Source organism: Venturia canescens, chromosome 5 (genome assembly GCF_019457755.1).
Source record: "Venturia canescens isolate UGA chromosome 5, ASM1945775v1, whole genome shotgun sequence".
In the NCBI taxonomy this organism is placed as follows: Eukaryota; Metazoa; Arthropoda; class Insecta; order Hymenoptera; family Ichneumonidae; genus Venturia; species Venturia canescens.
Genome location: NC_057425.1, coordinates 18,632,157 through 18,704,245, shown reverse-complemented (window position 1 = coordinate 18,704,245; position 72,089 = coordinate 18,632,157). Strand labels below are relative to the sequence as shown.

At 36.2% G+C, this 72,089-nt stretch overlaps 2 long non-coding RNA genes across 2 annotated transcripts; one reads left to right on the top strand and one right to left on the bottom strand.

The window, feature by feature from the left end:
• The first annotated feature begins 45,944 nt into the window (after window positions 1-45,944).
• On the top strand, window positions 45,945-46,989 carry LOC122411008 (uncharacterized). The gene is made up of 3 exons (XR_006261049.1): window positions 45,945-45,971; window positions 46,144-46,544; window positions 46,816-46,989. It is a non-coding gene; the product is annotated as an uncharacterized lncRNA (long non-coding RNA).
• Window positions 46,990-50,186: 3,197 nt separating this feature from the next.
• On the bottom strand, window positions 50,187-51,231 carry LOC122411041 (uncharacterized). The gene is made up of 3 exons (XR_006261064.1): window positions 51,205-51,231; window positions 50,632-51,032; window positions 50,187-50,360 (listed from the first exon to the last, which is right to left on the bottom strand). It is a non-coding gene; the product is annotated as an uncharacterized lncRNA (long non-coding RNA).
• Between the last annotated feature and the right edge of the window lie 20,858 nt (window positions 51,232-72,089).

The window sequence follows — 72,089 nt, the reverse complement described above, 5'->3', positions numbered from 1 at the left end:
TCATTGGTTGCAATAAAAATTCTTTCACCGGAGATTGGTGATCATGGGGGCCAAGAGGCCTATGTTTGTAGCGGTTGGAGTACGCGTATACAGATACGAAAACCATGAATGTGTTAGTAAATTTTTGAATAATCTTAAGCCCGTGCAAAGTTTTTTCTCAGCAATTACGACACAGATTATGCTGATTTTGGGCTCATTCGACAGAGAACTTCTTAATTAGCTGAAAGTTCAACTTTCAAAGTCTTACATAACTCATGAGCTTCGTAATTAAAGAAAATCACATGCCAATTTTACTCCCACCAACGCGAATCGTTTTATTCAGAGAAAATATAGTCTCGGCGAGAGCCTTGGGCCAGCAGACGACAGGGCTGTCAATGTACTTGTCCCGACACTCTACCGAGTCTCTTGATACTATAATGTTAGACAAATGACCATCGCGGCGCTGCTTCACATGTGCTCCGTCCACGGCGTCATCTGCATTGCTAATTTTACATTAGTTGATTCAAGTTGAGTTGTTACATTGAGTTATATTAAAATCGTGTGATTTCTAAGAAGGTGACAATAAGAAAAGAATCAAGACAAAATATTGGATTGTAAACCTCTCGTTTCCGCGTACTGTTATTCCGTTGAATAATATTTAACATATATTAATTCCAGAAGAACAATGCCGAAGTTTCGCGATCGATGTTGTAATAATTCGGAATATCACCGAATATTCAAAAATTTACGAACAATACCCCACCATCATCTGAATCTGTTGAATTTGGCACCAGGCAATCGCTTATGTGCTTCATTAGGGTGCTTTTTTTTCAGCAACATTTTTTTTTTTCACTCCCATCTCGCCTTTTTGTAGGGAATACCTTAAAAAAAAATCCCTGAAAATTTGAGCCCTTAATATTAATTTTAAGTACTCGCCCAAGGCGTACAAAGATTTCCCCTTTAAAATACACGTAAAGTTCGATTTTTCTTCTTAAAAGTTCTACAGCTCAGAGGCATTTAATGGTACAACCTTGGTCGATGAGCGGATTTATTCAGAATTAAATGCTCCACAAAAGTGTCCATTGTGGCGTAAGTGTAACTCGAACTGGCGAGGTCGTAGAGGTCACTCAACCCAATTTTTTCATGAAATTCTCGTTTTTTTGCCTCTATCTCGTAAATGACAAGAGCTACAGAAAAAATGGGAATGACAAACTTGGAGGAAATTTAATTTCCTACAAAAAAGTATTCAAGCACCAAATCGCTAACATCAATATTTCTTGAGATATTGGGCTTTTAAGTTGAGGTAGTATGGAATTTTCATGAATTATTGAGCTAAATTGTATAAGTTGTTAATTTATTATTCGTTATTGTCACTTAAATCATCAAATATTTATTTGTTAAGTTGCAAATGATTGAAAAGTTGAATAACTGAACGTTTTGAAACTGAAATTCGAAAAAAAAAACATTTTCAAAGTGCTTAGATTTTTTTTTTTTAATTTCACGAATTTTTCAATTGATTTTCCCCTGATTCTTCGAATTTATTAACCAGTCATTGCATACCGATAAAGTTCTAGTTGAAAATATGTTATATATAAGCAAGACAAGATATATAGATATAAAATAATATTGAAATATTTTGCGTATATACAACATATTTTCAACTAGAACTTTATAGGTATTCAATTACTGGTAAATAAATTAGAAGAATCAGGGGAAAATCAATTAAAAAATTCGTGAAAAGTGAAAAAAAAATTTTTAAGCTCTTTGAAAATGTTTTTTTTTTCCGAATTTCAGTTTCAAAACGTTCAGTTATTCAACTTTTCAATCATTTGCAACTTAACAAATAAATATTTAATGATTTAAGTGACAATTAAGAATAATAAATTAACAACTTATACAATCCAGCTCAATAATTCATGAAAATTCCATACTACCTCAACTTAAAAGCCCAATATCTTAAGAAATATCGATGGTAGCGATTTGGTGCTTGAATACTTTTTTGTAGGAAATTGAATTTCCACCAAGTTTGTCATTCCTATTTTTTCTGTAGCTCTCGTCATTTACGAGATAGAGGCAAAAAAACGAGAATTTCATGAAAACTTGGGTTAAGTGACCTCTACGACCTCGCCAGTTCGAGTTACACTTACGCCACAATGGACACTTTTGTGGAGCATTTAATTCTGAATAAATCCGCTCATCGACCAAGGTTGTACCATTAAATGCCTCTGAGCTGTAGAACTTTTAAGAAGAAAAATCGAACTTTACGTGTATTTTAAAGGGGAAATCTTTGTACGCCTTGGGCGAGTACTTAAAATTAATATTAAGGGCTCAAATTTTCAGGGATTTTTTTTTAAGGTATTCCCTACAAAAAGGCGAGATGGGAGTGAAAACAAAAATGTCGCTGAAAAAAAAGCACCCTAGTGCTTCATGCTATAAAAAAATGTTGGAAGTAAATTCATCGAAAGATGATTTGGAAACCACTGATGAAAGCAAAGATCCCGACGACGGTGAATGCACCACCGTCGATTCTGAGACTGACAATTCATTACTCATGTTCATTAATGAGAAGAGTGAAAATATTCCAATGGATCATTCCCGCAAAGACATGGACATTTTGAGTGGTAGATATCGTGTTTGAAACATAAATTTTATAAATAATCCAGACATTTTAAGGTATACAGATTTATTCTCTCCTGCCAGAATTGCAACATTTAATTTTTTTTTAATGTAGACTCAGATTGTCCGTTTAATGAGTTAGTAAAGCAACAAAGTAGTTCGCTATCTCAATTGAGCTTAGACACTACGCTACCTGTTACAAATGAAGCTCTCGCCTTACTGAACGATTCTCTAATACCTACCAAAAAAGGACTAGTGATCATTATCTTGAAAATAAGGTTGATCGTGTCGTTGACAATTTAAAGAAGGCACTTGGAGTTTTCGAAAGACTTCAAATTCCGCATATTCTGGATATAGTCTCAAGATTAAAAGAAAAATATCATCATGAAAATATAAGCCAGGGGGAAAAAATCCAAATTTTGTCGTTAATGCCTCTCAACTGGAGTATTCAAAAAGTTACTGATCTCATGGGAGCTACGAAATGGACTGCGAAAACTGCCAGAAAACTTGTTGAAAAAAAACGGAATATTATGTGTCCCAGCGACGAAAAGTGATACGAAATTGAAGAACTTTCTAAAATATCTTTTAATAAATTTAAAGACATATTTCTTCAAATTCAAAAACGTATTCATCATCGAAATTTTTTAGGTAGTGGATTATCTAATGAAACGATCTAATTAGTTCAAAAATTTTACGACGATGATAATATCAGCAGTCATATGCCCGGAAAAAAAGACTACGTGTCGATGCGCACCAGCACGGGCGAAAAAAAACACTGCCAAAAACGTTTAATTCTCAGCAATTTACAAGAGCTTTATAGATTTTTTCAATCTACGTATCCAGAAACAAAAATAGGAGTTTCTGCATTCGCATCTTTACGCCCAAAGCATTGTGTATTAACTGGCGGATCTGGCACGCACACTACTTGCGTTTGCTCTATACACCAAAATATCAAGCTAATGATGCTGGGCGAGTAATAAATATATCACTTCAATATTTAACATTAACATCAATTTTCATTGTATCAATGTAAATAACATTCATTTATAATTAACTTTCTTACATACCATTTTTTTGTTATTGTATGCTGTCAACTGTCCGCATTAACTGAAAATTCAGAAAAACCACTATTTGAGTACAGTGATTGCATTCTGAAAAAAATTTCTGAAAATTTTCAGCGAAATCAAAAATGGTCGGGATCACGGATTGGTCGGTTTGGTATGGAATGACCCATATATATTATATATTAATTATAACAAAATATTTATTATAATAATATTTTATTATTAATTAATGTTAATAAATAAAACCTAGGGAAAAAAAGGTTGGGACAAGTCCATTGATGGTCCCTTGTTTGATGATATAGAAAAAAAATTCAGAACCAGGAAAAAAATTCTATAAAAATAATAAACGAAAAATTGAAAAGTTCAAAAAAATTCAACAATAAAAAACAATCGAAAAAAATTCTGTAAAGAAAAATAAAAATTTTCAAAAAAATTCATAAATATTGAACAAATTGAAAAATGTACTATCCAAGTTACATGCAGTATAAAAATATATGATATCAATTGGAGGACAAGTTTTTATTGATAATTTGGAATATTTATCGAACAAATCGGAAACTTTAATTGAAAAATTGACGTTTTATGCATAGGAGCCACTAATCATTCATGATAATTATTTTCAAGAAAAAAGTTCTTGAAAAAAAAGTCATAACGGAAGTTGAGTGCAGTACTAAAATGTATTATATCAATTCGAGGCCAAGTATTTATCAGTTATTCGAAATATTATCTCCGGCGACAAATGAGCGTTGAGAATCCTCGTCGGGCTCAGAACATTTTATCAAAATTACTAAAAAATTAATGGAAATAAAAAATCGCAGAATCTTTCTTTCGAATAATAAGAACGATGTCAAACCATTTCTTTTTAACCAGACCTTATAAAAATCGTTAAAAATTCACATGAAAGTCATTCGTTACTTCAACAAGGTACAGACTTTAAAGAATCGATTCCCCTCCGACTTTCAGGATCCTCTGGTATTATTCACAACATTCAACTTCGATTGGATCGGTACAAATTATGTTCAAATACGTCTTAAACGTACTTGTCCAGCCCATCACTTTTTATTCAAATTGCTCATTCGAAAAAAAATCGGGGCTGTTGAAAAAAAATCAGGGCGGTACATCCTGGATACCTCTAAAATAGTTGAAAATGATGTTCTCACTTAAAAAATATGAACTTAATCAAAAAATTTTTCCAACAAAAGTTGTTGGTTTTGCGTTGAAAAATTTTTTGGTAATGAAAAAAAGTTATGTTTCCATTCGAAAAAAACATGTCGGCCATTCTAACGCCGCCATTTTGAATTTTGGATCCACAAACCAATTTTTATCAAACGTCCCCCTTCAACCCCTAAAAGTTTTGTTCCACACAATATTTGATCCGAGCAATATTTTCCGAGAAAAGTCAGGTGTAAGATTAAAATGGGACACCCTGTATATATGTATATCGATCGAATTTATGACTGCTGTTACCAGCTGTGCTGCGCCGTGTGCTACGTTATGAAGTTGACGTCAGATTTCCAATCATCAACAACTAATTTCAACAACCAATCACAACGTCTAAAAATGGATGTCGTCAGATCCAACCAATCAGAAACTCGATAGCATGAAAGTGCCTTTTATGGTGTTATAATTTAATATACAGACACATAAATTTTTGAATGTGTTGGTAACTTTTGCATAATCTTGAGCCCGTGCAAAGTTTTTTCTCAGCAATTACGCCACCAATGATGCTGATTTTGGGCTCTTTCGATAGAGAATTTCTCAATTAGCTGAAAGTTCAATTATCAAAGTCGTACATAACTCATAGGCTTCGCAATTAAAGAAAATCACATGCCAATTTTACCCCCACCACCGCGAATCGTTTTATTCAGAGAAAGTATAGTCTCGGCGAGAGCCTCGGGCCAGCAGACGACAGGGCTGTCAATGTACTTGTCCCGAGACTCTACCGAGTCTCTTGATTATGTAAATATATACATAAAAAAACTTAAAAAAAAACTTTTTTAACAAATTGTCAAAAAAATTATTTTATAAAAAAAAATATGGAACAATTCGAAAAAAATTTCACAAATTTTGAAAAAACATTATCTGTAAAAAAAACTAATCTGTATCTATTTTTTAAAGGGTCAAAAGAATCAAATAACAAGTAAAAAATAAAAAAACCGAAAAATCGCGCTTGAAATCATTTTGGAAACCGATGCCTCATTCTTCTTATTTGATTCGAACAGCTAAATCAATTGAAAAAAATTCCATCTAATTTACGTGCAGCATTAAAATTTATTATATCAATTCGAGGCCAAGTAATTTTTGATAAATTGAAAAAAGTTACCACTTGAGTTACGTTCAGCACTAAAGTGTATGATATCAATAGAAGGACAAGTAATTTATGAGTATAACTCCAAATTTCAACATTATCGAATTGGGCTAAGAAGCTTTTAAATCCAAAAAAATCACATGCAAGCTAGTCATTTCTTATTCTATGGTAGCAGAGATTTATAAGAAGATCGATTCTTTTCAGACTTTAGGAGCTTCTGATATTATTCACAATATTCGACGTCGATTGGATTGATACAAATTATGTTTAAATATGAGTTAAAAGTACTTGTCCGGCCCATCACTTTCCATTAAAATTGTTTATACAAATAAAAATCAGGGCTTTTCTAGAGCTGATAGAGCACAAATATTCATGCAGAGCGAATTTAGAGAGTTACTTTCAAGTAATATTCCCTTAATTGCACTAATTGAATAAGAATGGAAACGAATTGTCCTGTACTATACAAGGAACGTTATTGTGCATCGATAAATGAAAAACATTTTGCACATTAAATATGTTCAAGCTTTCAAAAATAACTCCCCAGTTGGTATTGGAATGACGGCAATTTTTACTTCTCACTTTTTCCAGCGAACGAATTTCATTCGGTATAACTAACCTATACTATTATTAAGAACATTAAACTAATAATAAATCGCATGTCAATAAATTTTTAATCGGATTCTGCCGTACAATTTAGTTTTTTTATGATTGATTTTTATTCGAATGAATAGTGATGGGCCAGACAAGTACTTTTAACTCATATTTCAACATAATTTGTATCGATCCAATCGACGTCAAATATTGTGAATAATATCAGAAGCTCCTAAAGTCTGAAAAAAATCGATTTTCTTATAAGTCTCTGCTACCATAGAATAAGAAATGACTAGCTTGCATGTGATTTTTTTGGATTTAAAAGCTTCTTAGCACAATTCGATAATGTTGAAATTTGGAGTTATACTCATAAATTACTTGTCCTTCTATTGATATCATACACTTTAGTGCTGCACGTAACTCAAGTGGTAACTTTTTTCAATTTATCAAAAATTACTTGGCCTTGAATTGATATAATAAATTTTAATGCTGCACGTAAATTAGATGGAATTTTTTTCAATTGATTTAGTTGTTCGAATCAAATAAGAAGAATGAGGCATCGGTTTCCAAAATGATTTCAAGTGCGATTTTTCGGTTTTTTATTTTTTACTTGTTATTTGATTCTTTTGACCCTTTAAAAAATAGATACAGATTAGTTTTTTTTACAGATAATGTTTTTTCAAAATTTGTGAAATTTTTTTCGAATTGTTCTATATTTGTTTTTATAAAATAATTTTTTTGACAATTTGTTAAAAAAGTTTTTTTTTAAGTTTTTTTTATAGATGGGATTTTCAGCAAACGAGGGACCATCAGTGTACTTGTCCCAACCTTTTTTTTCCTAGGGGAAGTTTATGGTTTGATATCACGTCTTTTTCTCAAAAGTTCCTTATTTATGTTCAGTTGACTATAGGATTTTAGTTTAAATTTATTTGAATTATTTATGATTTTTGGCTTATAACATTGGTTTTCACGAAAAAAGACCTATTTTTCGTCAAAATTATACTGGACATATTTCGTCACAGGTCTGTCCTCGGACTTTGGCGATTTTTTCCCTTGTACTCTAATATGTTTTGTCAATTAGGAACCCAAGAGCACGGCCGCAAGCGGGTTGGAGGCCGGAATATGATTTTCGACTTATAGCGTAGGTTTCCACGAAAAAAGACCTAAATTTCATCAAAATTGTACTGGAAATATTTCGATAGAGGTTTGTTCTTGGACTTTGGTGATTTTTCTCCTTGTCTTCTAATATGTTTTGTCAATTAGGAACCAAAGAGCACGGTGAAAAGCAGGTTGTAGGTCGTGATATGATTTTCGGCTTATAACGTTGGTTTCCACGAAAAAAGACCTAAATTTCGTCAAAATTGCACTGGAAATATTTCAATAGAGGTTTGTTCTCGGACTTTGGTGATTTTTCTCCTTGTCTTCTTATATGTTTTGTCCATTGGAAACTCAAGAGCATGTACATGTAGCAATGCTTGTTGCGGGCTGAGATATGATTTCCGGCTTATAACGTTAGAAAAAAGAAAGGAAAAGAGGAAAGATAGATCAAATTCAAGACACAACGAATCCAACAGAATTGGCCATTTTTAAATGTCGTTTTTGCATTCTGAATCTAGACATTTTCGTGTCATCCAAAACATGCCCCCGATGAAATATATTTCCAAAGTTTGCAAGAGGCCGCTGAGATCCAATTATCTACAGTTTGATAGTTGCAGAAAAAAGGCACCCGAAAACTTTTATTGTGTCAGAACTCAAAGAAGCAAAAAAACTGAGTGTACTTAATTCTACAGAGCAACGGAAATCAAAGACGTTTAAGGTACTTGCATTGGTTGTGGAGGAAAACAATTTCATTTCAGGATAATTTAGAAATAAATTTATAAATTCAGAAATTTAGCATGGAATTTAGAAAAAGGAAAATTATGTTAAATAGTAAAGCTGAAAACTTTTGTGATGAATTTTTGAAATTACATGTTACGGTTGGAGTAAAAAATTAAAATGATTGGCACACATGCTGCGATACAAAAATATCAAAGTTTGAAGGTATTCGCTCCATACCGTAGTAATACAAACTTCAATACTATTTGAAAAGAAACACTTTAAAACTTGCTGAACAAAGTTCCATTACATATTACCATAATCAAAGATAGGGGGTGATATTTAGCACAATATATACTTATCCACAGAAATTTCCAAGTTCGCAGGTATCTGCTGCGATTCAATGTATCTGCGCAATGAGTTTGGAAGACAGCAATTTCAAATCCATCCATAAATGAGCTACTGAAGACTTTTGTAATGAATTTTTTACTTCATATTTATATTACGGTGAGAGTTAAAAAGTAAAATGAATGGCAAAGTATATAAATTTTATACTTTGCAGATTTTTGCTGAATTTCAATGATCCAAATCTATAGTATTAAAGTGAAAAGTTGTTAGAAGACATGATGTTACATTAAAATGACATAGCGCACATAACATTCAGAAATTCTGTAGGTTTCCATGATGTTGGCAGGTATTATACTTAATCGCATCTAAAACTGAGCAACTGTACACTTATCGTAATAAATGTTTTCACCAATAATTCCACATTTGCAGTTTGCAGAATAGGAATACTCAAAATACACGTCATTTCATAAGTATTGTTGTCAAAATTTGTGTTTGTCTACCGCATTGCGAAGATTCAACTTTTCATATTATCAGCAAAAAAAGCATCAAAAGACTTTTTGGAACAAGTTTCAAAATTTAATACTCGACAGACCAGGTGGAAAAAGAATAACTACCCTTATATCCAGACCAGAAACTGTTTTGAGAATCTGTTGTACAAAATGTGCGATTGATGATCATAGTTGGAAACCTCTTGAATCACGTTACCACAATCAGCATGAAGAAATAGTAGAAAATCATAGGACACATATTAGGCAACCAATTAATAATATGTATCGATCCGCTGCAAACCGATGGAGTCTAAACAAGGATCGGAAAGAGCAAAGCCAAACTCAATAGCAAGCAAAATATGGGAATATTCAAAAATAATGATGACACAAGAAATAAATTAGAAAACATTTATTCGATTAGAGTTTCTCACATTATACACTAACAGTTCCGTGTGTTCTTGATTTATTAATTATCAACCATATTATTTCAGATCGCGCAAAAAAAATTTGACGTTATAGGTTGACGAACATTTTTCCTTACAACTTCCAGACCTATTTTTGATAAACTGATTTGCCTTATTTATATTATTCACTAACTATACGAACGTTTGTTACATTTGTCTCGCACTTCGTAACATCGAACCCCGGCCGGTTCGTTATTGCCACACAGCTATCAAAAGGCACTCGTATATATAACCTACATTATTACACATGATATATAATCACGCAACTGATGATATATTTACACTGCACAATATTCCGCGCACTCTGGTTTAATTGAAAGATTATCTCAGTTGACACTTATTTCCAATCGAACGAAATAATGAAATCTTGAAAAGTTTCGTTGACATATGCATGGCGCATTTTTTTATATTTTTTTCATTTTCACTCACAGATCACAGTCTACATTTACGCGGCCGCTTTTATACCGATTTAGTATACCCCAATTTTTAACAAAATAAATATTAATATGCACTTCGTTAGATGACGCGAAAATTATTTTTATTTTCCCGCACGCACTTCATAACATCATAACCCCAAATGTCAACATGACGTGAAACTTCAGCCGGTGACTTTCGAGTACTTTCGAGCTCTCGAGCTCCTTAGCTTTCCGCCAAACTTCCTTGCTCTTTTTCTTGAATGTCATTGGCCCAAAAATTCTCTCACTCTTCATTGGTTGCAACAAAATTTCTCTCACCAGGGATTGGTGATCATGGGGGCCAAGAGGCCTATGTTTGTAGCGGTTGGAGTACAAGTATACAGATACGTCAAATCCTGAATGCGTTAGTAACTTTTGCATAATGTTAAGCCCGTGCAAAGGTTTTTCTCAGAAATTACGACACCGAGCATGCTGATTTTGGACTCATTCGACAGAGAACTTCTTAATTAGCTAAAAGTTCAATTTTCAAAGCCGTACATAACTCATGAGCTTTGCTATTAAAGAAAATCACATGGCAATTTTACCCCCACCACCGCGAATCGTTTTATTCAGAGAAAAGATAGTCTCGGCGAGAGCCTCAGGCCAGCAGACGACAGGGCTGTCAATGTACTTGTCCCGAGACTCTACCGAGTCTCTTGATGTAATACGTAAATCAGGAGCTGGTATTGCCCCCGCTATGCGCACATTCTCTGTCTTTCTTGCTCGGCGACGCACAAGGAGAGGGGGTAGCCGCGTTCAGCGTACTGCGTGACAAGAGAGCCGAGCAATGTATACCAGTCCCGCAAAGGACGTAAGTCCAACGTAAAGCCGCGTACACACTTGAGCGCGAATGCGAATGAGGCAGGCCGAGGCCGCAAGAGCGCGCAAGTGTAGACGCCGATCCGAGGCGCGGCAAACAGCCTTGAGTCGTGCGGCGCAGGGCCTCAGACCTAGCCAAACATTATGGATCGGATTGCCTCATTCGCATTCGCGCTCAAGTGTATACGCGGCTTATGCCGCGCATCGGATCGGCGTCTACACTTGCGCGCTCTTGCGGCCTCGGCCTGCCTCATTCGCATTCGCGCTCAAGTGTGTACGCGGCTTTACATATCTCAGGATCGACCGGACGGATTTACTTGTAACAAAGACCAATGGAAAGGGAAAAATCGAAAAAAAATCGTTACCGATTTTCAGGTTCTTTCATGAAATGGTTTGTTTGTGACAGTCGTTTAAAAATTCTGTGACGTCATAAAACCGGCATATTCGCGTATATAAGAAGTAGCGGCAGGGCTCGCACTGACTTTTCTTTTGCGCTGCAGTTTTTTCCTTTTAATACTTGGCGTCAAGCCGCTACCTCGTCTCTTGATATAGGTAAACAAACGCTACTTAAGTCTTTCTGACTCCAAGCGACTAGAGCGTACCGAAACATTCGATTTTAATCGTTTAAATCATCATATCTCGGGATTGAGTGAACGGATTTACTGACAATAAGGATCAATTAAAAGAGAAAAATCGAAAAAAAATCATCACTAATTTTCAGATTTTTAACTACAATGGTTTATCCGTAAGAACGGTTTGAAAAACGTTATGACGTCATAAATCGACATATTCGCGTATATAAGAATGCGGCAGGGCTCGCGCTGACTTCTCTTTTACCCTCTCGTTTTTTCTTTTAATACTTGGCGTTGAGCCACTACCGCGTCTCTTGATGTCCCATGCCCGACTGACACAGGTCGGGCACTCGCAATACAGGATTACGATTTGGAAATTCGACACAAAACATAGTTGCAGATGCATTGAGTCAACCAGAAACAACCTCGAACAATGCCGACGTAATCATGGGAGAACTACCTTGAGAAATGTCACCTGAATTCATAGAACCACTGATAGTCTAAGCGTAGGGAAAATATCTTGTTACAGTACGTGTCCCGAAATTCTTCAGAGTTTCTTGATCGAAATATCTCTCTGTATTGACTGAATTATTCGATGTTTATTTGCAGTTTTATCATTAAATTCAAAGTTATGATAAATTCATGTGATAGCATCATCAGAAAAAAGATACTTACATGGGCTAGGGTAGCAATGTCATCTTTCAGCGATAAAATAACACCTTGTAAACTCATCAAGCTTCGAACGATTTCTCTATGCTCGACTATAACGGAATGATAATTTTCCATAGCTCTGGTCTCACCTGAAATTTGGAAATACATATATCATGATGAGAAAAAAAATGTGGTTTATACTTGACAGTCATTATATAATGAATAATTGTTAAAGGCTTCTATGCGAGGTTTTATAGAAAAAAATTCGATATTTTTTCTGGGCTCTTGAAAAATACGGGAGAGTGAGGTATGACGGTCCCCTTGAGCTGGTAATTTTTTTTTATGGCTTTTGACCTCTAGGTCAACCGAATTCGGTTCTATCTAAAACAAATTTATCAAAGTTTCATAAAATATCCAAGAATTTTTTTTTTGCACGACGGCTCCCTCCAAAAATAAACTTTGAAAACTATTTTTTTTCTTGTTGAAAAAAAATATTTTAACCTATAAACTATATTTTTACTTTTATTATGCTACGGAGTTAAAATTTATTAGATAAAAAATGTATTTAGCTGATATAACGTTTTTCTCTTTCCCGAGACTGTCGCCGAGACTATACTTTCTCTGAATAAAACGATTCGTGGTGGTAGGAGTAAAATTGGCATACCATTTCTTGAATTATGAAGCTCAACAACCAATCAGCAACTTGAAAATTAAATATTCTCTTTCGATTGCGCCCAAAATTAGCATGATCAGTGGCGTAATTCCCAAGAAAAAACTTTGCACGGGCTTAAGATTATGCAAAAGTTACTAACATATCACGAGTTCGACATATACGTTGTGACGATTTTTTCATTTCTGGTAACTAAAAAGAAAGAGTAAATGAAGGAACAGTAAAAGATAAAGAAGATTTTATTTATTCGTTAATCTTATTATTTCATGTAATTTGGGAGCGTCTAATCTAGAGTCGCTGCAGCGACTCTGGGAACATCACTGTGGTGTCCCCCTCCGATTTTCTTGAAACTGCTGTATGTGAAAGAGCATTCGAAAGTAAGAGACACGTATTTTTTTTTATCGGCGGAAAAACGGTTTTAAGGGGTGAAACCACCCTTGAAAGTAAGGCATGTCAGGGGGTGATTTTGCAGTTTTACCAACAAGCACTCAACTGATTTTGATAAAACCAAAACCAAAATGTTTCTTATCGGAAGTGATGAAAAGTTCACCATGTGCACGAAAAAAAAAAAAAACAGAGGTTAACCACCCTTACATTCTTATATATCTCACGCCACAATAAAAAGGAACGAATATGATGGAATGAAACGGGTTCTATTTCCATGAAAACATGAAAATAAAGTTCACGTGTTTTTGCATTTTTGCAAAATAGCAGTCTTAAGGGGGTGAACTACCCCTTTTTTGAATTTTCGTACTGTAGGTGGTTTATTTTTGTTTTACATGTTTTCGCTGATTCGAAATATTATAATAGTTTCGAATCAAGATATTCTGACGTATCGAAGTCAATACAAGACTCTGAAAGGGTGAATCTTCCCCACTCGATTTTCCTCTTTATTCGCTATTTCAAAATTTCTCCCTGCATTTCGTTCAATTTGGTTGCTCTGCATCGAAATTACAAATTTAATAATTTTAGGAACATATATAACTCGTTTTGACCTGGATGGTGGCGGTTTGGGGGGGGGGGGAGTTCCCACAACTACTTTTTCGGTGATCATAGAAAGCTTGTAAACTGCACGTAAAAGAATAGGTACCATGCTACAGATAAAAATGTCTCTATAAAACACTTTCTTAACTTTGGCGGAAAAATAGAGGCGTAGACATATAACCCCGGTGTTTGTGCTAGATAAGAATGTTATCAAGTAGTTATGATCACCTGATATTTTTGGCATTCTCACACACCGAATAACATTAGTCATTCCGAATATTCTTGAGTCATGCATCAGATAAAAACGTTATCAGGCATCGTGAGATTAATAAATATATTTTTCTTTCGATACTTATTTTCGAAGGCGGTAACCATTAACATTGTACTAGTACATATTTGAGTGAGCTCCAAATCGTGCGTGCTTTTTCTGTGCTTTTGGTGTATTGTGCCTACTACTTTTACCAGCATGAAAGTCAACCCAATCAACGTTATCAAATTGTTACTGGCTACATTTGAGGCTATGAACATTGCACAAACTCCTGTTAATAATGCAGAAATAGAGATGAAGGAGAATTTCGAAAAAATTTTAATCGATTCTATGCAAGATTACAACGGGATTGAGATGATACAGGAAGAAACTCTTGATTTTCAAGAACCATTTAAAGAGTTCGAAGCAATTGCTGTTGAAGATATCATATGGCAAAAGGATGATGATGTCGATTCCGACGCTTGTTCTGGTGACGATGAGCTGAGCTATGATTATAAAAAAAAAGCTGTTGAATATTGGAGATCTGGTAAAAAAAAGAATTACAGTGTTGAAACCGTCAAACAAAAATACAAATCTATAAAATCCATACGGCAGTTACGACGCTGGGCACAACAACTGAACAAGGGTGGTACATATAAAGAAAAACTAGCTCGAATTTCTGAATACACATTACGAAATATGAAAACTGCTGTAGACGCTGGTATCATGTTCATCATGGTATCAATATCAGTTCATGATATTGACCTTCGAAAGTGGGCTCTACAGGCACAGAAAGAAATAGGCCATGAAGATATACGATTCAAAGCCTCTCATAACTGGCTATGGAAATTTCAGAAATCGCATCGCATTGTTTCCAGAAAAATTAATAAATTTATAACGAGAAAAACTGTGGAGGAAGAAGCGCTTCTGCAAACAAATGCGGACAAATTTGTTCAAGATGTTAAATTACTAATAGAAAAGTATGGGTCAAGCAATGTATATAATTCGGACCAAAGCGGTTTTCAACTGGAAATCCATTCAGCACGAACTTTAGCGATGGAAGGATCGAAAAAAGTTGAATGTGTTGTACAATCAGTGTCTTCAACGACCCATAGCTACACGATTCAGCCAACAATAAATGCCAACGGGAAACTACTTTCTCCACTTTTCATAGTATTAAAGGAGGCAAAAGGTTAATTTGGACCAAGAGTAACGAACGAATTGTTTAAGCCAGATAACGTCATAGTAACAGCATCAAAATCTGGGAAACTTACTTCCGGTGCATATTATCGTTAAGGGTGCATCAACTTTTTCCAAAATATAGTTATAAATATATAATTTGTTATATGTTTACAGATCATTTTAAAATTTGGATGGAAAAAGTTTTTTTTCCGAATGTTGGAAGTGACAATGTATTACTGATTGATTCCTGGAGTGGACACTGCCTCAAAGTTGTACGTGAAGCCACCCCTCATGATAAAAAAATCATCACAATGATTATCCCAAAAGGTACAACTGAAAAAATTCAACCGCTTGATGTATTTGAATTCAGGATATGGAAAAATTTTGTACAACATTTTTCAGATAGTGTTCTATTAGTGGATGCTGATATAAATTTACATTTGAGGAATAATATAATCAAACTGCAATCTTTGGCCCACAATCAATTGTCATCTCCACGCTATATCAATCTTTTCAAATATTCATGGTTTAAAAGTAATTATATTACGGAAAAACCGGAATATTTCGAAAATCGTGTTGATTTCGGGTTCGGTCAATCAAAAACACACTGTGAAATACCTGGTTGCAATAATATAGCGATTATAAAATGTGCATGGTGCAAAAAATCTTTGTGTTTGAAACATTTTTTTGATGAATATCATTATTGTACAACGTATGAGCCATAATTGCTGGAAATGATAGGTTTTATTATATTTTATTTCCATACATGTATTTATCTAATAAAATCCGATTGTATACTATGAGATGGTTAATGAATTGTTAATGTGTATTGAAGTTTGATTTAAAAAATGTTAGTTAGTAAACAAGATCAACAGCATGGAACTTATTCAGACTTCAAAGTTGAATCGTAGTAAATATCAAATGGCTCCCCTCCTCCTTCCCTTGCCCCGCCAAGATTGAGGTCAATACGATTATTATACGTTCCTAAAATTATTAAATTTTTAATTTCGATGCAGAGCAACCAAATTGCACGAAATGCAGGGAGAAATTTTGAAATAGCGAATAAAGAGGAAAATCGAGTGGGGGAGATTCACCCTTTCAGAGTCTTGTATTGACTTCGATACCTCAGAAAAACTTGATTCGAAATTATTATAATATTTCGAATCAGCAAAAACATGTAAAACAGAAATAAGCCACATACAGTACGAAAATTCAAAAAAGAGGTAATTTACCCTCTTAAGACTGCTATTTTGCAAAAATGCAAAAACACGTGAACTTTATTTTCATGTTTTCATGGAAATAGAACCCGTTTCATTCCATCATATTCGTTCCTTTTCATTGTGGCGTGAGAAATATAAGAATGTAAGGGTGGTTAACCTCCTGTTTTTCTTTTTCGTGCACAGGGTGAACTTTTTATCACTTCAGATAAGAAACATTTTGGTTTTGGTTTTATCAAAATCAGTTGAGTGCTTGTTGGTGAAACTGCAAAATCACCCCCTGACATGCCTTACTTTCAAGGGTGGTTTCACCCCTTAAAACCGTTTTTCCGCCGATAAAAAAAAATACGTGTCTCTTACTTTCGAATGCTTTTTCACATACAGCAGTTTCAAGAAAATCGGAGGGGGACACCAAAGTGATGTTCCTTGTGAGACAAGTACATTTATGATATGACGAGTCGCTGCCAGAGAGTATTTACTGGAGCGATAGCGTTTCCAATTGTTTTCGAAAATTTTCAAAATTTGTTTCTTTAATAATTAAATAATTACAGTACTTCAGAGAATACGAGTTGACGTATTTTTTATTTTTTTTTCCTTTCGATTGTGACCTCTTCGAACTCTGTAGCTTAATGCGTTGAAGAGATATTAATTATTTATTTTTTAATTGCATCATAAAATGGTCTTGGATTTTCGCACACATTTTTGATGTTTATTTGTTTTATTTAGTGACAAATCTGGTGCCATAATACATTTTATATATCTATATATTATTTTTCTGGTGCCATAATGCAAGTATATACCTATATATTTTCGTTATGATATGACGTATGGTATGTTAGAAATGCTAACTAGATAAGGTTATAAAGATCGCGAATCTGATAGTTCACCGACACTGTTCCAATTTTTCCGGTTCTATAGAAAATAGATAAATGCAGGACAATGTTTTGGTAAAAGTGGTGAAAAAAAGTGAAGAAGAAAAAAAGAGAAATAAAGGCCGAGGAATCCAACAGTGTTATATGTAATGGAGACAAATCGAAAATTGTCAACAACATTCGGATTGATGGTCTAGAGTCGCGGTAGCGACTCTGAGACAAGTACATTTATGTATGACGAGTCGCTTCCACAGAGTCTTTACCGGAGCGAGAGTGTTTTTCAGCTGTTTTCGATAACACTCAAAATTTATTTCTTTAATAACTGAATAATTACAGTATTCCAAAGAATCCTGCAAGATCACGTATTTTTAATTTTTTTTTATCTTTCGATCGCGACCTCTACGAACTCTGTAGCTTAACGCATTGAAAAGATATTAATTATTTATTTTTTAATTTCATCAAAAAATGTTGCATTTTTTCGCACACATTTTTGATGTTTATTTGTTTTTTCTTTAGTGACAAATCTGGTGCCATAATACATTTTATATATCTATATATTTTTTTCTGGTGTCATAATACAAATTGTATACCTATATATTTCCATGAATCTGTTCATGCTTCAAAAATTTGGAAAGTGACAGTTCCCCGTTGTATTCAAAATTTAAGCTGTCAATTTCACGAAATGTTATCGAATCATTCAGGGATTAAAGGATACCACATGTTCGTTTCACCAAGAAATCTGAGTCACGTATTGTGGCCGAATCTTTTTTTTAATGTTCTTTTAGTCGGTATGATGCTATCGTTTAATGTTCTTTTAGTAGGTATGATGCTATCGAGTAAATCGTTGGATTGGGCTTTCTTTTACTCGTGCTTATCGTTGATGATAAGCATTGGAGTGAATTTAAGTGAAGAATGCGCCAAATGTACATTCGTACATTCTTTATTTTTTGTATGAGCAAAACTTGCAGGAAAAAAATAATTACGCGCGTCATCGTACGAGGTTAGAATGATGTGTCGGTGCATACGCAGTAGAGAAACGATCTCGACCCCTTTTCACCAAGGGCACAAGCAAAATCCATCTCTCGTAGGTGGCTTGATAGTTTTCGATTTCTAGGTCGACGGCTCCATGGTTTTCGATGTCTAGATAGATTTCTCCCAGGTTTTCGAAGTCTAGGTCGACAGCTCCATGGTTTTCGATGTCTAGATAGATTTCTCCCAGATTTTCGAAGTCTAGGTATATTTCTCCATGGTTTTCGATGTCTAAGTATATTTCTCCACGATTCTCAATGTCTAGGTCGACGGCTCCAAGAATTTCGATGTCTAGGTCGATGGGTCCGTAGTTTCCGATGTCTAGGTATATTTCCTCATGGTTTTCGATGTCCAGGTATATTTGTCCATAGTCTTCGATGTCTACGTATATTTCTCCATAGTTTTCGATGTCTAGGTATATTTCTTCATGGTTTTCGATGTCTAGGTGTGATTCATGATAGTCGTTGCCATTCACATCGACGGCTTCATAGATTTCGACCCTAGGTATATTTCTTAACGGCTTTTGATGTCTAGGTCGACAGCTCCATGGTTTTCGATGTCTAGGTCGAAGGCTCCATGGTTTTTTATGTCTAGGCCGACGGTTCCATGGTTTTTGATGTCCAGATCGACGGCTCCATAGTTTTCGATGTCTAGGTCGACGACTGCAAGGTTTTCGACATTTAAGTCGGCACCTCCATAGTTTTCGATGTCCAGATATATTTCTTCATGGTTTTCAATGTCTAGGTATATTTTTTTCCACTGTTTCCGTTATCCAGGTCGTCGGCGCTATAGTTTTTAATGTCTAGGTATACTTCTCCATGTTTTTCGATGTCTAGGCATATTTCTCCATGGTTTTTCATGTCCAGGTATAGTTCTCCATAGTTTTCGCTATCCCGGTCGACGGTTCCATAATTTTCCATGTCTAGCTATGTTTGTCTACGGTTTGCGATGTCTAGGTTGACGGATCCATGGTTTTCAAAGTTTGGGTGGATAGCTCTATAATTTTCGATGTCCAGGTGGACGGCTCCACAGTTTTTGATGTCTAGGTATTTTCCCCGTGGCTTTCGATGTCGAGGTCGATGACTCAATGGTTTGCGATGTCTGGATATATTTCATCATGGTTATCGATATCCTGATCGAAGACTCCATGGTCTTCAATAACAGGGGAGATTTCAAGAACCCAGAATATCGTGAATAAATATCACCGGACACTGATAAACATGAAACTGTCAATCTAGATACTGGAACCTAATGAAACATGATACGAGATGAAAAAGATAATGAAACATGGAAACGTCCTCTCAAACATTGAAAAACAATGACAATAACAGTGTTAACATGGTAATCATTGAGAGATTGTTCTCGACCCCATAAACTACAGCGACTTAAATATCGAAAACTATGGAGCCGTTGACCTCGCCATCGAAAGCCGTAGAGAAATATACCTAGACATCAAAAACTCTAGAGAAATATATCTGGACATCGAAAACTATGAAGCCATCTCCCTGTACTCCTGTTTATTCTTATTTAACTGCTTCAAGATTGGTGGGTTTGAAGACGCTGTTGCAATAAAAGTAGCGCTGCAGCGCTACAAAAAAACTGTTCACACGCTTAATCGCACGGAATGCACCCTAGTTCGGAATAAATTTTCAAATAAAATGTATTGTGTATGATATAAATATTGAATCCAAACGGAAATGTGTAGAATCGAATTGAATATTATAGATGGGTATATTTGTTGAATATATCTATTTTTACAATAATTCAATTTAACACATTACATTTTTGATTCTTTATTCAATTCTCATGAAAAACATTTTATTTAATAACAAATGAAGAATTTATATTCGTCTACGATATTTGTTTGATTATATTCTCAGATTTCAATTCCCTACACATTCCATTTTCGTTTCATTTGTTATATCATATGGAAAACATTTTATTCAATAATTCACGAGAAATTGGTTTTTAAATATCCTTTTACATTTTAAAGGAGATTTAAATAAATAAATAAATCCATGCCTCTACATCTTTGTCATGGCGACAATTTTCATCAGCTCTCCAAAATTGAATATTATCAGATTTGCAGATGATCATTATCATTGTCATTATGCTATTTTATCAAAAATTGGATAGATTCCATTGAAAAATATAAATAAAATAACCCAAGATAGGAGTGACGAATAAGATCAAGGACTACAAAAATATCTACCGAAGAAGCAAACGCATTGTATGGAAAAACACTAAGATGAAAGTTTAATTCTAGTCAAGGGCTCGACGCATTGAGAAAATTTCTGGTGGTCTGAAAAGAAAATCATGATAGAGATCTTGCGATTGTAATTGCATACGTACAGGCTAGTGACAATGGTTTTGAAATTCTCAGACTCTTGGATACTTCTATAAAAAAAAATGTTAATAATGCCTGTGCTGTGTGTTCTGCCATGTAGTTTATAGTTGTCAAGTAAGCAGAAAAATGATCATTATTAACTTGAATTTAAAGAGAACTTTTAAAAGTCTTACGACTATTGGATGGAATCAAATCATTTGAAATGTCATTTATGATTAAAAGATTTTCTGATAAACATTTTTCCAAAGTAAAACAGTAATTGCATGTTTTCGATTGCAGAATCTTGTAACAATACGAGCCGCTACCGCGTCCCTTGATCCCCAGTGCTGATAAATGTGGAAGAGGCTTGTCGCAGCTTCACTATTTCTCATTCGTCATTTATTCATGGTATGCTATCGAGTCGAAGCAATGTCAGATGGTTCCGCTTGGTGGTATTTTTCATTTCACACAGAAGTTTTGGAGACTTTGTCGTAACGAACCAAGCTCATGGATTCCCAAAGTATTAGAACTTGTTACGTACACTTTATACTCGCTTTTCTTGTGGAAGGTCATTCCTCGGTCATTCGAGCTTTACTCGACGGACAGGGAATTATTTCTTGTATTTTCCTCGAGTTGACATATTATTTTCACACCACCGTTCATTTCGTCCTCGACACCGCGAAATCTTGGGTTTTTGAAAATTCAGCCATAGCAAAACTAATGCGTGTTTTTTTTTCGTTTCCGGTCTTGCAGAGTCTTGTTTCGCGGTACAATAATAGGAAGGGACCCGGAAATTTGCCTGGTTCAAAAGCAAAACAGGCAAACGAACCGGCAAACATTTTGTTGATCCGAAAGAAGGAGTGATAAAAACGTTGTATTCATCATTTTTAATCATTACCTTTTGATAAAACATCCTAAAACAGAATATAAACTGCACAACTGATAAACTCGTTTAGCGTCATGTTCAATTTTAATTAAAATTCTACAGTCAATTGATTTCTGAAGTAATATTCAAGTTTCAATTCGATTTTTTGACGTCGATAGATTTTGCTGTGGAAAAGGTGCACAATTTCCTAATAATACTTTTAACTTCAAACCGATACGGAGTGATTTTCTACGATCGCACTATTGGTACATCTGTTCGGAAGAACAAAATCAATTGGTCAACATGGTTTTACAAAGTCTCGGGCGCCTCATGGAAATATTCTAAGCTTTTGGACCTCATAATAAAAATTCTCATCGCTTGTCCAGATTGTGTGAAATCTCAACTGATTCATACCAAGACATTCCTTGAGCCGGGGGCTTCAAATATATAAGTGGATACTGACAATGAGATTCATGGGTCACTTGTGAGAATCGAAAAATCCGAAATATTGTCTGAAACCTTGTTTATCAGAACTTTCGAAAAACACGAGAAACATTCTAGATTTAGGTCAACAAAATTTTGCTCAACGACCATTTTTCGCAATTTTCACCTAATTTCACGGTATTTTGGAATTCGGCTTCAGCATGTCAAAATAAATATACAGGGTGTCCCATTTTAATCTTACACCTGACTTTTCTCGGAAAATATTGCTCGGATCAAATATTGTGTGGAACAAAACTTTTAGGGGTTGAAGGGGGACGTTTGATAAAAATTGGTTTGTGGATCCAAAATTCAAAATGGCGGCGTTAGAATGGCCGACATGTTTTTTTTCAAATGGAAACATAACTTTTTTTCATCACCAAAAAATTTTTCAGCGCAAAACCAACAACTTTTGTTGGAAAAATTTTTTGATTAAGTTCATATTTTTTAAGTGAGAACATCATTTTCAACTATTTTAGAGGTATCCAGGATGCACCGCGAAGAGATCTTTAACGTACCAAGTGCAAGTGCGTTTGTGTGTGCGTCTGCATATGTGTGCATACGCTAAGGACAAGGACGCGTAACCATGTTTATGTTTACGCGTCCTTGTTCTTAGCGCGTTTAACAATCAGTCGTGTGAATGCTCGAGCGAAATTTTGTCACGTTAGATACGAATATTTGATAATTTATATTTCATGCTGAGTAAAGTAGAAATTCATTAATTAATTTATAGTGGTCATAAGAGTTGAATCGTTAATAGGAAAACGAAAATTTCCAGTCGTGTCTATTTAATTGTAAGAATTATTGGAAAACGAAGAAAAACGATACATACATAAGTCTTACGGTAGAAAGAGAGATAATGCGCGCGCGAAGAACGGAGAATGCAGGTAAACAGAACAGGACGAGAAAATATATGGAGCATTCCCCGCCAAATCGGCCACTTTTTGACACAACCCGTTTTGATTTAATTGAATTTTTTTTTCATTTTTGTATGTTAAGTGAGGAACTTTCTCGATTTTTTTCAATTTTGCTTCCTCATCGAGAAAGCTTTGTGAAGATAAAAATTTTTTTTTCCAGTTTTCAATGTCAATGTGCTCAAAATATTCCAAAACATCGAAAAATCATTTCTAGAAAAAATGTCCGGATGTGTGCGTGCGCGCGCGCGCGCGTGTGTGTGTGTGTGTCATGGCACTGCAAGATTCAAACGCTTATAACTCGGAAACGGTTTGAGATACAGGGCTACCGTTTTGGACAGATGTTAATCCATACAAGCTCTTCATTCTCTGATAATTTTTTTCAGAATTTGTAAAAAATTACGAATCCGACGACGTTTTGAAATTTTCATAAAAAGGGTTTCGAACGCTCTAACTTTCGAAAATTTTAAGATTTATTAATAATATTTTTTTTTTAATAGACTATCATAATAGGAAGGTTGGTATTGAATTTAGGGAATATCGGTTGAGCGGTTTAAATTTTATGACATTTTGAATTTTACGAAAATATGAGTTTTTCAAAAAATCGTCTAACCACTGCAATATTTGGAAATTTTGTAAGATATTGTGTATAAGTCTGTACTTCTCCTATACTTTCCAACAAGGTTGTCTGAATTATTTAATTTCAATGTGAATAGAAAAACGATGAAAATTGATAGTTGTGAATTGTTTTTTTGATGGCTCGTCATTTAGTTTTTTTTATGAATTTAAACAAAGAGATAAATTAAAATTCGTAAAAGAAAGTAGAGAAAATACATTATTTCCTTGTATACAAAAAAAAATGCTGCAAATTAAAATTTGCAAATTGCTTCCTCAAGATGGTCAAGATGCACGATGCTCAAAGCTTCCTCTATGAGGAAGCCAAAATGAAAAATATAGCACCTCATAGAGTAAGCTTTGAGCATCGTGCATCTTGAGCATCTTGAGGAAGCAATTTGCAAATTTTAATTTGCAACATTTTTATCGGTTCGCTCGTTTTCGAGAAATTTTTTTCATTAAAAACTCGCTATAACGATATTGAAACGCTCATAACCTGTCCAAAAACGCATCTAATGCCATGTTCTTTTTTTTTTGTTTTTTAAAGAACTTTCGAAAAAAACACACGAAAATCACAAACAATTCTTCTGCATTTGTTTTGTGCATGTGAAGCAAAAAATATCTGTTTTCAAACTAATTACCTATTTTCATTTTTTTCAAAAATGTTCAACAAAACTTTGATTTATTTAAGGATTTTTGCCGCCGGTCTCATTGGTGGGAAATATTTTGTATTATTTTTTTCGGAATTTAGATTTTTTTGTGAGTTCTATTCAGTTTTTATTCCAAACTTTTCCACTAATCTATTATACGATTATTCAAACTTGTCAGTTGGTTTTTTTGGTAATTTATTTACTTATTCATGACTAAATGTAATTAACAAACGATACACTTCATAAAGATTTTTTCTATTCTAAGCTTTGCCGCGTTTCCGATAATTGTCTCAACCTCTGGTAATTCAATTATGAAATATGACAGATTTTTTTATCGCAAGATGATTTGTTTTGATCTCCTTCTAAGATCGCAATTTAGGTATACTCGATAATTTCTATCGTAAATAAATTTATAGCTTATATTGTTAGATATCGCCTTTTGACTGACTAAAAATGAAATTGAACATTTTTGATTTTTTTTTCTTCTCTTCATAAGATACTTTAATATTTTTTACAAATTCTCTGCAATTTTCAGAGTGGAATTTTTCGGTTTTCTATTATTTTTTCCATTGAGAAAATTTTTTTTTTTTCAACCCCGCTTATTTCCAATGACACCTTGAAAATTTTCTAGTCTGTACGGAGAAAATTATAATTATAACAATCAAAAATGGTAGTCATTGGAAAAATTTCAATTTTTTCCGAAATGATCAGTCAAAAATAAAGACAGCACTGAAGATTTTTTGTATTTTTTTTAAACTTTGTTTTCATTTTTTTTTACTTCTTAAAAAAAACGTTGAAGATGGATTTGTATAGCTTTTCGATATTTTTTTCTGAAAAGTACATACGAACGGTACGAGTAGGGTAAAAAAATGAGAAAAAATTTTGATAAATATCTTTGGTACAGTAGAAAAAGATAAAAAAGTTTCTACCAAATCAAAAGGGGTCGGGTTCAAAAGTGGTCGATCTGGCGTGGAATGCCCCATAAACACTCCCGCTTAAAAGTTTGGGTTCACCTATCGAACATTCTGGCCACAGTAAAAGTTTGATAGCTCAGTCAAAAATCAACGTAAAAAACTTTTACCTCCTCGTAATATTTTGTACTATTTTTTTTGAGCTCTTACACGCTTTATAACAACGCCTTTTCTCGATAAATTTTTGGCATGCGTGCTTTACGCATGCCAAAAATTTCTTCATGTAAACTTTGAATGGGATAGCAAAAGCTCCATTTTTGTTTTTTTAGAAAATACTGTACGATATTTTTTGCAAAGCTATTCTAATTTCAGCTAAAATCGAGGAGTTTCTCGAGCCGAGAATTATGGCGTTTGGGATAAAATTTCAAGAGAGAACAAAGTTTCAATTCATGATTTCAAACTCGCTGATATTTTTTCAAATATCTTTGTCGGTTCTTTCCGAAATAGGCGAGGTGCTCTTTTTTAAATTTTATCGCAATCCCCATGTCATTTCAATATGAAAAATATTTCATTTAGTCTCTTACCTTGTTTATACGTGCTTCTCGACGAAAAAACTGCCTGTGGCTCTGAGGGTTACGTCGAGTCCTAATCAATAATTTAATCGAACGAATGCCCACTCGTCAACGCGGTCCTCAAAGCCAAAGGCAGTTTTTTCGACGCAAAACACGTACAAACAAGGTAAGAGATTGAATAAACTACTTTTTTATATTGAAATGATATAGGGATGGCGATAAAATCTGAAAAAAGCACCTCGCCTATTTCGAAAAAAATCAACAAAACAATTTGAAAAAATGTCAGTGAGTTCGAAATCATGAATTGAAACATTCTTCTCTGTTGAAATTTTATCCCAAACCCCATAATTCTCGAGTTACGCTGCTTCTTTCAGTCGAGTCCCGACCAAAAATATCAAAAAAAAATTTTTAACAAAATTCTAATATAATATAGCAAGTGTACTATGAACCCACATAACTTTTAATCCTCTTGATATTTCTTCTGAACCCACAAAGTTATTGAGATACTCTACAATTTCTGAAACTCGTCGATTTTAGCTAAAATTAGAATAACTGTGCGAAAAAAGTCGTACAGTTCTTTTTAAAAAAATAAAGATGGAGCTTTTGCTATCCCTTTTAAAGCAATCATGGAGAAAAGTGGAGAAAAAATGTTCTACTAATAGGTAGCCACTTTGCGAAGGTCAAAAATTAGTCGGAAAACGGTGCTGTTCTAAAGCGCAAGCAAGCTCAAAAAAAATCGTAAGAAATATTACGTTTGCAAAAGGAAGCTCAATTTGTCCACTTTGAAATAACGTCTATTAATATCGATTACATTGATTTTTAACAGAGTTATCCAACTTTCACTGTGGGCGGGAATTTCGACAGGTGAACCCGAACCTTTGAGCGGGAGTGTATATTTACCAATCACCCTCGTGTGTCCACTTTTTTCTTTCATAGATGAGAGATTAGAAATCTGATTACGATAATTCGAAAAGTAAAGCGTGCCAGGCAATCAAGGGAGCCAGCCAAATATGTTAGACGAAGAACAGCATGACGTTTCTGATATGCATAGTCGTGACGAATCTGTAGCTGGTTCTAGTTTTCCAGAAAACGAAATGCAAGATGTTGACCAATTGAGAAAAGAACTGTTGCTTGAATGTAATCGACGAGCGTATCTTGATGGTACGTTTTTCGCTCCCGATCTGAATAAACTGTCGTTAGACGGGACGGTTCCAGGCATTTGTCAAATTTGCAAAAAGGAAAGTCGTAAACATCATACCACAGTAGATATACAACACGGGTTCTGGATATTCTGCTGAGTCATTGTCACGATGACGTCAACATTTCGAAGGTTCTAGAACGATGACGTCATCATTTCGTACGTTCTAGAACGATGACGTCATCATTTCGAATGTTCTAGAACGATGACGTCATCATTTCGAACGTTCTAGAACGATGACGTCATCATTTCGAAAATTCTGGATACTTTTTTGCTGAGTCATTGTCACGATGACGTCATCATTTCGAACGTTCTAGAACGATGACGTCATCATTTCGAACGTTCTAGAACAATGACGTCATCATTTCGAATGTTCTGGAACGATGACGTCATCATTTCGAAAATTCTGGATACTTTTTTGCTGAGTCATTGTCACGATGACGTCATCATTTCGAACGTTCTAGAACGATGACGTCATCATTTCGAAGGTTCTGGAACGATGACGTCATCATTTCAAATAACGATGTCGTCATTTCGAAAGTTCTAGAACGTCATTTCAAAATGTTTTAGGAGACGCCCTTTCCTGTTTTACCGACTGAACATTTCGAAAAAATGTTGGAACCATAGATGGAGTCATTTTCACGATGACGTCATCATTTGGAATGCTCCAGAACGATTTCCTGTTTTACCGACTGAAAATTTCGGAAAAATGTTGGAACCGTAGATGGCGCAATTTGGATCCATCGGAAATGGCCAATCAGATGACGTCATCATTTCGAAGAACGATGACGTCATTCCGGATGTTCCAGAATGATGCATCATCTCGAACCTTCTGGATGACGTCATTTCGAATGTTCCGGTTCTGGATACTCTGGATCCAACGGAAATAACCAATCAGATGACGTCATCTCGAATGTTCTAGAACGTCATTTCAAAATGTTCTATGAGACGCTCTTTCCTGTTTTACCGACTGAACATTTCGGAAGAATATTGGAACCGTAGATGTCACAATTAATAGTCGCTCCTGGTACATTCCAAGAATTTTCAAATCTGATTGATGATGTCACCTCGATTTGAAAAAATTCTGGAAAAATGTGTGTCATAGTGAGGATGTATCCTATAAAAGGAGATTTTTTCCCTCATCATCACTTTATGCTGAATACTTGAGCATCACGATACCGTGAAAACCAAGCTGAGCAATGGAAGCCATTTTGGATTTGCAAGGTTTCAAGATGCCTATCAATAAGTTCGTATTGAAAGAGCTGGCTGCCGTTAAAATTTATCCTAGTGCGGAAGCTTATGAGGAGTTTGGAATCCCATTCACATGGAGGCTTAAACCGTAGATTTCGCAATGGACAGGGAGCTGGTCCTGATAATAGTACATTCCAAGAATTTTAAAATCTGATTGATGGCATCATCTCGAAATGTTCTATGAGCCCTGTTTTCTTTCCTGCAAAAAAAAAAAAGCTATTTTTTTTCTCGGAAACTATTCAGCTTAGCTCAAATTATCTAGGAATAAGAATATATCTTAGAATTAGTCAAAGAATACTCACAAATTTTTTAAGAAAAAAAAAAAACAAAATAGGCAATGTTAATTTTTTGATATTTTGGAAAACCAAAAATCATCTCAAAAATATTTCAAAATTTTTTAGGATATTCTTTGGCCAATTCTAAGATATTTTTGTACCTACATAATTTGAGCTAAGCTGAATAGTTTCTGAAAAAAAATTAGCTTATGTTTTTGTAGAATATTTACGTTCCTACCACCATATTGTAAAATTACATGAAAATTCCCTGTTAAACTTCAATTATCGTGATCACCCCTGATCATGACTACAGTATGAATTTGTCACGTCCGGAGGGGCGTGCAGGAAAGGTTCGGGTATTTGAACGTCGAGCGGCAAACGTTATGTCCCATAGACTTTTCCATTCAGCATGTATACGCAGAGCGTTATTATATAGATATACTCGTTATGAGTGTCGTGGGCGCACGCCGATAGACCTCGAGAAGTCTTGCTTTATCTTGGTTACAACTGAGGAAAGGGAATTTAAGGTTGTGAATAAAGAGATCTAGGATTCCTTATACACTCTTTAATGAAAACAAAGGGTTAGTAGAATTACAAAAGTGGAATAAGATAGAGAGATTTAGGATTCTCCATATATTCCGATATTAAAATGAAATGTTAGTAAAATACAATTGAAGGATACAAACTTGATGAGATATATTGTTAAGTGCTTTACCGGAGAGGTGTCTTTGATTACTTCGATTCGTTGTAGCTTACTTGACAATGTTGAGTTACACGGGAGTAGTAAGGCTACGCCGGTTCTGGCTCAAATGGCGGCGAGGGGGGAGCGGTGTGCGGGGAAGCGCCAGGGCCAGAGGGGGGCAGCGAAGGGGGAAGCCGCGCGCCGTAGGGCCGTGTGTGTGTGTCGCACACATTCTCGCGGCCCTTGAAAAAGAAGGAGAGATAGAGCCGATGGTGAGTGTGAGAGAGATGGAATGAGAAAAATCGTGTTAATTTATGACCAGTGCGTTACGGATTTGTCTTCGCCTCGGATGCAGATAAGGGAGGGGAGGGGGGGCATAACGAAGGGTCTGCCGTTGGAGAGAGAGGTGTGAGAGAGATAGAATGACCGTAGAGAGCAAAAGCATGAGAGAGACGGAGTGAACGAGAAAAAATATTCTCTAAGAGTTTTGAACTCTGGGTGTATGTCGAGATGTAAACATTCAGTTTGAAATGCCACTGATTCGTCATCGCTCATGTGCGGGCCGGATAGGGAAGGGTCTGCAGCAAAATTATTCTACAATAATTCTATAAGAGGTCTCAAGATTTTTTTTCGACATTTTGTTGTTTTTTTTTTTTTTTCAAGACTTCAGTATGAAAAGTATTCTCAAGATGGATAGATGTGCGAGTATGTATGCGATCCATCCGTTGAAAGAACATTGGATGCTGACTAAAAATGAACTCGAATCAATTCCTAAGATTCTGCTCATAAAATATTATGGTAAATTCATTCCATCGCTATGGGATCGATTACCTGAACATTTGAAGAGTGATAGTGAAGTTCAGTCTTATCAATATTGTCACGATCATTTTAATCCACCGTGGATGTCGACTCATATTGATGCTCTAGGACCAATACGTCGAGAGTGTGAAAAATGTTGGATCATGAAACAACTAGTGAATATTTATGCAATTTATTGTATACGGAGCCCTCGTGAAATGACGGCGGAAGAACTCCTCATTATATCGCCATCAACGTTCAAGAAATATTTCAGTGACTTTCCGGATGTTTTGTGGGAGCGTTTTCCATGTTACTACAAATCCGACGTTGAAATTCAATCGTTGCGTCGATGCCATGATCATTGGAATACGTCTTCGATGGAAGATCACATTGATGCTCCGGCCCCTCTACGGAAAAATTGTAGAAAATGTCGGGAGAAGGAGGACATGCATGAACTTGCACGAAAAGAGGTAGAGGGGGAATAACCCTAAAAATTCAAGAGAAATCGAGAGCAACGTCGTCGTCAGTCAGCTGCTGCATTAGTTCGAGAGCAGACGAGAAAAAAAATCACTCTTCAAAAATGGAGTTTACATCTTTGAACAAAGTTGCCACGCTGGAAAACAACATACCAACGAAGAAGCTGATTGAACTTGAGGTCGGGACTGATCATCCAATTCATCATATTCGATCGGTGAAAACGAAATTTGGAAAACGATACATCGCCAACATCGGAGGTCAATTCATGGTTTTTCTACCGGGGAGACTTTCCGAGGCTTTCGACCAAGACGAGGATGAATTCAAAAAGCTGTTGGAGGCGGCTCAAGCGAGAGAACTCTACATGGAAACGTTTGCCGACAAGTGGAGTAAAATTTTGTTCAAACATATTCCAAAATCTTCGTGAAGAGAAAAAAATGTATAATTGTGATCATTATTGAAAAATCATACTAATAATAGTAATAATAATATGAAATATTGTAGACTAATTGGAGGAGGAGGAGGAGGAGGAGGGCTTGCAATAAAAATATGGAAAAAGTCTCATCGTAGAAATGTTTTGTTTATTTGAAAATCCCTCGTTCACACAATGCTAGATATACATATAACCAACTTCTGAGCGATTTCACATTCGCATTCGCACAATTGTATTTCGGATTGTTATGGTGATGGTGAGGACAATCGAGGCGACTTTTCGGCAACTTCTGCAACGATGGGCAGTCCAGAGTCTCCATATCGATAATTTCCGATGACAGATCCAAGAAATTCTTCAGCCACAAAGACTTTTCGCTCCCTTTCACGTATATAGCACGAGCTCGTTGTAAGATTCTTTGAATGATTATTTTCGCTGTTTTGTATGGTAGACCCTCATAGTCCCATGAAATCCCGTGAACATTTCGTTCCAACCATTTGTTTGTTATTTTATATCGACCGGGTAGCGCGTCCCAAGTACATGGTGATTTGAAGAACAGCGTTAGAGGTTTATAAATTTTGTCGTTGGCTCGAATAATTGATATTTCTTTCAGGATAAATTCATTGCGTGAGCCCTTAAAACCCTGGAGATCAACGATAAAGTCCATCTCGACTGACGATTAGTAAAATCATCACCATGACTTTATACCAATTTTTTCACCCCACCACTCACAGGATTGTATTCAACGATGCGATCGTGTAGAATGAGACAGTATGCGCATGTTTGAGCAGGAATATTTGTGCTTGTTTCAAATTCAAGGCGTACATCAACAGGCCCAGACTTGAGAGAATCGTTCTGCTTCGAGCAGTCAACCACAATGAGAGGAGCATATTTGAGAAAATCCGTTTTTGTAAGCCACGGTTCGGCCTCCTTATTGTAGTACATCGGTTGAAAGTTTGTATACATATCGTATAGTACTGCATACTGATTTTGCGGTATATTCAAATTCATGTTACCATAGGGATAACATTGTGAATTTAAGTATAATTTTACATCGGTAACATTGCAATGATCAAAATTGCTCGCATTTTGCCTTTTAACGCTCTTTCGTCCTGTTTGGAACGCCAGGATCACATATCGAGGTTTTTCCAGCTGTGTGGATGTCTTGACAGACCACACGTGTTTTGATGTCGCTGGTAACATTGGATATTCATACAATTCCCACGTACGAAAACTCATTGGAATTGGAGTATCTTTGGCGATGAATTTCAACAGTTGAATTTTCCGTTTATCTGCCACGGTGACGTATGGAACGAGCCATTCAATTTTTCGTAGTGTAATTTTATAATCTTCAGCGGCTGCTTGAACTATTGCATTATCATCGGAACGTGATCTAGTCAAGATCAATTCGTGTTTTGCATTCACCACCACTTTTCGATAATCTTCAGCAAATCCCAGCAGCATGCTCAGTGGTATGCATACGTCAAAGTTGCCTGCTACGTCTACAATTTGTTGAGTCTCCTCAACATCGAGCCAACCGGTGTTCTCAAGCATTGCACTTCTCGCCGACGAATGAGATGTATATCCTTTGATGAGAGATGTGATTCCCACATTTTTATTACGATCGATTTCAACTGCGTTAAGTTCATAACGCACCTCCTCGAATAAATGACAAATGGCATTGTTGACGAGGCTCGTTGCAGCTAACGCTGTACCATCCGCCTTTGTCAGTTTACCGCAAATGTGAATTGAACTTTTGCTCGGTAAAATTGATAAATCTTGATGTTGGATTGAAATACGTATTTCATCACTATTGTTGTATGTTGACGATGCGTATGGTTGATGAGCATAAACCTCATAATGTATGATGGATTCGTCAAACATGACGGGTGTCTGGATGTTTATGATTTCTTCCTCCATCGCAAGCAGCAAATGCACAACATATAATTTCTCACACGGCAACTCCACGAATTTTGAGACCCAAACTCTTTAATAGTAGAAGGTTTTGAGGTGTTAACGTTTTCAGCGTCGTTCGACGACTGGTGGTTTCGTAATCCCATGTTGGCTTATTAATATTGCCAATACGGTGATTGTAAATTATCCCCATCGAGATTTTATATGAAGTCTTATGGTGATTACTTCGCCGCGAAAATTTATCAAATCTCCGTCCTGATCAACAATACGAAGTTGTATTTTGTCAATTCGCCGATTTGTGATTGGTAGATAAATGACACTCGATGGTACTTCGATGATTTTATAGCCAGCCGGTACAGATGGAAAAAATTCATGAATTGTGTGAACTTTTCGTCCGTTGATGTATGCACCAGTTGTTATGTTACATTCGACTCGGATGGCGTTCACTTTGATAATGGATACCGGCAAATCAGACACGTGTCTTTTATTGGGTTCCAATCGACGCGATGTAAAACCCAAAAGAGGTCCAATAGAATTGTTCGATGTAAAATCAATCGATTGATTACACTCAATTTCACTACGTAGCGTATAATTATTCGGCTTAAGCTGAATTTGTATGTTTGTCAACTGAGCTTTCAAATATTTTTCAATATCTTCAATTTCATAGCTGCCCGTTGAAATGGTCAACACTTGCGTTCCAACATGAAATTCATTGCAACCAATGTCAATATTTGGAATTGAATTGAACGTGAGCAGCTCGACGAGTCCAAGAGTATAATTTTTGTCGGGCGATAGTTCGATGGGTGGAAAAAATTGTGCTTCGAGTATGGAGGATGTGCCAGTGATGGTAATAGTTAAACTATCATCCATGATGCTCGCAACTTTAGAACTAAACACATAGCTCCATAATCTTTATTTATATAGTTTATAATTGTCTCGCCGATTCAGTTGATTACACAAAAATTTTAAACATAAATGTCCACATATTATCGTGTCATATTCTTGATATTTTTTATAATTATATTTCACGCTACCAACATTAAAGTATTTCATGAGTTCGGGTGGAGGTGGAAGATTGCCAAAGCTGTCAAAGTACGTGATTCCTCGGCCAGATTTTTTATAAGCAACCCAGTGTGTACCAGGTCCCACATTATCATCCAAATTAACGATTGCTGATTCTTGCTCGAGTGGTCCGTCCGCAGGTAAAGTGTCACGCATGAAAACACCGCGAAAGTTACGAATTTTCATGGCTCCCGCATATTTTAGCAGATCGATGTCGGTGAGTGGTTGATGTGGTAGCGTGATTATACGTTTTTTGACCCGAGGTAAAGACCCAAACCCTGTTTGTATGGTTTCAAGTGTAAACCTTTACCCAAAGCGATGGCCTCGAGTGTTCGATTGTGACGCTTACGTTCGTCCAATTCCTTTTTAGCCGCTTGAGCAGCATTTACAGCTTTGACTATTGCAGCACTGCCACCCGACAATGCTCCAACAGCGCTAAGACCGGCAAAGATGGTTACGAGGAAGGGTAATAAACCGCCGGTTTTTTGAGGAACAGGTAGAATCCTAGGCGTGCGTACTTTAACGCCCTTTACACCAGCTCGCGCACCTTTCAGTGCAGACATTACGACTTTACGAGAATCATCACTACGTATCATTGCTTTCTTCGCAGCACCGATAATCTTTTTCAGGCAAACACTTTTCGGGCGTTTCATACCCAATCCAAATTTCCTCTTAGTCTTCATAATGTTCGTCACAGCCCAAGCACTTGCTCTTTCACCGAGACTCGCGTCTTTCGAGGTTACACGCTTCCAAGCTTGTTCAGCCAAAACTTTATCCGCCAAATGTCTTGCTTCCAAATTGTCGCGATTTTTCGAATATGCGATATCGTGCTGTTTGCAAGCTGCGTCCAGCGGATTTATACCTGGATCACCACGAGCAAGACGTTTGGCCAATTTTGTGCCAGGTCCACAATATTGATAGCCTGGTAGATGCAATTCCACCGGGAGATTGTTAATTAGACTGTTGACAAGACCTTTGCCATGCACAATCATTACCACGCGGTGGTCGCAACACGACTGATCAGTATTATATTATAAAGTCGCATTTATATGATTTTTTCAATCAGTAGCATGCGCGATGAAGATGAAGAAACAAGGTGGTCAACTTCCCGTAATAAATTTCGATGAACTCGTAGGTGATGCAAAGAAAGTGAAGCGTCATGGGAACATACTACCTAGTAGCATTCGTGCCGTGTTTTGTGGACCATCGAATTGTGGAAAAACGAATGCTCTACTTACGCTCCTGATACATCCAAACGGTTTGAGATTCGAGAACATTTATCTCTACTCGAAATCGTTGAAACAGCCGAAATATCGACTTCTCGAGCAAATGCTCAAACCCGTGAAAGGAGTGGAATTCTTCCCATTTAACGAGCATGAACAAGTTGTGGCCCCCAGTGAAGCTCGACCAAACTCAATATTTATCTTTGATGATATAGCATGCGAAAAGCAGGATAATGTGAGAGCATTTTTTTCCATGGGGAGACATGAGATTGTGGACAGTTTTTATCTATGTCAAACGTATACCCGTATCCCGAAACATCTTGTGAGAGATAATGCAAATTTTGTTGTACTATTCAAGCAAGACGATATGAATCTAAAACATGTGTATAATGACCATGTGAATACTGATATGACTTATGCGTGCTTCAAAAACATGTGTATAAAGTGTTGGAAGTCGGACAAGTATGGATTCATCACGATTGACAAGGAGAGTGAATTGAATGCTGGAAGATATAGAAGAGGATTTGATTCCTTCCTCACCGTCGATGATAAATGATTGTTCTTTCAGTTTTAAAGACAGTCTAGAGTCTGACTTGCATACGTCAACATGAAGAGCAAAGAACTTTTAAGGGAGAAGGCTGTATTGAGCGAACTTGCCAAGGCAAGTGATGCAATCAGACGGAAACATCGAATGTTGAAAAGTGGACGTGATAGTGCTCAGCAGAGAATGCAAGATGTGTTTAAACCGATTGTCGAACCATTAGAGGAGCTAGTTTCGTATACGAAAAAACCGAAAATTAAGAGTGAACGTATGAATGTTAAGAAGGAGGAGGAGGAGGAGGAGGAGGAGGAGAAGGAGGAGTCTCCAAATTTCGGAGGAAATAGCATGCAGCAAGATATTTCTTTCAAAGACGATATTTGGCATGATGCAATTACTGATGAGAATGTCGATGTATCCGTAACTAAAAATAATGATAATCATGATGATGATGACGATAATTTGGAATCATCTGAAGATGTTGATAATTTGATACGTGAATATTTGGGTCTACTGCGTAGTAATAACAAAACAAGATTAGATGGCTTGTATGGAGTACGAAATCTCGCTCAAAACAGATTAATGATTGGTGATTCACCGATTCATTTCGAACTCGATCATATAGTGGTTGGAGATGAAAAGTATCCCAAAAGTATTGGCTTGGTGGAACTGTTGTTTAAAAAAGAGCCTGAACTCAAATATATAACTCCAAATGACTTGGAGAAATATCAGAAAATTGTCATTACAACGAATGCTCATAAAAAATTTTATAAACGCACGGGTGCAGTACGTCAGGATAAAAATAATAAATTCAAAAATTATATATCCCACATGCTGCGTAGCAACGATAAGAAGGGTGGTGCTCTGCCCCAGTACAAGGTAGCACAAAAGCATACTTCTATCGACTATGCTTATTGGGATGATCCGAATGAACTAGTGGATCGTCTTCGTTTATTGCTCGGATCGCAAGCTGCTGGAAACTCATCACATTCGAATGAAATCATATCGATTATCGAGGAATTGCGTGAAGCTGAAATCATTTATTAACATGTGAGGGCTTGCTTTCATCCACATTCCCAACATGAGCGTCGATGTGTTTGGACGAAAGTTGAGTAGACGTGGTGGTACAGGTCCTCCGGGTAAACCAGGTGCTGGATTCAAAATTACATCAGACGGTCATTACGATTTGGAACGAAAACGATTGGAAAACGTTGGCGACCCAATAAATGCCAGAGATGTTGTAACACTCGGTGCATTAAGTAAACACATTCATTCTATAACTCATAGTGTGACTCATATAACGAATCAAAGGTGCGAATCGAATGTGGCTGCTCTAGAGAAGCGTGTAAAAGATGATCTCGCCACTCTACGCAAGAAGATGAAAAATTTGGAAAGTACAATCGCGGAGCAAATAAAAGATGATCTTACCATCCTGTTGAAGGAGATGAAAGATTTGGAAAATGCAATCGCGGAGCTTAAAAAGTGAAAAGTTGCGAGAGAATGAGCGTGCCGCGGTGGTAGAGGAGCTACACAAGCAAGCTCGACGAAATTACCCACGTCGACGAGTGGATATACGCGGTCTGGATGAGACTTGGCAAGCTGATCTTGTCGATATGTCTGCATATGCACAACACAACTCCAAGTATAAATTTCTCCTCACCGTCATCGATATATTCTCCAAATTCGCCTGGGCCGCACCATTGAAGAGTAAGAGTGGAAAAGATGTCACCGCTGCAATGGAATCAATTCTCAGCAAAGGACGCATACCCAAAAATCTTCACGTCGATCGAGGAAAAGAATTTTACAATACGGACTTTAAGGCCCTGATGAAAAAGTATAATATACATTTGTATTCAACATTTAGCAACTTGAAAGCATCAATTTGTGAGCGCTTCAATCGTACACTCAAGAATAAAATGTGGATGCAATTTAGTTTTCGCGGAAGCTGGAAATGGATTGATATTCTCGAAACCTTAATTGAGAAATATAATGCTACACAGCATCATACGATAAAGATGAAACCGAAAGATGTGAACGCTGCGAATGAGGCGCAACTATTGCATAACGTATATAATAGAACTGTGGATGGGGAGAAACCAGCAAAATTCAAAATTGGCGATAAAGTACGCATAAGTAAATTTAAGAATGTATTTGAGAAAGGTTATACGCCAAATTGGACAACGGAAATTTTTACAATATATCGAGTGAGAAAAACTAATCCAGTTACTTATAATATAAAAGATTATCAAGAGGAGCCCATCGCAGGTGGTTTCTACGAGCATGAGCTGCTTCGAACAAAAAATCCCGACACGTATCTAATTGAAAAAGTGTTGAAGAAGCGTGGCAGTCAGTTGTTTGTGAAATGGCTAGGTTTCGACAATACACACAATAGTTGGATAAGTAAGGATGATTTGTGAACAATAAAGATGAAAAATTCAAAGTCTGGTTTATTTTAACGACCTTTCCCCCACGAACAGCAGATTCGAAGGAAAAAGAATGACAGAGATTCACAAAAAATTTTATTTTACATCAATTACAAATGTACAAGTTTTTGAGGAAAATTCCTCTCTTACAGAATTTTCTTATTTCGTATAAATGTCCTCACTCTCACAATTTTTTTTTTTTTTTCGCCTTCAATATACTCTTAATCTCCAACACTCGTAAGCACACATTCACAATGCCTCCATAGCTTCTGAAAATTCGGGAATACTGTAATGGCCCCATGGCAACGTGTCTACCGTTTCAGGTATAATGTATCGCTTGTCATCGTGTGGACTTAGAGCGATTTTCGTCTCCGTGATCGTATAGACATTATGTAATGTTGAGCGAATTGAAGATTGACAACGCTTCATTTCAATCTGCTCACCGAGGCATTTCACATAATCGTCGAATGTTATGGTTCTCGCAACAACATTACTCTTGACTCCTTTAGCTTTTTTAACATCGTTCTTGCCCTCAACTCGCGTCGCATACATTTTCGATCTCAATCCAACGAATTCAGTCATTATGGCCCCATTGTTCTCATCCTTCATGAGACCCGGGACCTTTTTGTTCACAAGCGGTATGCCATAGACGTTGTCTGGGGGATAGTCACTGGTATCATATTTGTCGAGATTACATTTCATGTCCTCATATGCATCTTCACACTCAATATGGTAAATTAAACTATCAGTATCTGTATACATGACTTTACATTTATTCTGATACGTCGGCATCATGAATTCGTGATGGAATTCATATAAACAAGTTTTTGAAATATCTAAAATGGACATGCCAACATATATCGGTTTGTTAAACATGACTTGGAGATTTCGCAACTCTACAGCGATTAAATTTTCCGCAAAAATACTTCGACTGTTAAAGTTAGATTTAGCAATCATAGCTTCTGCTCCGTATCGACCTGCCCATTTCGTTAAAAGTTTAACTTGAACGTGACTACGAACATCCTCCATGGTTTTTCCAAACACAGCATTATTCATTAATTTGAACAGATTTTTTTCAAAATCATTTTTCGCACGTGTACGAAACTGTGTATTCAAATCAATGTATGTTTTGAGCCAGGAAGATTGCTTAAACTTCAAGACTCTGTGTATTTTTGTGATTTTCAAACCATGTTTCAAACACTGCTGCAATGCACGATAGTGTATGACATATCGTTTTTTCGCATTCACCGTTGCAAGAAGCTTCTCTTGCTTCGTGCCCGGAGGTTTATCATGCGTTGGACAAAATGGCAAATCACTATGTGCATCGTGCAAGTGTTTTGGATATTCCAAATCAACCTCCAGTATATAACCAATTTCAGAGTCAAGTGGATGAGACTCGATGTTGAAGTTTGCAATGTCTTCAATCCATTCGAAATCTGCATAAGGCAGTGGTTGACTCATTGCCCATCCATACAAATTGTTCACATCAAAATACATCAAGTATGACGATGGAATAGATGGATCATACGAGTTCATGTACTTGTTATTGGCACGGGCATGTCTTTTGGAGCATTGACTAAGACCACCTCGAATACCTCTCTCCACGAACAATACCATATCAATGTCTGTGAGCAATTCAAACTTTACTTTGGTATATTTCATCATGGCATCCCAGGTATATCCGGGGAGAGTGTAGTAAAACGCAGGGTCAAGACCATAACTTTTTAGACAAGTATCGCGGAAATTCTCAAAGATATCGGCTAATAGTAATACGTCAGTCTTTAAGTATAAATCGCTGTATTCACCGAGCGTTCGCGTTGAAAATCGTTCCCATACATTTTTCGCATGTGCATACTCCTTTTCGGAGACTGTTGAATCAGTTAAAGAGCTGTGAAATGCTTCCCGCGGTGGAAGCTCCGTTTCATTCAACTTTTCAAAGCTATCAATATACTCGTACGGGAAGACACCTTTCCGCGTTAATAAATGAAAATGGTCTACATCTTGAAATTGTGATTTTAACGTTACGAGTTTGTCGGCAGTTAAAAAAGATGCTAATTTATCGAGACTCGTATTGAGAAATCTGAAAGAGTCGATGAAACGTAATTTTATATTTTTCCGCGTGTCTTTGCCTGTTTGAACCGTTTTCGAGAAGGAGATGTACTTTTCTTTTGTTATCGGAAGCAAAGAAGTTGCAACTTCTTTTATGATGAAATGCGCATCATAACCGGATAAATTATGAAAAATTATTGGCATGAAAAACGAATTTTGATAGTTTAAATTACAATTTGAATGAGCCGGACCTCTGAATTGGCCTGTCAGGTGGCAATGATCGCGAACACGCTCATCACCCTCGACAAAAGGTTTCTCGCAAATATGACACTCTTTGTCTTCCCGAAATTTTTTCCACTCTTGCGGAGTCAATTGTTTCATTGGAATGTTCGTTAGGAGAATTTTTTCAACGCGCAAAGCTAATTGTTTTAGTTCTTCGACGAACCATTCCACACAGTCCTCACCTCGGCGCTCGTGATATCCCGATAATGAATCATCGTAAGAGCACTTTACGTAATATCCAACGCTGAAGACGCGATGATGTTGGATCTTGTTTTTCTCTCTCTCTTCAGCGCTGGTCTTCTCCAAGATACACTCGAGATCGGCGTATACCACGAACGGGAGACGCTCCTTCCGATTGGCGTTCGTGAATTCTAGCCATTTGTCGTTTTCACCCGGTAGTCGAACAGCACAATCGTTGAGTACGCCGCAATCCACCTCATGTGACTGCAGCTTTTCGATGGTTGCGAAGTAATGGAGGCATCTGTAAAATTTCAAATTCTTTTTAATATTTTGTCACAATTATAAAGGGGAAAAGAAGTATACTCGTATAACAATTTACTTACCGATCGCAAACGTATTTCCGGTGCTCATTAGTATTGAGTTGTGAGCTGACGAGCCGAGATAAATTCTTGATGTAAGCAAAATGTCCAATTCCACATTCTGACACGTCTTCGACGTAAAGCAAGTTGACATGTCGCTCTTTCTTCTCCTTGCTCACCCGCACTGGCAGAATCACATCCTTCTTCTCGCTATACACATTGATTGAGAGATTATTTAATTTTTCAAATCTCCCAATTTGATCCAACGTCATAGGAAATTTGATGCCTTGGAGATTAAATATCGTCGAATAATGTGGATATGAAGATATGCGATCACTGTTTTGTTCTGCTGGATGAAGTGCAGCAGTCATTGCCCATCCGAAACACGCATTATCTCGTGATTTCACATTAACGACTGCTTTCTTCAAGAGTATGCGTTTCGCCAATGGAATGTGACATCCCGCACGCAAAGCATTGTACTTGTTGATGTTCACTGTTAGATTGGTTATTGATGTTAGGGTCCAGCCACTGTCACTCTCCTGGAACTCCTCGAGCGATTTCAGAGTTGGCTCCACGACTCGCTTCTGATACCACTCTCTCAGATCCGATGTTGTAAAAAGTTCAACATTTCCCGTGTTGATACTTTTATTCGCCCGCTTATCACCCACGCTGAACTCTCCATTGAACGAAGTGTTCACTTTAATGCTGCTATACTTGCGTATATGAGCACTCACTTGTTTTTCAACAAGTTCAAATGCATCCAGTAAGAACTTCCGTGGGTCGATGTGATCACGATTAATTACAGCCCCGGTTGACAAGCGATTTCCGAATGCGCTCTCGATTTCTCGCCATATTAATCCACAATCATTCGATACTCCGCCGCCCCAATGTATGAAGCGTTGACGTGATACCTGCTTCAAACATTCGAGACGTAAGATTTGCGAAGTGATTGCGTGGTGCCATCCCAGTCATGATTGCTTCAATCGAACTTGCGCCTCTAACGATTCGATAAGTGTATCACACTGGTGTTCCCACACCAAATATTGCTCCAACGTCCGAAGAAGCGTTGCTTGCATACGCAGCAATTGCTCTGTAGCAACGTCGGTGACCAGAGACATGATGCGTTGATGTCGAGTTTTACGATAGAGTCATTCTCAAGTTATCTCGTCGTGTTGACTCTTTCGGGGTTCGATACTTACTAACTAGTCAAGCCAAAGATTCAGCCCTTTTCGGAAGCATCGACGGAAGTCGCTTTTGGTCATTTAGATTTAAATATGGAAGGGAGGGAGAGATATGATGGACAGAAAAAGGATTTCTCAGAGTTTTCGAGTTCACTACAGCATCTCAGATCATAAATTGTTTCGACTCGCGGCCATCTTTTTTCGTGACACCAAATATCGCTCCAACGTCCGAAGAAGAGTCGCTTGCATACGCAGCCATTGCTTCGCGTAGCAACGTCGGTGACGAGAGACATGACCAAATATTGCTCCAACGTCCGAAGAAGAGTCGCTTGCATACGCAGCCATTGCTCCGCGTAGCAATAACGTCGGTGACGAGAGACATGATGCGGTCGAGTTTTACGACACAGTCCCTCTCGTGTTTACTCTTTCGGGCTTAATAGTCAAACTGAAGATTGAGCCCTATTCGGGAGCATCGCTGGGAGTCGTCGTTTTTTGCTCATCTAGATTTAAATATGAGAGAGAGAGAGAGAGAGAGAGAGAGAGAGAGACTTTTTCCTCGAGATATGATGGAAGGAAAAAGGATTTCTCAGAATTTTCGAGTTCACTACAGCATCTCAGATCATATATTGTACTCGCGGCCATCTTTTTTTTCGTCTGCAAGAAAGCGTGAGAGTAGATTTTAACGTTGCTTGTAGAGATAATTTTTTTACTATTTCTGCTCGAGGGTCATCTCTGAGAAAAGTGCGTTTTTGGGGAAAAACTTGAAGAGAGGGGATGCAACACCAAATTTGGAACAAGAGGTTTTTCAAAACATTTTCATTTCTGTTCGAGACTCCGCTCCCTTCAGTTATTTGAAGAAAACAATGTCGCAAAACGAATCGGTGGTTACTACAGTCAGTGAATGTGATTCAACACATGATGTATATGAAAAAGTGTGGTGTACATTCACTGAAGAAGAAAAACTGAATTTGAGTGAAAAATCGAGAGTGTGCATCGTCTCGGTATATTACCGCACCGAACGTGGCGAAAAATTGTGTGGTGTCTGTGTTCTCGGGGCTGGAGGTGAAATGTTCGAGAAGCTCACAGCGGTGCGAAAGCATAGAACAGAGTATTGGAATATTGCCTCTGCATCGAGTTGTCAGGACTGTAGGACTCGTCTCTACCAGGTGGTGACGCAGAATATCTGTCCAGACTGTGATCTAGATTGAATAAGGGGTAAGTACCTCATTGATGAGCAAAATTTTTGCATAGATTTGAAAATTCTTATTCAAACTTTTACCTTGATCTGTTTCAGTGCCAGCATCGATCGGAAAGCAGACATTATGAATAAAACGCATAAACTTTTTTATAGAATTTGTTTTTCTGTAAAATATACAATAAATTCAATCTAAATGAGTAAAGTCTATTTCAGCCTATTGAAACCGCCCATCTCTCTCTCCTACACTCGGCAACTATCGGATATCAAAAAATAACTAAATTTTGAAAATCTTGAGCGGACAGACCTCTTATAGAAAAATGTCGAAAAAATCTTCAGACCTCTTATAGAATTATTGTAGAATAATTTTGCTCTTGAGCTGCAGACCCTTCTGAATGTTTTCATCTCGACATACACCCAGAGTTCAAAACTCTTAGAGAATATTTTTTCTCGTTCACTCCGTCTCTCTCATGCTTTTGCTCTCTACGGTCATTCTATCTCTCTCACACCTCTCTCTCCAACTGCAGACCCTTCGTTATGCCCCCCCCCCCTCCCCTCCCTTATCTGCATCCGAGGCGAAGACAAATCCGTAACGCACTGGTCATAAATTAATTAAATGTCACACACGATTTTTCTCATTCCATCTCTCTCACACTCACCATCGGCTCTATCTCTCCTTCTTTTTCAAGGGCCGCGAGAATGTGTGCGACACACACACACGGCCCTACGGCGCGCGGCTTCCCCCTTCGCTGCCCCCCTCTGGCCCTGGCGCTTCCCCGCACACCGCTCCCCCCTCGCCGCCATTTGAGCCAGAACCGGCGTAGCCTTACTACTCACGGGTAAGCGGAAATTATTATAAGTCCGAGAAGCGGACGTGCAAAATTATTCTAAGTCCGAGAAGCGGACGTTCGAATTTATTCTAAGTCCCAATCTAAAAATGGACTTTAACCTTTTGTGGAAAGACTCGACTCGCTCTCTTCTACAGAAGACCCGGAGTTCGGTCAGAGTTTAAGTGTAAGACGGCTAACCGAATGACAACCGAACTACTGCTAACAGTATAATCGTGACTCTAGGTACGGAACGGACTGCCCTGAAGATGAGAAATCTCGCCCTTTTATAGGAGCCAAAATCGGAAATTAGTGGGGGAAACGGAAGTGTTTTAAGCCTTTTGGATTCTCAGATCTAGTTTAGGGGAACTGGATGTGTCATCTTCGTAGTGTTGTTCGTGTAGTGTCGGGTGGGGCTTTAAGTTTATGGCCTAAGCGTCTTGGGTCCTAGGGTCGCTCGGTGGTTTGTTGTGTATACAGGGTTTCGAGTGTCGATACATGAGTGTGGTCGTCGTGTGTCGCGTACGGGTGAATGACCTGGCTATATATGGCAATGTGTAAGGCTCGAGTGGGAGTGCTTATAAGTTCGGTAGTTGATTAATCTGATATTAATTATAATTTAACAAAAATTTACGTCGGTTGTGACAAATTCTTTGCGGTAACATTGCAAAAAAAAAATACAAAAAAGTTTTTTTCAAAAATGTTCACGTTTTTCACGTTTAAATCGGTCATATTTTTTTCTTTTCTATCTCATCAGAATTTTGAGCCAATATTCTGGAAGAGCATACAATTCTACGTCGATTTATTTGAAAACAAAATTTTTTCAACGCCGATAACATAAAAAACAATCGCGTTGAAAGTTTGGTAAAAAATCAAGACGCTTGAGCGTTAATGAGTTAAGAAAGAAAATAACTCATCTTTCAAACATGACATAGTTCAGTCATTAGCTGCACTATAGAATGTATCCGCGATAGTTCGAGCATGTGTGTGTGTAACATGATGCCCTGCGGATGCCCCTACCACGTGGAGAAAAAATAATTATTTATATTTTTCTGGGGGTCACCGAGTGACGCAAGTATGTATAATCAAGTTTGCTCTATGATTCAAGAAAAAGTTTCGAATTATTACCTGCTTATTCAAATACGTTTATAACATATGTTTTTCCGCAGTGGAGCGTCTTATCTCCTGTAACCCGATCTTCTTTTGCGTGGTCCAGTGACACGAGACTCCCGAAATATGCATTACGCAATTATTAGTATACTAATTGTTTAAAATAATATTTTATGTGAAATATCTTTTATAAAAAATGTTTTGCAATTATAATTTGTAAATAGAAATAATATTTAAAAAAAATCTTTGGAAATGCATCTGAATTTGAAATGGTTATTTATTGAATGTTCTTACTGATACATAGTTTTGTAAAAACTTCTAGAACCATCTATCGCTAAGAAAATGTTCTATTTTAATAAAATATCATTTTTTCCATTTAAAAACAATTTTTGATTGTGAGTATTGGATCACTTTTATCATTAAAAACATAATATATATTGTTTGTTAAAGTAATTTTTTATTTTGCATATTATTTTGAAATTTATTTATTCGAATGTTCTCGATATTCTTATAGAAGTATATGAAGAAATTTCTAGAATTATTCGAACAATTTTGAAAAGTATTTGAAGCAATCTACCATTTTACTTGATTCAAAGAAAACATTTTGTAAAGAAGTCTGAATATTTATATTAAAAACTAATTCAATGTTATAATTAATTTTTTGAAAGAATTTAATGAGAATTTGTGTAAGTCGTATTTAAATCTTTCTCGAATCACTAAACATAAACATAAACATTTGAGACTATATAAAGCGACACATCGCCAAGACGGACCCATCAATCGCTGAGAGTCACCGAACAGTCAACATTATAATCAGTGAGTAATATTTCGTGTGTAACTTTTTTAAAGTCTTCAAACATCAATTGTGTGGAGTGATTGTTAATCCAAAAATAATTTTCAACGTGATTCTGAATTAATTGTAATAAACAATTGATTTTAAGAGGATTTAAAAATTCTATTTCTATAAGTTTTCATTTAAATGTTAAAGATTATGGAAGTATCATCATCAACTCGTACAACAGTCGTTGCGGTCAGCGTACCGCGACAATGGTTGTCAGCGTGTTCAAGGGATGTATTGGAGAGCATCTTGCGGCGAGCACTCCGATCATACATCGTGGCTGAAAACGATGTATCAGTAAGAATCGCGGGGATAGAGGCGCAACTGGTTGAATTCCATTTCGGTGAATACTGGTTCGTGCCAAAAAATCTCTTCAACGACAATAACGATGACAACAACGACAACAACGATAACACAGACAAGGGGAATGAGAATGACAACGACGACGACGACGACGTAATTGTCCTAGATGACAGCAACGATAACAAAGATAAGGGAAACGAGAAGGACAACGACGATGATGACGATGTAACCGTCCTAAATTAAACATGGTAAGTAACCACATTTTTTTTCTGTTATCTTGTCTGTAACATTTTTTCTACACGTTCCATCTGTAAACGTGGATCGTTCACGTTTCTATTAATTATTTCCTGAAAATTTAATTTTTCTCATAAATTTTATATTTAATATAAAGTCATAGGTTAAAGAGTCAAAGTTATTCTTGCTCACGAACGATCTAGGTTTACAGACGAAAGGTTAAGAATTATAATTTCAATAAAATTAACTAGAAATTAATATATGTTTCTGTGTTTTTCTTTTCAGTATCGTCATCAACTGCGGTTCCAATACCACGATCGTGATCACAATTATCATCATCATCATCCCATCATAGTATCATCGGGAACGAGTATCAGAATTTTTTTATAAAGTTATTTTGACTCAATAAAAACTACTTTTTACAAAAAAAAAAAATATTTCATCATGTATATGATACTTAAATCATTACTACAATAAAAAAAGGTTTTTACCATCCTTTATAATTATAAAAAATTGTTTTTCAATAAATATGGTAAAATTAAATGTTTATCGTGTGTACTGGGTATATTATTCCAAAATTATAACCTTCCTTTATTTCACAATAATTTCATCTTTGGACACATACGCACGCAGCGTCTATCATTCAAGTAATAGTCTATCATTCAATAAAAGAATTTAATTCTCGATCTATATACATCCTACATACATTCGATGTACATACATACGATTCTATATACATCCTTATCTCAACAGATGATGAAAACAGAATCCGTCACGCTCCGTATGTAAACAGAGCAACGATGCACTCCCGAGGTTGTTTCTATACCCATCCTTATTCAACCTATCACCAGTCCGAATACTCAAATTCACACAGCTGTTCCGGTCATTAACCCTCAACACAGTTGAAGGCCGAAAAAAAATACCTGAGACATATTGTAAATCTTCAACACTCGATTAAAGCCATTTTCGTTTTAAGACGTGTAGACATTTTTACATTGAAATAACACACTTTCGGGGAAATCGATCGTTAGTGTTTGAGGATTAACTTTTAGTATATTTTTTATATTCTTAAGAAAAGATGATACGAAAATATGTTTTTTTACATTTTTATTCGTTGATTGTTGTTATACATTTTTCAACAATTTTGCATGGAAATAAAAATGTTTACATGAAAATAAATGTTTTTTACATATAAATAAATTCACACTGGTTATATTTTCCACCCAAAGGGCGCACATGAAGATGATTTTCCACAGATGCTTGAGTCATTTTTTGAAATTCCTCAGGATGTTCTCGGAATGCTTTGGTGATTCTGGCTGGTAGAAATACTTGAAATTCGTTCTCAAGTTCCATTGTGATTTGTCCTCCGAATGTTGTATTGATTTGCTTTAACCCGGTGATTTTGTAGATTTTTCCAGGCTCCAAATCTACGAACTTCTTCGTTGGTAGGAAATTATCCATGCGACTGACTTTGTTGATTATCGACAAATCCATATTACTGAGATCACTGTTCTTGATATAAATATAATTGTGACAACTTTCTTGTGAGATTGTTTGTATCACTTTTCAATTGAATGAACTTTCGAAGTTCTTGAATATTTTTCAAAAATAATTCGATTCTCGTTTTTAATTCTCGACGATCCTTATTTCGATCTCGCATTTGACTGATGGACATCATGAAAAATTCAGCCTTTTATACTCATCTACCCCTTTTCCCTGAATTTTTTCTGAATGACATCATCTATCCCGAATGATCCAGAATATTCTATTGATATTATTTATCATGAGTTATATTTTCCATCGTGAATGCTGCCATCTACTCGCACTTTCTGGAATATACTCTCCCCAGACGACGATGGAATTTTCGTTGCTCATTCGTTCTATACTTGGGGTTAAAAACATACGAAAAAAAGGTAATTTATGGTTTTTCAGAAGCCCTCAATGTTGGGAGCCTTAAGAAAAACAATGAATTTTCATTAAAAACTTTCGGATTTTTTTTGTACCTTATTTATGGGAAAAATGTAGAAAAAACTTAGAATTTTTTTTTTCATTTTTGTCATGATCATGACTCGTTTAACGTGAAAAACGTGACCCTCAAATTTGATTAATGTTTGATCGATTGCAACGAAGAAACGATTTGGTTTGCAGCGGATCGATACATATTATTAATTCGTTGCCTGAGATGTGTCCTCTGATTTTCTACCACTTCTTCATGCTGATTGAGGTAACATTATTCGAGAGAAAAAAGATTCTAGCAATAATCCTTATCTGATTAGTATATTCCAGAAAGTGCGAGTAGATGGCAGCATTCACGATGGAAAATATAACTCATGATAAATAATATCAATAGAATATTCTGGATCATTCGGGATAGATGATGTCATTCAGAAAAAATTCAGGGAGAAGGGGTAGATGAGTATAAAAGGCTGAATTTTTCATGATGTCCATCAGTCAAATGCGAGATCGAAATAAGGATCGTCGAGAATTAAAAACGAGAATCGAATTATTTTTGAAAAATATTCAAGAACTTCGAAAGTTCATTCAATTGAAAAGTGATACAAATAATCTCACAAGAAAGTTGTCACAATTATATTTATATCAAGAACAGTGATCTCAGTAATATGGATTTGTCGATAATCAACAAAGTCAGTCGCATGGATAATTTCCTACCAACGAAGAAGTTCGTAGATTTGGAGCCTGGAAAAATCTACAAAATCACCGGGTTAAAGCAAATCAATACAACATTCGGAGGACAAATCACAATGGAACTTGAGAACGAATTTCAAGTATTTCTACCAGCCAGAATCACCAAAGCATTCCGAGAACATCCTGAGGAATTTCAAAAAATGACTCAAGCATCTGTGGAAAATCATCTTCATGTGCGCCCTTTGGGTGGAAAATATAACCAGTGTGAATTTATTTATATGTAAAAAACATTTATTTTCATGTAAACATTTTTATTTCCATGCAAAATTGTTGAAAAATGTATAACAACAATCAACGAATAAAAATGTAAAAAAACATATTTTCGTATCATCTTTTCTTAAGAATATAAAAAATATACTAAAAGTTAATCCTCAAACACTAACGATCGATTTCCCCGAAAGTGTGTTATTTCAATGTAAAAATGTCTACACGTCTTAAAACGAAAATGGCTTTAATCGAGTGTTGAAGATTTACAATATGTCTCAGGTATTTTTTTTCGGCCTTCAACTGTGTTGAGGGTTAATGACCGGAACAGCTGTGTGAATTTGAGTATTCGGACTGGTGATAGGTTGAATAAGGATGGGTATAGAAACAACCTCGGGAGTGCATCGTTGCTCTGTTTACATACGGAGCGTGACGGATTCTGTTTTCATCATCTGTTGAGATAAGGATGTATATAGAATCGTATGTATGTACATCGAATGTATATAGGATGTATATAGATCGAGAATTAAATTCTTTTATTGAATGATAGACTATTACTTGAATGATAGACGCTGCGTGCGTATGTGTCCAAAGATGAAATTATTGTGAAATAAAGGAAGGTTATAATTTTGGAATAATATACCCAGTACACACGATAAACATTTAATTTTACCATATTTATTGAAAAACAATTTTTTATAATTATAAAGGATGGTAAAAACCTTTTTTTATTGTAGTAATGATTTAAGTATCATATACATGATGAAATATTTTTTTTTTTTGTAAAAAGTAGTTTTTATTGAGTCAAAATAACTTTATAAAAAAATTCTGATACTCGTTCCCGATGATACTATGATGGGATGATGATGATGATAATTGTGATTACGATCGTGGTATTGGAACCGCAGTTGATGACGATACTGAAAAGAAAAACACAGAAACATATATTAATTTCTAGTTAATTTTATTGAAATTATAATTCTTAACCTTTCGTCTGTAAACCTAGATCGTTCGTGAGCAAGAATAACTTTGACTCTTTAACCTATGACTTTATATTAAATATAAAATTTATGAGAAAAATTAAATTTTCAGGAAATAATTAATAGAAACGTGAACGATCCACGTTTACAGATGGAACGTGTAGAAAAAATGTTACAGACAAGATAACAGAAAAAAAATGTGGTTACTTACCATGTTTAATTTAGGACGGTTACATCGTCATCATCGTCGTTGTCCTTCTCGTTTCCCTTATCTTTGTTATCGTTGCTGTCATCTAGGACAATTACGTCGTCGTCGTCGTCGTTGTCATTCTCATTCCCCTTGTCTGTGTTATCGTTGTTGTCGTTGTTGTCATCGTTATTGTCGTTGAAGAGATTTTTTGGCACGAACCAGTATTCACCGAAATGGAATTCAACCAGTTGCGCCTCTATCCCCGCGATTCTTACTGATACATCGTTTTCAGCCACGATGTATGATCGGAGTGCTCGCCGCAAGATGCTCTCCAATACATCCCTTGAACACGCTGACAACCATTGTCGCGGTACGCTGACCGCAACGACTGTTGTACGAGTTGATGATGATACTTCCATAATCTTTAACATTTAAATGAAAACTTATAGAAATAGAATTTTTAAATCCTCTTAAAATCAATTGTTTATTACAATTAATTCAGAATCACGTTGAAAATTATTTTTGGATTAACAATCACTCCACACAATTGATGTTTGAAGACTTTAAAAAAGTTACACACGAAATATTACTCACTGATTATAATGTTGACTGTTCGGTGACTCTCAGCGATTGATGGGTCCGTCTTGGCGATGTGTCGCTTTATATAGTCTCAAATGTTTATGTTTATGTTTAGTGATTCAAGAAAGATTTAAATACGACTTACACAAATTCTCATTAAATTCTTTCAAAAAATTAATTATAACATTGAATTAGTTTTTAATATAAATATTCAGACTTCTTTACAAAATGTTTTCTTTGAATCAAGTAAAATGGTAGATTGCTTCAAATACTTTTCAAAATTGTTCGAATAATTCTAGAAATTTCTTCATATACTTCTATAAGAATATCGAGAACATTCGAATAAATAAATTTCAAAATAATATGCAAAATAAAAAATTACTTTAACAAACAATATATATTATGTTTTTAATGATAAAAGTGATCCAATACTCACAATCAAAAATTGTTTTTAAATGGAAAAAATGATATTTTATTAAAATAGAACATTTTCTTAGCGATAGATGGTTCTAGAAGTTTTTACAAAACTATGTATCAGTAAGAACATTCAATAAATAACCATTTCAAATTCAGATGCATTTCCAAAGATTTTTTTTAAATATTATTTCTATTTACAAATTATAATTGCAAAACATTTTTTATAAAAGATATTTCACATAAAATATTATTTTAAACAATTAGTATACTAATAATTGCGTAATGCATATTTCGGGAGTCTCGTGTCACTGGACCACGCAAAAGAAGATCGGGTTACAGGAGATAAGACGCTCCACTGCGGAAAAACATATGTTATAAACGTATTTGAATAAGCAGGTAATAATTCGAAACTTTTTCTTGAATCATAGAGCAAACTTGATTATACATACTTGCGTCACTCGGTGACCCCCAGAAAAATATAAATAATTATTTTTTCTCCACGTGGTAGGGGCATCCGCAGGGCATCATGTTACACACACACATGCTCGAACTATCGCGGATACATTCTATAGTGCAGCTAATGACTGAACTATGTCATGTTTGAAAGATGAGTTATTTTCTTTCTTAACTCATTAACGCTCAAGCGTCTTGATTTTTTACCAAACTTTCAACGCGATTGTTTTTTATGTTATCGGCGTTGAAAAAATTTTGTTTTCAAATAAATCGACGTAGAATTGTATGCTCTTCCAGAATATTGGCTCAAAATTCTGATGAGATAGAAAAGAAAAAAATATGACCGATTTAAACGTGAAAAACGTGAACATTTTTGAAAAAAACTTTTTTGTATTTTTTTTTTGCAATGTTACCGCAAAGAATTCATACTGTAGTCATGATCAGGGGTGATCACGATAATTGAAGTTTAACAGGGAATTTTCATGTAATTTTACAATATGGTGGTAGGAACGTGAATATTCTACAAAAACATAAGCTAATTTTTTTCAGAAACTATTCAGCTTAGCTCAAATTATGTAGGTACAAAAATATCTTAGAATTGGCCAAAGAATATCCTAAAAAATTTTGAAATATTTTTGAGATGATTTTTGGTTTTCCAAAATATCAAAAAATTAACATTGCCTATTTTGTTTTTTTCTTAAAAAATTTGTGAGTATTCTTTGACCAATTCTAAGATATATTCTTATTCCTAGATAATTTGAGCTAAGCTGAATAGTTTCCGAGAAAAAAATTAGCTTTTTTTTGCAGGAAAGAGAACAGGGCTCATAGAACATTTCGAGATGATTAGCTCAAATTATGTAGGTACAAAAATATCTTAGAATTGGCCAAAGAATATCCTAAAAAATTTTGAAATATTTTTGAGATGATTTTTGGTTTTCCAAAATATCAAAAAATTAACATTGCCTATTTTGTTTTTTTTTCTTAAAAAATTTGTGAGTATTCTTTGACTAATTCTAAGATATATTCTTATTCCTAGATAATTTGAGCTAAGCTGAATAGTTTCCGAGAAAAAAATTAGCTTTTTTTTTTTTTGCAGGAAAGAAAACAGGGCTCATAGAACATTTCGAGATGATGCCATCAATCATATTTTAAAATTCTTGGAATGTACTATTATCAGGACCAGCTCCCTGTCCATTGCGAAATCTACGGTTTAAGCCTCCATGTGAATGGGATTCCAAACTCCTCATAAGCTTCCGCACTAGGATAAATTTTAACGGCAGCCAGCTCTTTCAATACGAACTTATTGATAGGCATCTTGAAACCTTGCAAATCCAAAATGGCTTCCATTGCTCAGCTTGGTTTTCACGGTATCGTGATGCTCAAGTATTCAGCATAAAGTGATGATGAGGGAAAAAATCTCCTTTTATAGGATACATTCTCACTATGACACACATTTTTCCAGAATTTTTTCAAATCGAGGTGACATCATCAATCAGATTTGAAAATTCTTGGAATGTACCAGGAGCGACTATTAATTGCGACATCTACGGTTCCAATATTCTTCCGAAATGTTCAGTCGGTAAAACAGGAAAGAGCGTCTCATAGAACATTTTGAAATGACGTTCTAGAACATTCGAGATGACGTCATCTGATTGGTTATTTCCGTTGGATCCAGAGTATCCAGAACCGGAACATTCGAAATGACGTCATCCAGAAGGTTCGAGATGATGCATCATTCTGGAACATCCGGAATGACGTCATCGTTCTTCGAAATGATGACGTCATCTGATTGGCCATTTCCGATGGATCCAAATTGCGCCATCTACGGTTCCAACATTTTTCCGAAATTTTCAGTCGGTAAAACAGGAAATCGTTCTGGAGCATTCGAAATGATGACGTCATCGTTCCAGAACCTTCGAAATGATGACGTCATCGTTCTAGAAGGTTCGAAAGTCATCGTTCCACATGATGACGTCATCGTTCTAGAACGTTCGAAATGATGACGTCATCGTTCTAGAACGTTCTCGAAGGTTCTGACTCGCTTTGTTAGGTGACTCGCATTACCCCGCAAGATCCAGAAAATTCGAAATGATGACATCATCGTGACAATGACTCAGCAAAAAAGTATTCAGAATTTTCGAAATGATGACGTCATCGTTCCAGAACATTCGAAATGATGACGTCATCGTTCTAGAACGTTCGAAATGATGACGTCATCGTGACAATGACTCAGCAAAAAAGTATCCAGAATTTTCGAAATGATGACGTCATCGTTGCAGAACATTCGAAATGATGACGTCATCGTTCCAGAACATTCGAAATGATGACGTCATCGTTCTAGAACGTTCGAAATGATGACGTCATCGTTCCAGAACATTCGAAATGATGACGTCATCGTTCTAGAACATTCGAAATGATGACGTCATCGTTCTAGAACGTTCGAAATGATGACGTCATCGTGACAATGACTCAGCAGAATATCCAGAACCCGTGTTGTATATCTACTTACCACCAACGGCTCCTTATAAACTTCATCGAATTACATTAAACATTTAAAGGTATAAGATTCATTTTTCCATAGGTGACATTTACACAACTATCTACGTCGACAAAATTTCAAAAGCCATTCCTTTATTGTTAAATATAATATTGATTTTATTTACAGAAAGTACACAAGAGAGCACTCGAGGATTATGAAGTGTATGCAAAAGAGAAAAACAAAAAACAAAAGACTGATAACGATGAAGATAAGTATAAAACGTATTGTTCATTTTCTCAAGTCCGTTTCGAGAATAATGTTATTAAGTATCTTTTAGAGAGTATGGCACCACTAAATACCGTTGAGTCGCCAGCATTTCGAAAAATATTTGATGGTAAGCGGTCAACATATTTAGGTTACATCCTATATATTTCGATAAAATGCCAATCCTTATTCCTTCTATTTATGTAGACATGAAGATTAAGAAACACGGGAAGGAACTGCAACATTTGTCCTCTCGAAACGTTGGCCGACGGATAGAAGAAACCTTTTCGAAAACCATTGCCGATATTTCCGCTGAATTGGCGAAAGTCTCGTTTGTCTGTACAACTGCTGATACTTGGTCATCTCGTCACCGCCGATTTGTTGGCATGACTGTTCATTGGGTAAATAATGTTTATATCGTACTAAGCGCGCCTACAGTTTGAGCTGCGGTTGAAAACATCGCTGTTGACGCAACCATTGTATCGTTAAGGATCGTTTAAGGATTTCATAGAATTGAGCAGTGAAAACAACGGAATTCAAGAATTTTTTTATTCTGTCACGGAAATAACTGTATTTTTTCTATTTATTTTTAAATACTGAACACTGCTCATTCCTTTTGATTTTGAGTTATTTCAACATTAATGGGATTGTTATTCATTAATATTCAGTAGTCACTGGTGAATATATAAGATTGGATATAAAACCAAAGATGTGAATATTTTCTTGAACTTTCGTGATCGTTTTTAGATTGACGAGCAGTCTCTGGAACGAAAATCGTACGCGATAGCATGTAGGGGACTCAAAGGTGATCATTCGTATGATAGAATAGCAGAAAGCATAAAAAATATTCATGAATCGTATGGACTGTCCCAATCTCAAGTATTTGCAACTGTTATCGATAACAGTTCAAATTTTGTAAACGCCTTCCGTGAATTCGGGCTCCAATTTGGCGATTCTTTTTTCCAAGGTAAAAAAACTCTAGATATGAATATTTCATTTATTTTCATGATGAATGGAAGGGATGAAAATTCGATTTTCAACCCTCTCAATTCCAACTGAGTGAGTTTGTTCAGTTGACACATTCTAAATATAGATATAATAAATTCGAAAAAGTTAATGTTCAATGGATTGTTAAACATTGATGAAGCATCATATTTATATCAAGAGACTCGGTAGAGTCTCGGGACAAGTACATTGACAGCCCTGTCGTCTGCTGGCCCGAGGCTCGCCGAGTTATACTTTCTCTGAATAAAACGATTCGCGGTGGAGGGGGTAAAACTGGCATGTCATTTTCTAAAATTGCAGAGCTCAGGAGATTTTTTATAAATCAAAAATTGGTTTGGAGACTAATTTTCAAAATCCCTTTCGAATGAGCACGAAACCAACACGATCAGTAGCGTGAATGCTGAGAAAAAACTTTGCACAGGCTCAAGATTATGCAAAAGTTACTAACTCATTTAAGGATTTGCCGTGTCTGTACAGAACACCATCAAAGGCCTCTTGATGCCAGCTATAACCCATTTCTATGGAAGCTCGAGTCCCGGGATCCCGGCTACACAAATAATGAGTTGTGATTGGTCAGGATACTCGCTGTACCGTTCCAGCGGAATAAAGTTTATGAATATATACCTATATATACAATCCCATCAGTCAGCTGTCAGCTTTTGATGTTATAATAATCGGATTTCCGACATTACGAAGTGCGGCGTGAAAAAAAAATATTTTTCATCTAATCAAGTGTTCAATATGTATTTATTTTATTCAAAGTAGTGGTATGTGGTGTCATACATGCAGTGTATTACGAAAACCAGATATATAGTGACTTTGGCGTGATATGTTCAACCATCTGTCAGTTTTTGATGGCATGATCAAATTAATAGCAACAGCGATCTAAATGATAAAATTTCGGAGAAACAGTGCGAGCTGTATTCAAAATTCTTATATGACTATAAAAAAAAATGTTATGTAAGTTTTGTGAAAACCATGTGGGTTAGTTTACGCTCATCGCAATCGGTTCGCGAGTGTTTGTTATATAGAACATATATTAGTATTGGGAAATTTCTCCTTGTACAAATTCTTTGATTTTGAGTTTATTTATGACATAATTTTGTTGCAATCCTGATTCTGGTTCTTCAAAAATTTTCAACGGGAGTTATGTGAGAAAAATAAACTTTCGCTCATTATAACCTCTCAAACGTTCTTTAAAAACAGAAAATTTATGTTGTGTAATTACATTATAGAAAAAATTTGCGTGGTTGTATGTAAATGAATGCAAATAAAGTTTGAAAAACTTTGGTCAAGTAAGTGTCTAATTCATTGTATTGTTGTCATATTTTCTTTCATTTCGTTTGGCTGTGTTCACCGGCCCCTTTAATTTTCCCACCTCCTTAGCTTACAGTATATCCATATCAATTTAATTCGAGTGACTTTCGTATTTCTATTCCCTCATATTGATTTCAATAAATTGGAAAATTCATAACAAAAAGTTTTCATGATTGCTTGTTCATACACTCGAGTTTTAGAAAAATCTTTGGGCCATGTAAGTGCATAGATATATTCACTTGAGTTATTGCATAATGAATTTGGAAATTTATTTCAATAAGTCATTGGGTGGTTAATTTTCATGATATCAAAATTCGTATCTTCGAAATGCAATGAATACCTCTAAAGTGCGACAAAGTCATGAAGCGACATGTATGTTGAGTATTTCCAGACCATGTTTGCGATTGGCATCATGGGTTGAAAAATTCATGTGTGTAAGTCTACGTCTGATAATTTTTGGATGTGATCAAATATTTTGTCTGCGTATAACCATGGAGACATACAGAAATACAGCATTTTGCTTGCTTCAACATGCAGCGTATCTGTCACTTTTTTTCTTGAATGTGACATAATAAGTTTCAAGAATGTGGTTCATGGAATTTTGAAATGGTTTGCGCCATAGCACCAAAGTTTGTATTACTGGTATGCAGCAAATATCTATGAACTTTGATATTTCTGTGAAGCGTAGGTGTGCCAATCTTTTCACTTTTTGATTCCGACTGCAATATATAAACGAAGATACATGAAACAATTTTGAGTTCTGTTCACTTTGAAGTGCGCTGTCTTTTTTCCTTTTAGTTTTGGCATAATGAATTTTATGAATCGGTGGCAATTTTTTCTTTCTGTATCAAAATTTAGATGAATAAATTGCAGCGGATACTTGCAAACTTTGAAAATTCTGTGTATTGACATGCACGCTAGGTATTAGCACTTCCTATTTTTGATTATGAAATATGGATACTTACAATTAATAAAAATTGTTGAAGAATTATAGAATTACGATATGGATTACTAGTAATAAATAACTCAAAATAATGATAAATGATACAAGAAGTCAGCGATGGCCTATTTATGAATGACATAAGAAGTTATGTTTTCAAAATGCAATGGACATATTAATAAATAAGCAATTCTGCTGGTCTTGACGCACTTCATAGTTTATCTTTTGTCCGGTTGAACCTTGGTGACTACATGCAGAGTTTAAAAATTTTGTGCATCGACGTGGGTGTGTCAACTTTTATCTCTGGGTATGATAATACGAATGAAAAAGATTGCTTCAAAAAGTCCTTGGAAACACGTTTTTTAATGAAATAAAAATTGGTAGCATTAGAATTCAATAAACATATGTGAAAATTGCGAATTCTGGTGGACTTGGTGAACATTGTATATATTTTTTTCTTTCTCCTTCTATCCAATTTTAAAGAAAATCAATCAAAAAATTCATTTCATTGAAAAATCTTCATATTTTCTTTATTCACAATGATTTCATCAAAACTATTGAAAACAAAATTTATAAATGACGGGGGAAAATTCCACAATGATACAAAATATTGAAAAACCTTACGGAATATGATTTTAATCCTACAAAATGATGGACACATTCGAAATAGTTGAAAAATTGAGGGTATCACTTGAAACATTCGAAGAATATCAAACTGTTATAAATTGTACAAAACTTAAAGAAAATCATTGGAGAACTTATTTTAAAATATCACAATAGAAACATTGGTTAACTTTAGAAAATCTTATTTAAGAATATGTTTTGTCGTTTAGAACTGCCATAGAAAAAAGATTTGATATCAAGCCGTAAAAATCCTCACTCGGAGAAAAAAAATTTGGACAATTACATTGATGATCGCCCGTTTTCTTATTACACGAAGAATGTAAACAAAACTTCTTAAGTCACACAACGAAAATGATTTCGAACCGTAAGAAAATATCAAATATATTACAATCCTACAGAATTCGTGTATAATACTCTTCACTAGTATACTGATTGTGCGGTATCAGTCTTTTTTCGACGAATCAGATGATACAAGCCAAAATCATATCTCGGCTTCCAACCTGCTTTTCACTATGCTCTTGGGTTCCTAATTGACAAATCATATTAGAGTACAAGGAAAAAAATCGCCAAAGTCCAAGGATAGACCTGTGACGAAATATTTCCAGTACAATTTTGTTGAAAAATAGGTCTTTTTTCGTGAAAACCAATGTTAGAAGCATTAAATCGTAAATAATTCATAGAAATTAAAATTAAAATTATATAGTCGTCAAAACATAAATAAGGAACTTTCGAGAAAAAAGACGTGATATCAAACCATAAACTTCCCCTAGGGAAAAAAAGGTTGGGACAAGTACATTGATGGTGTCGTGTTTGCTGATAATTCCATCCATAAAAAAAACTTAGAAACCGATGCCTCTTTCTTCTTATTTGATTCGAACAGCTAAATCAATTGAAAAAAAATTCATCTTATTTACGTGCAGCATTAAAATTTATTATATCAATTCGAGGCCAAGTATTTTCTAATGAATTGAAATAAGTTACCACTTGAATTACGTGCAGCACTAAAATTTGTGATATCAATCGGTGGACAAGTATTTTATTAGTAACTTCAAAGTTGAACATTATGGAATTGTTCTAAGAAGCTTTTAAATCCAAAAATATCATATGCAAGTTAATCATTTCTTGCTCTATGGTGGCAGAGACTTATAAGAAAATCAATTCTTTTCAGACTTTCAGGAGCTTCTGATATTATTCACAATATTCGATGTCGATTGGATCGATACAAATTATGTTTAAATATGAGTTAAAAGTACTTGTCCGGCCCATTGTCATCGTCTGCTGCTGTTGAAAGATTATTCAGCTATGCAACGATGTTTAATTTACCAAAATACAATAAATTAAGCGATGAAAACTTCGAATTGAGGGTTTTAATGAAATGTAATTCCAAAGCGAAATAATAAATGATAAAAATAAAAAAAGGGTCCCCACCCAAAAAAAGTTTATTGCGACACAATTCTGTCGTACAACTTATACGAATAATGGAATAACTGAGCTACACGATCTGTCGGACATAAATTTAATGTACTCAATGGAAGCAAAATAAAATTATCGATTCATTCAGCTATGAAAAAATTGAGTATGTAAAGGTGAATTGAACTTAAAGAGAAGTACAGGAATACTATAAAAAAGTAAAGCAATGCAAAATATCTGAAACAATGTGATAATAAAAAATAAAGAGATAACGACGAAAGCAATGATAATAATGTAAATGATAACAAGAAAGAGAATTATTGAATGTATAGAGATAGACTTTAACAATGATAAATGAAATAATATTTCAACATGATTATAATGTCAATACGTAAAAATGTAAAATATGGTTATTAATGAATCAATATAAGAAAGGATTTGAAAAAATGTATTGAAATTGTTCTTTCTTTGAATGAATGTCGGAACAAGAACATGGAATGAACACAACTATCTCTCTCTCCATCTCCATCTCCCTCCCTCCGTCCCATCCTCCCCCCCCCCCCTTTCTCTCCTATCATCCATGTTGGTTAACCTTTTCTCGTTCATACTTTCATACCCTGTAATTTCATAATTCTCTCATAGCATATTTTCTTCTGCTCTTTTGGATATTATCAAGTGCTGAATAATCAAATATTCGGGACTTTTCCCTTACCAATCGCCAATTCCTTTTTCAGTACTTGAGACTTTTGTTTCATATCAAGTACCGAATAATCGAATATTTGGGACTTTTCCTCATCCAATTACCAATTCCCTCAGTACTTGAGACTGTCGATTCATCAAGTACCGAATAATCGAATATTTGGGATTTTTCCTCGTCCAATTACCAATTCCCTCAGTACTTGAGACTTTCGTTTCATCAAGTATCGAATAATCGAATATTCGAGATTTTTCCCTGATGAATTACCAATTCTTTCAGTACTTGGGACTTTTGTTTCATCAAGTACCGAATAATCGAATATTCGGGACTTTTCTTTGATCAATTACTCATTCTCTAGTACTTGAATACTCGAGATTCATAAATATTTTTTTGCCGATCTTTGGCGTGTTGACATGAATATTGTCGCAATTTAGTCAGTGTAGAGTGAACACATTACGTGTAAACTACTGGCTAAGACGGTCGAGCCCACCTGAGTGTGAGTGTGATGAGGTCTGTTTGGATAGATCAACACGGCCTTGAAGCATGATATCAAAACAGTTAGGATCGATACGACAGTTAGGACTAGTGCGTATAGAGCACTTTCTCACAAATTTACCTTCTGAACTTCTCATAAATTCTGTGAGCTATATCATGCTAGCTGAATATTATTTCACTAGATGTCTTAGATGGACAAACACAATACGCTATGCGGTTAACCCTCTATAGCAATGGACTGTTTCTCGGGTAATCAGTGATGAGGACGCATGAATTACGCGGTATAAAATGGCCTAATGCGCATGCGTGTTTAAAATTTTGTGTGCGAGGAATATGAGAGAGAGAGAGAGAGAGAGAGAGAGAGATTTGATTTGATTTGATATATATTTCCGCCCAAGCAAGCTAAAGGGCGCATGAACAAAGAATGTACATAGTTTAAATAGAGCGCTGTCGTAGAGAAGAGTACAATATTAAAAAAGAAAAATTGAAATTAAAATTAAAATTAAAAACACAACTTAACGAAACTTAGAACTAGAGTAGAGGATGGTTACAAACAAATAGAACTGATCGAGTGTAGTATAGAGTAATCAGATGTGAGACTGGAATACAGAGATAATCATCGTAGACGCAGAGCTACTGATCAATAGTGTTTACGCAGTGAGTTCACGGTGTAGTAGATAAGCGCGGAGTTCGGTTTTAAATCGCGGAAGAGACTGTAGCGCTTTGATTTCGGGGGGAAGTGAACGCCAAAAATAAACAGCTGAGAGGTGGAACGATTTGTGGAGGGTAGATGTGCGATGCAACGGAATATGAAATGATAAGTTGGCTGTGTCATTTGTTCTGGCTGACCGACGGACACTCATATCATCAAACGGTAAGAGATCAAGGAGGTATGCCGGGGCTTCGTTGTGTAAAATGCGGTAAACCATAACACCTAAGAAATAACAACGCCGATTTGAGACTGACAGCCAGCTTAAACGGTGCCGATAGGGGGTGATGTGCTCGTCCCGCCTGAGATCGAATATGAAGCGCACGCAACAATTCAATAATTTGTGTAATTTGTGATCAAGCTCACCCGTAATATCCGTAAGCAGCAAACAGCAATAATCAATGTGGGGTAAGGCAAGAGTTTGAATGAGAGTAATTTTTAAAGCGGCAGGTAATATATTTTTGTTGTGCTTGAGCTTATGGAGAGTAGAGTGAATTTTACTCGAGATGAGGTTTACGTGCTTGGTCCACGATAAATCTGATGTCATGATTAGGCCCAAATTTCTAGCTACGGAAACAAACGGGAGAGCTTGATTGTTATTTAAGATGATTTGTGGACATGTTGACAAATCAAGAGTTCGCACATACGCATTGCTGCCAAAGACAATCACTTTTGTCTTGGCGGCATTGAGATTAAGCCCATTTGAGGCCGCATAATTATAAATAACATTGACATCGTGCGAAATTTTAGCAATACCCACATTAAACTCAGCCGGTGGACAGTGGAGATAAATTTGTGTGTCATCCGCAAATAACATTCGGTAAGAATAGCGCAAGTCGGTGCCTATGTCAATATAGAGAGTGAAGAGAAGAGGGCCTAAAACGGACCCTTGTGGCACCCCACTAGTGACTCTATGCCAAGACGAACACCCATTCTGACCATCTGATACCGCTTGAGAACGTCCAACAAGATATGAGTACATGAATAAAATAGCTGAGTCAGCGAAGCCGAGACTTTTAAGTTTGCACAAGAGAGCTAGATGGGGTATTGTGTCAAACGCCTTACTAAAATCGAACAGTACGAGAATGGTGATTTTACGTTGTTCAATAGCTCGACGGATATCTTCAGTGACACGAAGGAGAGCCGTTTGGGTACTGAACGTAGTACGGAACCCCGATTGTCGCGGATCGATTAAATTATTAAGATGGAGGAAATTATAAATTTGTTTGTGTAACGCTCGCTCGAAGATTTTAGAAAAAGCCGGGAGATTCGCAATCGGTCGCGTGTCACAGGGTTTACGGGGTGCATTGATTTTGGATAAAGGTCGGAGTAGCGCAAGCTTCCATTGCGAGGGGAAGTGACAAAGAGACAAGGCGCTATTAAATAAAAATGACAATAATACGGAGAGCTCGGTGCGTGCCTTGGATATGCAAAAAGGCGAGACACCATCATGACCTTGAGTGAGAGAGGAGGATTTACTGCTGCTCAAAAGCTTATCAATTTCCTCTACATTTAATCGTGAAAAAGAGAAAATGTGAGCAGGCTGAGGAACTGTGGCTGAGCTGGTCAAAAGCGTGTTGAGATCAAGAGGTAAGTCAACGCCGACAATGGTAGCGTAGTAATCATTGAGTTGCTCCGCAGTAAAGAAATGCAACGGCGACGAGAGCTGGGAACGGACAAGGCCAAGATGGCGCAGATTTTTCCATAGTGAAGCAGCGTCAAGCGTGGGTGTTATATTATCGAGTAAATACCGTTCCCTGGCTTCACGAATAAGTATAGTTGTTCTATTTCTCATGAGTCGATAGACAGTGTACGCTAGTGGATGTTGAGATCGCTTCGCATGTTTATAGAGCGCATTGCGTTTCTTGATGAGATCAGTAAGTGCCGGTGTGATCCAAGGGGTCACTGTTTTGTTGGTTGTAAATGTAAGCAGCGGCGCGTGTTTATCGAACTCAGAGGCTACGATAGATGAAGCAGTTTCAACACAATGATCAAGATTATGGGGATGCTCGATTTCGGCAGAGTAAATATGGGCAAGAGCGGTAACAAGACTGGTTTTAAAGTTATCGACATTAAAATTTTTCAGGCACCTCCTCACGAGGGTTCGAGAAGAGAAGGTTGGGCTGGTCGCAAGGTTTAAGGTGACCTCGAGGGCATCATGCCCCGCAATAAATGGGGCTTCGGATTTAGTGAAATTTGCCAGCTTATCCTTACTATCAATAATGATTACATCAAGCCAGGAATCACATTTGAGAGTGTGATACGTGGCCGTTGATGGAACCAGAAAGAAGGAGTGAGTAAAAATAAAGTCATTCAGTGACCGTGCTTCGAAGCTGTCAGAGAGCAAGTTGCAGTTGAGGTCACCTGAAATTACAATATTTTTGTAATGGTGAGAATAACGTGAGATGGCATTAGCAAAATCGGCAAAGAGCTTCGCTTTGGGACGCCTGTAAATCGACGCAAAAAGAATCAGATTATTGTTAGATAATCTGATTTCAGCAATTAAAAATTCGGGTGAGTTTGAGAATTGACTCGGAGATGAGTCAAGGACCTTGACTTTTAGAGAGTTGTGTATAAAAATAGCGACCCCGCCTCCGATCTTGCCCACACGATCATTTCTTAGAATAAAGTATCCAGGTAAATTAACTAACGAATCGTGGATTTCCGGACGCAGCCAGGTTTCCGATACAGATACGACGTGAAAGAAGCGCTTATGTAAAATTACAGTAAGAAGGTCTAGATGGCCCAGTAGAGAATTCGCGTTGAACTGCAGAAAGTGGAATTGAGACTCCACTGTGGACGTTGAGATCAGCTGGGAAATGATAGCGCTGGTTTCCCCACTCGGCAGAGTAGTAGTACAGGCGGAGGAGGGGGGCAATGTTAAATGCCGTGCGGAATCAGCTGGCGAGCTGAGTCATGCGAATCTGGCAAGATCATCGGCACAGTGAACCTCATGTTTATCGTGCCCCGCCCCTTTACGAACAAAGATCGAAGAATTTCGGGTCCAGACTCGTTCAATGCCCAGCTCCTTCGCTCGTTTGCGGATATCTTGCAGGAGAACATATGCATCGTGGGCAAGGAAATCGTTGACAAAGATTTTACCCGTGTGCGAACCACCCAACACTTCCATGAGCGTAAGATCTCGTTTGGCCCGCTTAGCATCGATGATTGCGTCACAAATAGCAGAAGAGGTGACGGTGACCAGGAGAGAGGTGAAATTCGAAGATTTCGTAGCATCAACCGTAGAGCTTGAACTGGTGTTGTCCAGACGTTTTCTCAGAAAAGGACGGACGCTGACGATGTGAGAAGCCAGATGAGAAACGCCCAAAGCGTTGAGTACCTTTAACACGAGATCATGAGGAAGATCGGGCGCGTTCGAGGGAAATCCTTTGAGTATTAACTCGTTGGAAAAATTCGAGCGTAATGTGAGTTGAGATTTGAGCTCCCCGACTTGCCTGAGCAACAGCTCGTTTTGCGATTCGAGGGCATTAATGCGATTGGTGTTGGAAACCACGGCCTCAGCTAGTTGTGGGAGGTCCTTGAGAGAATCATGAATATTTTTGATGGCCTGCCGATGTTCCTCAGCGAAGAGTGAGAATTCGGTTAAAGCAGTGTTGGTGGTGGCATTTGCCAGTCGTTGTTCCGTGACGAATGATGCGAAATTGGCCTCTTGAGATCTTAGCAACGAAAGAATGGATTCTAAGGAACTATCGGGAGGTGGGGCAGCCATTGGTACAGGGGAGGATGAGCCAGCAGACGTACGATCAACACTCGACGCACCGTTAAAAGTAACACGGCAGCACGAGCGAGCTGAAGAACTACGTGAATAAGCCGTAGCACAACCCGGGTGAAAAGTGTGTTTACATTCGACACAAGTTACTGTATACGTAGCAATTTGACGAGAGCACTTGGCACACACGACCGGCGTAGAGTTTGGCGGGCTTGACGATGAAGAGAGAGAGAGAGAGAGAGAGAGAGAGAGAGAGAGAGAGAGATTGATTGATTGATTGAAGAATTTTATTTGCCCTGGGAAAAAAACCCTTAGGGCTAAAAAACATATAAAGTTTTGCAAAATATAGAAAAAACAAAATAGTATGGTTTAACGAATAGTACAAATATGCTTAATATAACAATAATCACAAATTATAAAAAAATTAATGCTTATGAGTAAGAATAAAAATTACAAATAGTAATAGGCTCTTAGTACTTAGAAATAAAAATCCTAGGACTAGCAATCATCTAATGTTGTTTCGGTCATGCAACAAAAAAATTATAACTAAAGACTACATAATAAAAAATTTATCCAAATACATATAAGGCGAAGTATGGGTGTTATAAATAAGAACAGGGCTAAAGACAAATTATACAGAGATCAGCACATATCGGTCCATCACAGATTAGGATTTTCTAATTGAAATAGATAAGAAAATAGACGCGTCTTAAAGATATCAATAGAAGAAGACCCCCGTATCTCGTTAGGTAATGAATGCCACAAATATATAGCAGTTAATACAAAAGAATGCCTATATGTTGAAGTTCTGTGAGTCGGAATACGAAAAATATCCGGTGATCTCCTACCATTGATTCTCAGAGATGAAATTGCAGGATGAAACAATTCAATCAAGTAAGACGGAGCTTGGTTGTTCACAATGCGATAGGTCATAATACCAATAAAATATAATCTTCGCGATCTAACTGTAAGCCATCCGAGCCGCCTTCGATATGGAGTAATATGTTCATCACGTCTGAGGTTAAAAATATATCTAATCCCACTGTTTAACAAAATTTCAAGCTTATTATTGAGTTCGTGCGTGAGATCATTATAAACTGCACAGCAGTAATCTAATGCAGGAAACAATAGCACCGCTACCAATAAAGACTTCGTTTGTATGGAAAGCACCCTCCTGTGATATCGCAATCGATACACCACCAAGTTAACCTTGCTGGAAATATAGTTTACATGTTTGTTCCATGATAAATTCGATGTCATGAGCATTCCTAAATTTTTTACTTCATTAACATAAGGGAAAATGACACCATTTATGACAAAGGGTGGTAACGCCGCAAAGTCAAGACGACTAATAAATTTGTTGCTACCAAGTATGATCACTTTGGATTTTCCAAGATTCAACTTAAGACCGTTTTCAGCTGCGTAGTTGGAAATTGCTTGAGCATCACGAGCAACAAGTTTCAATTCCTCAGTGATGTCAGATGGAAAACAAGAACGATAAATTTGGGTGTCATCAGCAAAAGTTAAGTTATCACAATGCATTAAAACATTCCCAATATCATTAACATACAAAGAAAAAAGTAAGGGACCAAGAACTGATCCCTGCGGTACTCCTGAGGTCGTTGAAGCCCAACTCGAGCAGTTTCCAGCTAAATCAATGCAAGCTTGAGTTCTACCCGTAAGATAACTATAAAAAAATCGTAGAACCGCCTCAGAAAATCCAAAGCATCGAAGTTTCTTTAACAAGTTTAGATGGGGTACTGTATCAGAAGCTTTGCTAAAGTCAAACAAAACAAGCAGCGTTACCTTCCTTTTGTCCACTGCTTCTCTGATGTCTTGGTTCAGACGAAGAAGAGCAGTTTGAGTGCTATACCGAGAGCGATATGCTGATTGACGTGGATCAAGTAGATTGTGAAAGTTACAAAATGAAACGATTTGATCAAAAATTAGGCGTTCAAGTAACTTTGCTAGCTCACATAAATTTGCAATCGGACGTATATCGGAGGGCGACGACGGTGGAATACATTTACAGAGTGGTCGTATGTACGCTCTTTTCCACAACGCAGGAAAATAAGAAAATTGAAGACAGTTATTAAAAAGCATAACCAACACTGGTAAAATTGTCGATAAGCCTTTCTTCAGCGCAAACGATGAGAGATTGTCAGGACCCGTCGTAAGAGACAAGGATGTTCTATCCATAATTATCTTAACAAGAGTTTCAATATAGACTTCGGAAAATTCAAAGACAGGTACATTTTCTTGTAGTGGATCAAGTACATCTAGTACAGTATTAAAGGTAGTTAACGGAGCAGCACAAGAGACTTTCACAAAGTACGTATTTAAAACATCAGGCGAAAAAAAAGTAAAAGGAGATGTATAGTTTACTCTCACCAAACCAAGGTTAGACAATTCTTTCCAGAGTGCTGATGGATTCGATATATTGGCAAATCTCGCAAGATAATACTGATTTTTGACCCATTTAATGTGAGCAGACAATTCATCTCTGTATTTTTTATATTCTGCCATTGCAAGTATATTGCCAGATCTCTTAGCCTGCTTATAAATGGTATTTTTAAATTTGATACGAGATCTAAGATCATCTGATAACCAGGGCGCCAAAGGTCGACTAATATTAAAAGTGCGAAGGGGAGCATGAATATCAAGTGATGCAGATATTTGAGAGCACAAAGTATCAACAATATTATCTATTTCATGAGAAGCAGAGCAAGTAACAGAAGAATTTAGATTATTACGTTCAAGAAAAGAACTTAATGTCTCATTATAAGCTGCATCGCAGAAATTTTTCAGTATTCTCCTAGTAACAACACGCTGGCTAGTGGTTTCAACAGGAAACTTGTAAGAGATACTTATTAGATCATGGCCTGCAATAAAGGGCATTTCAGTTTTGACAACAGAGCATATTTTACTACTATCATCAACAATAAATACATCCAGTAAAGAATGAGAGTTATCAGTATGATGAGTGGCATCTGTATCAATAATGTGTAGAGCTTGGCAGTGTGCAAGTTCTTTCAAGTATAAAGCTTCAAAACCACTACCCAGTAAGTTGCAGTTTAAATCGCCGCAAATAATAATATTTTCATAAAACGAAGAAAAACGTACATAATCATCAAGAAAAACATTGAACAAAAGCCCTTTCGGCCTTCTATACATTGAGACGAAAAGCAGTGACGTATTGGGAGAAGAACGTATATCCAGAATAATGTATTCAGGTGCATTAGAAAAAAGTGACGGTGAGCTTGCAAGAAGACAAGTACGTTTAAGACGTATTTGAACATAATTTGTACCGATCCAATCGAAGTTGAATGTTGTGAATAATACCAGGGGATCCTGAAAGTCGGCGGGGAATCGATTCTTTTAAGTGTGTACCTTGTTGAAGTAACGAATGACTTTCATGTGAATTTTTAATGATTTTATTTCCATTAATTTTTTAGTAATTTTGATAAAACGTTGTGAGCCCGACAAGGATTCTCAAGGCTCATTTGTCGCCGGAGATTATATTTCGAATAACTGATAAATACTTGACCTCGAATTGATATAATACATTTTAGTACTGCACGTAACTTCCGTTACGACTTTTGTTTCATTAACTTTTTTCTTGAAAATAATTATCATGAATTTCATTAAAGTTTCCAATTTGTTCGATAAATATTCCAAATTATCAATAAAAACTTGGCCTCCAATTGATATCATACATTTTTATACTACATGTAACTTGGATAGTACATTTTTCAATGTCTTCAATATTTATGAATTTTTTTGAAATTTTTTTATTTTTCTTTACAGAATTTTTTCGATTGTTTTTTATTTTTGTTGAATTTTTTTGAACTTTTCAATTTTTCGTTTATTATTTTTATAGAATTTTTTTCCTGGTTCTAAATCTTTTTTCTATGTCATCCAGAAACAAGAGACCATCAATGTACTTGTCCCAACCTTTTTTTCCCTAGGGGAAGTTTATGGTTTGATATCTTGCCTTTCTTCTCAAAAGTTCCTCATTTATGTTATGACGGTTATAGGATTTTAGTATAAATTTCTATGAATTATTTGCTTAGTACATTTTTAAAGATTCCATTCTCATACGAACATTTTTTATGGGAAAATCTTTTTCATGAAATTATCAGCAAATAAGGGACCATCAATGTACTTTTCCCAATCTTATTTTCCCTAGGTATGATGTTCGGCTTTTAAAGTTGGTTTCCACCATAAAAGACCAATTTTTCTTAAAAATTGTAGTGAAAATATTTCGTCACAAGTCTGCCCTTGAACTTTAGCGATTTTTTTCCTTATACTCTAATATGTTATGCCTGTTAGGAACTCTACAGCATGGAAGAACCCGGGATGAGGCCCGTGAAATGAATTTCGGTTTATAATGTTGGTTTTCACGTAAAAGACCAATTTTTCTTCAAAATTGTACTGAAAATATTTCGGCACTGGTTTGGTCTTGGACTTTGGTGATTTTTCTCCTTGTCTTCTAATATGTTTTGTCTATTGGGAATCCAAGAGCATGATGAAATGCGTGTTGTGGGCCATAATATGATTTTCGGCTTATAACGTTGGTTTCCACGAAATCAGATCTATTTTTCGTTAAAATTGTACTGAAAATATTTAGGCACTGGTTTGGTCTTGGACTTTGGTGATTTTTCTCCTTATCTTCTAATATGTTTTGTCTATTGGGAACCCAAGAGCATGAAGAAATGCGTGTTGTGGGCCGTAATATGATTTTCGGCCTATAACGTTGATTTCCACGAAAAACAACAAATTTCTCGTCAACATTGTACAGAAAATATTCCGTCACAGGTCTTCCGTCCATGGAGTTGGGCTATTTTTTTTCTTCTACTCTAATTTGCTATGGTTATTGGGAACCCAAGAGAATGGTAGAAAGCGGGTTGGGGGCCGAGATATGATTTTCGGCTTATAACGTTGGTTTCCACGAAAAAGGACCTATTTTTCGTCAAAAATGGACTGGAAATATTTCGGCATTGGTTTGTTCTTCCACGTTGGTGATTTTCCCCCTTATCTTCTAATATGTTTTGTGTAAAAGGAACCCAAGAGAGTGAAGAAATGCGTCTCGTGGGCTGTAATATGATTTTCGGCTTATAACGTAGGTTTCCGCGACAAAAGATCTATTTTTCGTCACAATTGTACTGAAAATATTTCGTCACCTGTCTGTCCTTGGCCTTTGGCGATTTTTTCCAAGTCTTCATACCAAGAAAGAACTGATGTAAAGATTTCCTTAATAGAACAGATTTTATTTATCCCTTTTCTTCAAAATTCAAATGAAAAATAGATCATATTCAAGACACGAAAAATCCAACAGATTTGCCCACTTTATATGTCGCTTTTGCATTCTGAATCTAGAGATTTCATTTCATCCAAAACGTGCCCTCAATGAAATATATTTCCAAAGTTTGCAAGTGGCCGCTGAGGTCCAATTATCCACAGTTTGATAGTTGCTGAAAAAAAGTACCCGAAAACTTCTAACATTTATTATGCCAGAACTCAAAGCAGCAAAAAAAACTAAGCGAACTTAATTCAACAAAGCAACAGAATTCAAAGACGTTTAAGGTACCTGCATTGGTTTTCGAGGAAAACCTATTCAGGACAATTCAGAAATGAATTTAGAAATTCGAAAACTCACAATGGAGGAGAAAAAGGAAAATTGAAGTATCTAGAAAAGCGGAAGACTTTTGTGATGAATTTTCTCGATTACATGATACGGTTGGAGTAAATGATTTGAATGATTGGCACACACGCTGCAACACAGAAATATCAAAGTTTGGAAGTATTCGCTGTATATCAGTCATACAAACTTCAATACTATTTGAAAAGAAACACTTAAAAACTTGCCGAACCAAGTTTCATTATATATTACCATAATCAAAGATAAGGGGTGATCCGTTGCATATATATTTATCCACAGAAATTTCAGAGTTCGCAGGTATCTGTTGTGGTTCAATGTATCTGCGCAATGAGCTTCGAAGACAGCAATTTCTAATCTATCCATAAATGAGCAACTGAAGACTTTTATAATCAATTTTTTACTTCATATAGATGTTACAGTTAGAGTCAAAATGTAAAATGAATGCCACAGTATTTAAATTGTATAGTTTACAGATTTTTGCAGTATTTTAATGATCCGAATCTACAGCATTATAATGAAAAGTTGTCAAAAGTCATGATGTTACATTAAAATGACATAGCGCACATTGCATTCAGCAATTCTGTAAGTTTCTGGGGATGTTGGTAGGCATCATATTTGATCGCATCCAAAACTGAGCAACAGTAGACTTATCGGAATTAATTTTTTTTATAATAATTCCATATTTGTAGTTTGCAAAG